At 39.9% G+C, this 72,089-nt stretch overlaps 2 protein-coding genes across 5 annotated transcripts; both read right to left on the reverse strand.

Annotated features, from left to right (window-relative positions):
* Positions 1-526: 526 nt before the first annotated feature.
* On the reverse strand, positions 527-21,955 carry LOC111583456 (UTP--glucose-1-phosphate uridylyltransferase-like). 3 transcript variants are annotated; one of them, XM_023292574.3, is made up of 10 exons: positions 21,733-21,955; positions 16,972-17,087; positions 14,461-14,568; positions 8,105-8,290; positions 7,855-7,988; positions 4,857-5,154; positions 4,544-4,741; positions 2,403-2,645; positions 1,768-1,872; positions 527-911 (listed from the first exon to the last, which is right to left on the reverse strand). In XM_023292574.3, exons 2-10 carry the CDS (start codon positions 17,068-17,070, stop codon positions 804-806), a joined length of 1,479 nt encoding a protein of 492 aa, XP_023148342.1. In that variant the 5' UTR covers positions 17,071-17,087; positions 21,733-21,955; the 3' UTR covers positions 527-803. The 3 variants fall into 3 exon arrangements, with proteins under 3 accessions (XP_023148342.1, XP_023148343.1, XP_023148341.1); XM_023292575.3 differs by having other exon boundaries at positions 21,648-21,955; XM_023292573.3 differs by lacking the exon at positions 21,733-21,955 and adding an exon at positions 18,399-18,621.
* A 2,573-nt stretch (positions 21,956-24,528) lies between these two features.
* On the reverse strand, positions 24,529-43,282 carry LOC111583457 (malate dehydrogenase, cytoplasmic-like). Of its 2 annotated transcripts, none has more exons than XM_023292576.3 (9): positions 43,128-43,282; positions 34,485-34,583; positions 32,745-32,841; positions 30,214-30,389; positions 27,331-27,453; positions 26,193-26,369; positions 25,898-26,011; positions 25,499-25,588; positions 24,529-25,039 (listed from the first exon to the last, which is right to left on the reverse strand). In XM_023292576.3, the coding sequence occupies exons 1-9, from the start codon at positions 43,179-43,181 to the stop codon at positions 24,917-24,919; spliced, it is 1,053 nt and encodes a 350-aa protein (XP_023148344.1). In that variant the 5' UTR covers positions 43,182-43,282; the 3' UTR covers positions 24,529-24,916. The 2 variants fall into 2 exon arrangements, with proteins under 2 accessions (XP_023148344.1, XP_023148345.1); XM_023292577.3 differs by lacking the exon at positions 43,128-43,282 and adding an exon at positions 35,548-35,705.
* Positions 43,283-72,089: the final 28,807 nt, after the last annotated feature.

Below are 72,089 nucleotides of genomic sequence, written 5' to 3' on the forward strand. Positions count from 1 at the left end.
CCTCTGAGGATGCTCAATAGCATCTGGGGAGTGTGGAACCTGGGCGAACACCTGAACTCTGTCGTGTTCCTCAGGCCACTCCTGAACAGTTTTTGTGGTGTGTTTGGGTGCATCGTCCTGCTGAGGGTGGAAACTGGCATCAAGCACTGCTGTTTCCATGGGGATGGGGGGTTGCTTGACCTGCAGTATTCAGGTGGGTGGTACATGTCAAACATCCACATGAATGTCAGGACTCAGGACTTCCCAGCAGAACGTTGCATTAGAACAAGATGGATGCTCTTCACTTCACCGGTCAGCGGTCACAAGGTTGTGGCTGATTGGATATGAAACTATTTCACCAGTTATTCTTCCCATCTGCCCTCTGCTGTGAATCCAGCACCAGACTCCGCCCCTATCAGTTCAAAAACCAGAAACTAAGTCACACTGTGGAATTGAAAAAATCAAAACTGTCACTTTAACTCATTTAAAAGTGAAATGTTAAGTGAATGCATCAGTGTTTGTAGTTAAAGACCACAGGACGCTCACATGAGCCAGAGTGTACTTTTATGTTGACACAGAAACAGACGAGCACGGTGCTCAGACTCTGATTGTCTGCAGTAACAGTGGGTTTGTTCATGATGAGCTGCATGTCTGCACAGTGCAGGAGGCAGGAGGACGACGTTACATTGAAATTACAGTTTGACACAAACTGGTTTTAGGTAACAGCTGTTCTTCAGTGAGCAGAAGAAAATTATCTTCAATCTCTTAAGGTGCAAATGGCTTTGGATCTGAGTATTTTTGGCTCCGTTTGTCCCCAGAAGGCCTCAGTGGTCGAGGATCCGCAGGTTTCCAGAAACAATTTTGTTCTCCAGCATCGCTCCAGCAGGAATATCAATCCGGTCACCATGATTGGCTATGATGATGACGGTTCCCTGAAGAAAGAAACAGAGTGAAGATAAGCTGACATTTAAAGAGAAATCTGATCTGTTGTTTCTACTTCTGTTCAATATTCAAGACAATTATTCAACTAGACCAGTGTTCTTAAAGGGTTTGTTCAGATCAACGTACTGATAAAAAAAAAAACTAAAAGAACGATTTTTGTATTTGAATGATCCAACTTCTATTCTTCAAGTCTTGACATTATTGTTTGCATTTCATCCTTTTCTTAGTAGCTGTGTTAGTTAGTGATCGTTCAAGGTTAAGCGTCCTGTCTGTGTGGGGGTTATGTGTTGTTCAGTGAGGATTGTATGTCGTCTATGGAAACTGAGGCGGCTTACAGGAGCGTTGTGACTGTTGATGAAAAGGTGCCTCTGGATAACTTTGAGCTCACTGATCTGTTTGTAGATGAGATATTACGTCACACAGCTAGGACACATGAGACAACATGTGAGGGGACATGTGTGTACTTGATTTATTGTCCCTGCTGGGTAGCTAATGCAGGCTAGCAGCTGTTTGCAGATGTCAGGCTGATGTCAACACAAACAGCAGATTTGTAGTTTCTGTCCTGTCTGTGCTCATTATAGCGTCTGGACTGTAATATCTGCTACCTGCTGTCCACGTATGTCTGCATGAAACAACATTTAGTTCTTTTAAATGTGCATAACGGTGATAGCTCTAAAAGTGGTGCAGGTATTTTATTATTATTTTGCTAAACTGTTCTGCATAAGAACACCCAAACTAAACATCATCTGAGCATCACCAAGAATGTCTGCTGTAGTTCAGCTCACATGATGTAGAATGAAACCAACAGTCAGCCTCGATGAAACTCTGACATCAGACGATGTTTACCTTCAGGGAAACATTCTTTCCAAAGGTGACGTCTCCGGACACGGTGAGGTGATCGAGCTCCAACATGTCTGGGATGTTTTCAAACCGGGCCAGAAACTCCTGAACCTGCACAACAGAAACAGCATCAAGTTGTAGAGAGTCAGTGAGTGCTTCTCTCTGCTACAACTCGCATCAACCAGTTTGATGTGAGAGCAAGCTGCGACAAAACGCAAAGTATGTCCCAACATGTTGCTGCTTTTTACTAAACAGGACCACAAAGTTTAAAACAGGTTGACTATAAATATAAAATACAAATACTGATACTTCCTTTGGTTAAATTGTTGTTGTTTCCTGTGGTCTCAAGTTTTTAATTAGGGATTAAACTATAAATGTGCAGCCATTAACCCTGGTAGAACTTCATCACAACCACACATTTCACAATATTAAGCCCTAATAATAATGGAAATTTTTAGTTGTTATCAACCTGGCATGAAAACTGGATAAACTGTTTACAACAATTATAATATAAATATCAGAAAACAGAATATTTGTCTGAAGTTATTCTGTGATGAGCAGAAAACAATTTTCCTGGGGATGTGTACTAGAGAAAGAGGTGAATAGGTAACAGGTTGTCAGGAGGTTTGCTGTTTGCTGACCTTGGTGAAGGAGCTGCCCAGTTTGACGTGTGGTGTGGTGGGGAACTCCCTCTTCTTGCTCATAGTGAGGGAGCCGGCGTCCAGGCTGTACAGGTTGGACATGACCAGCAGCAGGTCTGATGACGTCTTCACTGGCAGGAAGCGGCTGCGGGGGACGTTCACCCCCAACGCGTTGTCGAAGCTCTTGATGGCGGCACCGACAGCCGTCTCCAGCTGGATGACGTTCAGACCACCGTCCAGCGTCTGCAGGCAGATCAGAGGGTTTAGTTCAGAGGAGGAAGGCAGCTGCTGGGGCAGGACTGAAAACTTCAAACTGGATCATTAACAAACATCAACAGCGGAATCAAGTTTAAAATCACTTTCAAGTAAAGGGTTTGCTGCTCATCACTAAACGTCAGAGGCCACAAATAATCAACTTCAGGACAAACTCAAGTACTACATTTAAATACAGTACTGAAGTACTTCATCCTACTGGCATGTTTCATTTGATGCTACTTTATACTTCGACTAATTATTAGATGATTAAGATTTTATATTAAATCAAGAAAGCACTCAGAGAGGCAGCTGTATAATTTCTGACAGGTAAGTCCCGGCATTTGTTTGTTTATTAGTTATTAATGATCAGAAATCACGGCAGTATAAAATGTGTCCATTTAATACAGATGTACCCATGAACAAAATGACCTTGCGCTGAGCACAGGCATGTGTTATGTATGTGTACGTTATGTACAGATAACGAATCACGTGACCTAAATATGTAGCAGGCAGTGGAAATTGATGGGACTCAGAGAGAACTCCATAATTTAATTAACTGTTCCTTGCATGGGCTGCACAGTGGTGTAGTGGTTAGCACTTTCGCCTTGCAGCAAGAAGATCCCTGGTTCGCGTCCCGGCTTTCCCGGGATCTTTCTGCATGGAGTTTGCATGTTCTCCCTGTGCATGCGTGGGTTCTCTCCGGGTACTCCGGCTTCCTCCCACAGTCCAAAAATATGCTGAGGTTAATTGATCATTCTAAATTGCCCGTAGGTGTGAATGTGAGAGTGATTGTTTGTCTTTGTATGTAGCCCTGCGACAGACTGGCGATCTGTCCAGGGTGTCCCCTGCCTTCACCCTCAGTCAGCTGGGATAGACTCCAGCCCCCCCCCGCGACCCTAATGAGGATTAAGCGGTGTATAGATAATGGATGGATGGATGTTCCTTGCATCATTTCTGACAGATACGTCCCGATAAGTCCTCAGCAGTGGATTTGTAGTAGGATCACAATCATGTGATCATCAGCAGGCAGCTGACGTCGTGTTCACTTGTTGTCATAGTTACAGTCACACCGTGCCGCTATCTCGCAATGATACAGAAATCTTTTAACAATCCATGCATCCAGACTACAAGCCGCATCACTGCCAAAATCTAATCACTTGGTCCTTGTTTCAATTCTGACCTTCCCTGAAAATTTCATCCAAATCTATTTGTCCGTTTTTGAGTAATGTTGCTAACAGACAGACAGATGGACAAACCAACGTTGATTGTCACATAACTCCGCCACATTCCTTGGTGGAGTAAAAAACAACATAAGCTCATAAAAACATTGCCAAAGTTTAAATCAATTCACACAATTTTTACAAGTAACTTTTGCAGAGCAAACTTTAAACTAAAGTAAAATACTAAAATCCAATGATTATAAAAAAAAGTCCCATGAAACCAACAACTTTACCAAAATGTCTGCCTTTTTTCCCCCTTTCTCTCCTATTTATCACCTCATGCTCACTCAGATTTATTGTATGATCTTGTGTGAAATATTTACAAGTAGTTTCACCTCCAGCAGTAAAAAAGCTGAATCCAGACTGAAGCCATGATGATAATAAAACACCAGACATTTACTAGAAAAGGACTTCTGTTGCCTTTCATATTTAAAGCACATCCAACTTCAGTAGGATTTTGAACACAGGACTTTTACTCTTGTTTGTGAAAATGCACTTCAGCAGAGTGTTCTGCAATTAAACACTGTGTCTGGAATTCATTAGTTGGAGGAAATGATTAGAAAACCCTGAAAATGAAGCGTGAGCTGCTTTAAATCTGTGTTAACAGCTTAAAGGCCTCCAGAGTGTCAAAAAATCTTAAACATTTAAGGAGAAAGTGTTTCCCACCTTTGGGTTGACGATGATCTCGAGATCCATGGCGTTCTTCTCATGCAGCCTCTTGATGGCAGGAAGAGAGATCCACAGATTGTTGGTGTTGAAGATCTTGAACTTGGTTACAGACTTGAACTCGTCTACGTGGGCCTTTGGGACCTGAGCGATCTCCAGCAGCCTCAGATGATCCTCGTACTGGATCAGAGTACCACCCTGCAGAGAGGAAACAGGAAGTACTGAGAGAGGCTGCAGAGGTCAAGCAGAACCTCCTTCCACTTGGATATGAAACCCACATGGATAAAGGAATGGCACCGTGAACTGCACCCACCTTGACGTCAGCTCTGGTCTTGTCTGTGACCTCCATGATGAACTCACAGCGTCTGTCGGCCGGCTGACTCATCAGGTGCTGGAGGATGAAGAGGTCGACGGTGGCTCCCAGGTTGTCGATGTTGGACACAAAGATGTACTCTTTTCCTTCGGCTATGAGTTTGTCAAGCAGCCCAGAGTTGTAGAAGCTGGCGTAGATGTCTCCGTGACCTGGTGGGTACCAGGCCTCTGCATTCTCACCGCTCATCCCCATATTACTGGCAATCGGCAGCAGAGACTCTTTGTTTATCCTTGGATATCTGCACCGAAATGAAAGAAATTAGGAATAATTTACATGGTATAGTTTTCAAAGTCAAAGTCAAAGTTAAAGTCAGCTTTATTATCAGTTCTTCAATATGTAGATGACATACCAAGGGTCAAAATGACCTTACTGTCTGTACACATGAAATAAACACTTAGAAGGTTCTGAAAACATACATTTAGAAATATATATATTTTTTTAAAACAGATTTTAAAAGGCAAAAACTAAGTGAATTAAGAACTAGAAAGCAAAATTCGAACCAAGTAACAACTAAGAACCAAGGAAAGCAGAACTGAGTGAATGTAAACATGACCCGCAGATAGAGTGCAGAAGATTCAAAACGGTGCAAATGAGTAACAGCAGTCCAAATAGTGCAAATATGCTTGATAGTTTTGGGCCTCTATCGACCCCTAATATACACATCTGTGCTTCAAACTCCACTTCCTCGAGGTGCCAGTGACTCACACATCACGTTTGAGACGGGTTGGATGAACAGTTGTTGAGATCATTGAAGAACACACACTAACATGAACGTTTTTTTTTTTTTTTTTTGAGTTTGAAAGAAAACCAGAGGGTGCCAGTGATGCAGCAGTCTGTTACAGCAGCTCTTTAGTCCAGTGTTTTTCAGTTTAGTGTTTTTTTCTTAGTGCCATACTTTTTTTTTTTTTTTTTTTTTAACAATTGTTGGTAATTGAAGTGATTTTTTAAATTGAAATTATTTTTGATTATCTTGGAGCAATGAGAAGAGGAAATGGAGCAGAAAAGACCGTTGCTCAGTAGAATTCTACCTGTGGAGCAACGCAGCCAGCCGGCTATTTTTTACTCCCAACAGGAGGCTCTGATCTCATTGATTTTCCAGACGAATTTCTACGAAAGTGACCTAGAGGGAGATGAGGTGCAGTAAAAAGAAACAGGAGGAAGGGAGAGATAATTTGTAGAGGCTTATAGACGGCTCTTCCGTCTGTTATCATGGAAATGTTTGCTCTATGGGTAATAAGATGGAGAAGCTTGAGAAGGCAGCCTCATGTTTAACATGGAAATATGGCTGAAAGACTGTATGAACGAGAAAAACACTGAGTTAGAGGCTTCCGGACTATACGAGTGACCCGGGACGCCACAGCGTGTGGTAAGAGGAGAGGTGGAGGACAGATGGTGTAACCCTGCACATGCTACCATCAGAGAACAGATCTGTAGCAGGACATTGAACTGTTAGCAGTTAGTCTGAGATCAGACTATCTGCCACGGGAGTTCATTGTGATCGTCACCATTATTGTTTACATTCCTCCTACAACACACACTGAGACTGGAGAGACCAGGCCCACCATCTCTTCCACCCTCCTCCTCCAACCCAAACTTCTACCTTCATCCTCTCCAGCTTGCCCCTCTTCCCTCCCCCACCAGCTCTGGGACCTCCATCAGCTCAGTCCCACCTCCCCTCACTCCTCCGTCTCTGCTCTCTGTTGTCTGTTGTCTATGTTAACATGCTGGTGTTAAAAATTTATTTCCCATGAAGGATCAATAAAGTATATATTCTATTCTATTCTATTCTAAAGCCCTATTCGCACGGGAATAGTATTACCTGGGGACCTCTGGTGATTTGTAATAATTGTGGAGGAGGTCGGTGATCTTAATCCCGTGTGAATGCGCCATGTCGGTAATTGGTAAAGTAATAATTCCCCCGCAAATGACCTACTATATTACGCCAAACACTGACATCCTGGGATAATACTAGTCCCGTGCAAATCTGCATGTCGGTGCAGATGTTTTTTTTAATTGTGCATCTTTTTTTTTTTTTTTTTTTTTTTTTTTTAAACATCTTTCTCGGTTGAATTCTGGAGAAACTATTGACAGCATTTTAGGAGCAAATGCAGGAGTAGGCCGATACACAACAGGCCTATGGAGCATTCACAGAAACGGCAAAATCAGATCAACAAGAAGAGGGAAATTTGGGAGGATATTGAGATGGATGACATGCGTAGCAGCGTGCGGGAAGAAACATTTTTCTAGGCCTATCTTTCAACAGGCTTAATACAAACGCCCTGACGGCCCGTTATCCCGACAACACTGCCCGTTGTTCCCAAGTCACGCTACTACTTTGACATATTTACAATTGCCATGACAACTACATACCACATTAAAAGTGGTCATTTAACCTGAACCACAAGCTTTCCATAAACCTAACCAAGTGGTTTTTGTGTCCAAACCCAATGAGACACTATAACAGTAGCGTTGTTAGAACATAGGCTTTTAATGTTTTTAATGTTTATTCGCACGACTGGTGTCTGTATTTTTTTTTTGCGTGTAGCGGCCATGGCGGCCGGCCACTTCGCACATGGACATGACAACAACGGATGTTGCGACCTGCACAGATTTGACATCATATCCGGGCTGTAATGTCAGTAAATTCGAGTGAAATACAGACTTTGCTTATCCCGTGCGAAAGCACTGCGAGAAACACAGACGTCCTGAAGTAATTCACAAATGACCAGAGATCCCCAGGTAATACTAATCCCAAGCAAATAGGGCTTAACACACACACACACACAGATTTCCTGTTTTAGTAGAGAAGATGGAAGATTTTAGAACTCTGCTGTTCCTGAATTCATTAATAATCAAAGAAGTTTTGTGTGTGTGTGTGTGTGTGTGTGTGTGTGTGTGTGTGTGTGTGTGTGTGTGTGTGTGTGTGTGTGTGTGTTACCTGCTCTGGTTGAAGGTGTGAATGTTGACCCTGTGGTGTTTGTATTTCTGCAGAATCTTCTTCGTCTCTTCGTCGGTGTTGAAGGAGTTCATGAGAACGAGCGGCACATCGGCGCTGAATGTTTTGTTCAGGTGCTGAGAAGAGAAAAAAGAAAAAAAATTGAAACACAGCGGACAAAATGTGAACCTCGATTCAAACCTGTCCTCTGAGGGTGAGTGGTGCAGAGCTGCTTGTTGGGGTGTTTATGTACCTCGATCTGCTGCACAGTCAAGTCCAGAAAGGTGTTCTCGTTACGGACGCTAATCAGACTCTTGGGGCCCTTGCAGCCCATGCTGGTTCCCAGACCGCCGTTCAGTTTGACCACGGCCAGCTTGTTGAGGCAGGCAGTGATGTTGTCAGGAAGTCCCTTCGCCCTGATCTTCTCGTAGGGCTGGATCTGATGGGAGCACAGTGCAAGTCGCAAGGTTAGCGAGAAAATGAGGCTGCATTCACATTACCTTAACTGCCCTAATGCTTCATTCAGATCTTTTAGTCAGATCAGCTCTGCCTCGTATGAGCATCTCAAACAGCAGGTACCTCAGCCAATGTAGAACAAACTCCAAGTACAAAACCACAAAAAAGCTCTGGCCTCAAAAGACTGCCATTCAAAAGTGTTAACTTCTCTTATGAAATAGTAAGTTTACTATGTGATGACTTACATTCACTTTTCCTGCATGCTGTTGGTCATTTTGAAAACAATTGTATAATTTAGTAAATATTAGGTCCTAAGGAGAGGTTTGCTTGGAGAATGACTGATTTGTTTGATATGTTTTGTTTGTGATTGACAGGCTGTTTGGACGGGGTTCATTCATCAGGAAACTCAGGTCACATGAATATTGTTTGATTCAGCTGTCAGTGGGGTAGGCAATACATTTTACACAGACAGTTTTCTTCTTGGTTAGCTTGTTTTAATCAGTAATCAGTCCTCTGTTATTACGGTTGGTTCCTCGGTTATAGACCCAAACTTAGCTTAGTGCTCCTATCAGGATAAGCGTTTCTCACTGTGCTCCATTCTGCTTCAAATGTTTGGGTGGTCTGAGCTGCAACTGGAAGAGATGGCATCAACCAGATGAAGCCATTCTCAAAGCCTTGGTGGATATTGCTCAAAAAATACTCGAAAAACAAAAATGAATTCTCAAAATATTAACATAAAAAATATCATGGGAGGAAACAAGAGAGTAGTGTTGAAGTGATGGACACTAGTAAAAAAAACACACCAGCTGAAATGATGTGAATAAAGCAGCATGTTTAGGTGGGATGTCAGAGCAGGACAGACATTAAAGCTGCAGGTGAACAGAGGGAGGCTGAGGTCGAGGTCAGACTGAGCAAACAACTAAGTTTGTTTTACAGAGGAGACAGCAGACTGTTGAGCAACAAAACGACCAGATCTGACTTTGATCAGACAGTCAGCCAGGGTTACCACTGCCAAGAGTACAGTGAGGTAATATCAAGTCACATTAAGTCCATCAGTCAACATTTCTAATAAGCAAATATGCATTTGAGTTGTCTTGACTTGAGAAACTCTGTTTCTTTAAAAAAAAAAAAAAAAAAAGCCTCTACTTAAATAAAGGTTTCTCTCCACACTTGAAAGCTGCTGGGAATCCTGCACTGAGTAAATCTTTAATTCAATTTAGTTTCATTTATTTAACTCCAATTCCCGACATAAGACATCTAAGGTCATTTCACACAGCAAACTATATAATAATAATAATAATAATAATAATAATAATAATAATAATAATAATAATAATAATAATAATAATAATAATAATAATAATAATAATAATAATAATAACATATTCTACAGCGAAAGACTAGAAGTCAAACAATTCAGGGAAGTAACTGTTGTAAACAGCGGGAAGACAAAACTGGGAGGATTTTCCAGCAGAAGGAGGGCAGCCATCGGCCTCCCACCTATTGGAGTCACCATTTTGATCCAAGTATAAGTAAACTAGCAGATTTCAATAAAACAACAGGATTAATAACAGCTTCAGATGTGCAGATCACTGCAGCACTGACTGTTCACATGTTGTTTACCTCCATGAATTATGACAAAAACAAGTGTTACATGAATGCAGCAACACCCTTGTTCATGATGACATAATGGTTTAGTTGTATCAAATGTAAAGTACTAACATTGTTCAAATGAAAATGTAAATGACATACTGTAACTCTTCGTGCACATGTATTATAACAGAACATTAAATAACTTCATATAGTTATACTAGGCATGGACTGAAAAGCGTGTCTAAATGGATCCGCTGTTTAATTTCAGTTTAAAAGAAACAAGAAAAGAAAAACAAGGTGTGACAATAAAAAGAAGAAAACAGCTAGAGTTGTGAAAGCAGTCCAGAAAAGGGTTAAAGGACCTAAATTTCAACACTAGAATAAACTGTGACTGATTATTATGTTTGTTTTGTTTTTTTTTAGTTTTGATGTTGGTGTTTCCATTTTGAAATAGTACATTCCAGTAAGAGAAGATGACTCGTTTTAAGCTATACTATATGAGTGGAGTGTGACTTAGATGAAACTCTAGATGACTTAAACCTAAGCAGCAGGACATAAACAGCACCATGCAACACAACCGTGTGTGTGTGTGTGTGTGTGTGTGTGTGTGTGTAAGATTATGTAATCCACACTATGTTACTATGTTACAGCAGCATGTTGACTCTGATGGTGTAACAAACATCCTACAACAGCTACTTGGTTTGTTGTTGGTTTGTTATTAACTCTCCTCCTGACTCTGATCAGAATCATATCATAATGCATTTTTGTTTTTGTTTTTTTTGTGTGTCCCTCGCAGCACGTAGCCAGTTAGTTTCTATTTGTCATAATTATCTGCATCTAGAAGACAAGAGTTCTCAATAACAAATCTGGTTTGGCTGAAGTCACCAATGATTAACTTTTATTTATTGCTTTTATTTATTATCTCACACTGATGATTTTTGAAGTTTTCTATTGTTTTGTGCAGTGCATATGTGTGGCACTGAGGTGCTGTTATTTGAGTAAACTCACTATTTAAGAAAATTGGTGATTTATCAGTGTCACAGGGAGGGAGGAAGGGATGGGTTTTCTTGTTTTCAATGTTTTTCAATATTGTAAAGCACTTTGTGTTGCATTTTAATTATATGAAAAGTGCTATATAATAAAGTTTGACTGATTGACATCTTGCCTGATGATGAACCCTCATTCAAGCTACTGATCTTAGTACTGACCTCAACTTGACTGACGTGCATGAACTTGTAGGTTAATGTTACCTAAGACAGCTAAAAGCAGGTTTAACAGCTCAAACCATCAATAATCATTCTGTCAACTGAGGCTGGAGGACAACAGGACAGCATCAAAATGGAGAAGATCCTAAACATAATGTAAAGATAGAATACATGTTTGTTAAAGAAATATTTGTACATCAAATGGGTGTTCATTTTGTAAATGTTTGGTGATGTTTTTACAATTAATTACTTGTGTCATGCATAAGTTTGATGTCAAAATTAACCTGACAAACAAGGGTTAGCGAACACAAAATCTATGGAATTGTGAATTCTGACTTCAAGTGAATCTCCAGGTCAGAGAGTGAACCTAACCTGTCCAGTTTATTTACTGATGCACTCAAGACTAAAGATAAACATGGAATATCGTGAACTTGCAATAGAATACAAAATGTTAAAATCAAGCCTGCAGATACTTGAGGATGAAGTCAAACTAAAACTGCTGGCTCCGGGTCCCGCTAAATGTTCTGTTGGAAAAACACAAGACAACATCTTGTGACTATTCACAGAGAATATCACAAAAAGGATGAATGTGATTTAAAAAATGGCTAACCTTATCTACGTTTGTCTTTTAATTCTACCCTGTTGGCAACAGGTTGCTAAAGAAATAATGAACATTTTTGGAATAGAGGTTGATTGCTGCTTTGTCTGTCAAAATCACAAACAAGCTAATGGCTCAGATCAGACACCTGTTTGAAATACTTGCCTATGAAAAAACCCTTTACATATGTCTTTGAAATTCTCTTTGAAGTGGAATGTCACATATGATGGCAGCGGCCAAAAACTGTCATTTGTTTGTGTCTTGCTGAAGTAACTCAAGAAACAATGTTTCATATTCTTTAAACAGACTTCATAACTATAGCGATGTCTTGTGGCATTAAACTAGTTGGATGTGAAAACGAGCAGCTGTCCAGCAATGTCCAGAGACCTGCAGGAGACAAATGTCAGCGTCGGCCCGCCCTCTGGAATCACCGTCCTAAAACCAGACTTTGAAATGCTGCGGCGGTCAGACTATTCTTAGTCCTAACCTTTAGTCAGCTGGGTATTTTAGGAACACCGTACCAAAAGACTGTGTGTGTGTGTGTGTGTGTGTGTGTGTGTGTGTGTGTGTGTGTGTGTGGGTGTGTGTGTGTGTGTGTGTGGGTGGGTGTGTGTGTGTGTGTGGGTGAGAGAGAGAAATGTCAGCATGCTGATAAATAGTTGGCTTTAGCCTGAATGTTCTGTCCGCAGATCTGGTTACATTAGCTTGTTTCTGAAGTACGACACACATCTCCACATTGTAGTCGTTGAATCATTTAAAGGAGAAGCCCCACGGTTTGAGAAATCCACTGAAGACAGACCAGAAGCTCCGTAGAGAGTCAGGCTGTGTTGTAGTTAGCACAAAGACTGGACACTCGAGCCTAAACTGCTTTAAATGTTAAGAAGTAAACTCTCCTAAGCTGTTAGATTTCTGTATTGCATCTTGTGAGCTAATATGGCAGTTAGCTCCTCCTCCTCTAGTTGACTGGGTTTGGATGACAGAACAGTTAGGATCAAGCTTAAACCAACAACCACAGTATGATTTGAGAACTGTCGAGATGCTGCCTGCAGTCACTTCTCCCAGAAGTCAATAAATACCTCCAACGCTAACTGCTGCTTAAAACCACAAGGTTTTATTGTTATTGTTACAGATAGTTAATAAATATTTATGTACCTGTTCAAAAACAAGATGTAACACATAAATCTGACTGAATTTGACTGAATGGAATTGGAATTGGAATTTTTTTTGTTTTGCCTTTTCTGGATATCAGACAGTAAAGATACATAAACACATAAATATAGCACATTAAAGTGTACATGAAACAGCTGTTCAACCAGCTTGAAATCTACCTGCACCTTTCAGGTTTGTTCAAATAACAGATACTTCTGGACAACTTTCTATAATAATATGAGTGTCTTTCTATTTATTATTTTTATTATGTATGCATATTGCTAATTTCGTTGTACAATTTTGTGTACAATAACAATAAAGGCTGTTCTATTCTATTCTATTCTATTCTATTCAGGAATGAAAGTAAGTTATCTTCTAATCACGTGGCTGCAGTTTAGTCTTTCTGTCTAAATGTGGAAGTGTCCTTGGGCAAGACTCCAAACACAGAGTTGCTCCCTTGGCTAGATTACCTGCTAGGATGCCATTTACAGGAAATCTATTGTGTTATACTACATCTAAGGTAAAATTTGGGTATATGTACCTTTATCTGTGGAGAGAAAAAGAGCTTCTTTTGAAATAATGCAGACACAGAACATGAAAGCTGAGTGAGAGTCTGCTTGGATGAAACATCTGACACAGTGACACAGAAACTTGCAGAGACCTGCAGTAATATAACAATCTACGGCTGTTTTCACGCATACACAGCAGTTCTTACCTAGACATTACCCAGTGGAGCTGCATGTGAGAATGAAAATGTTCAAGTACGTTGGATTGGACATGAGACAAACTTTATCCTACAATGTCTAATTGAGGACATTTGTAAAAAGAGTAGATTTCTGTCCAAAGAATCCAAGTCCAAATATTTGTACCATTAGTTTTTGGAAATGATATCTGATAAAATAAACTAATTATAAACGACTTTGGCTCCCATGCCCCTCTATCTACCTGCATTCACCACTCTGTGCATTCCACTAATGCACATCCAAATAATCAATGCTGAAGGATAGGTGTTAAAAAGTTCTCTTTTAATTAAACATATGTTTAAAAAAATGAATAAATCAAGGCACATCAACAAAAATTTGTTTTTTGGTATTCTAAACTTCTACACCAAGATTTTCACTTTTACTGCAAATATGTATCAGTTAGAAATGTTGGTTTTGGTGCACTTAACTGCTAATGATCAGTATCGACCCTCACAAATACATCAGGTTAACCCTAATCCACAGGGAGTGGATGAGTAGATGCATTTCTATCATGTGACTGGTAAAAAGCCAAAATAAATAAACATCCAGGGGTGAAGAAGAAGGGTTCTTTACATGAAGACACCAATGAAAAAGTTTAACAACAAGGACAATTTGGTTGTTTATTACCAGATTACGTGACCGCAGCATAATTTCTGCATCATGTGCTACTTTCTGCATGCTCTACCCAGGTCTACCCCTCACCTACAGCAGACACATCTGATCTCCTGCTGTGTGCTGCACATGTCAAGTCATAGAGAAGAGGAACTGAGTGGACCAATGAAGACCTTTAATATGACCTCATGAGCCTCAACTGGGCTTTAGTATGAACACTGATTTTAGATTGCAACAGAAATGTGGTGCTTACCGATTCCTCCGGTGGCCGGTTGATCTTTGGCCAGTCAACTGACGGACCTTTGACCTGCAGAAATCTGTGGAAGATCTTCTTAAAGCCATCAAAATCTTTTCTGGAGATCTGAAACAGAACAAACCAAATATCACCTTTATTCAATGTCAGAAACACTAAACATTCACACCAAACTACTGCGATAAAGATCGAAAACAGATCTGAACACTATAAACATTTGTGGCAAACGTCTGCAGAATGTACTTTTAACTACACCTGTTTTGACTTTTACTTTGTCTGTTTTGTTTAAAGAGAATAAAACATTAACACATTACAATGAGACATTTAGAATAATGTCTCTCTGTATGCTGCCTTTACTATAATAAACAATAAATAAATATCCCAAATTGTCTACCAGCAGCTGAGGTCAAATTATTTGATGGGAAGTAAAAAAGAAATAATGAAGGACTGTATTATGTATCAGTGGACATTTAGAAATGAAACGAAAAGGCTGCTGTTTTTCAAAATTTTCTGTATTTTACATTTTGTCAACAAATGGTTTTAAAAGCCCCAAACCAACAGTATGTCACTCTGTCTCGATATATTTTCTGACTTCCCTACGATGTGTATGTGTCTTAGAACTGAGCCCATTGGTTCTAATGTAGACATGATCATTTCATTTTTAAATACAGGAGGGCCTCGGTTTACATCGTCCTCGACTTACATCAGTTCACTGTTATGTTGGAATGGGCCAGTCCTCGGTTTAATGTATGGCGTTTCGTCGTTACGTCAGAACTTGTTCAGTGGAACTAGTTTACATTTGCCACCACATTAGATTATGCTACATTCGCTAACTTCATTATGGCTCCCAAGAGCAAGTCAGAGTCTTCTGATGCTTTGAAGAAAAGGAATGCCATCTCCATGGACGTGAACAGTGATGCACATAAGGGCTTTGTTCACATTTTCGCCGGTGTTTTCCTACTGAGTTGTGTTTCAGTGTGAGCTAACAACCGTTTGTCGTTACGGTAGCTGTACAAATGTATAAACTGATCGATATCGTGATGCATGTAACAGCTTGGCTTACATTTTCACCAGAGTTCTGATTTCGGGCGAAAATCGACTTACGTCACACCGTAGGAATGGAACTCTGACGTATATAATTTCCAGCTGGTCATGGTAATTTTTTAACAAGTCTTGTTCATCCATCCATCCATTATCTATACACCACTTTATCCTCATTAGGGTCATGGGGGGCTGGAGTCTATCCCAGCTGACTTAGGGTGAAGGCAGAGGACACCTGGACAGGTAACAGTCTATCACAGGGCTACACATAGAGACAATCACACTCACATTCACACCTACAGACTATTTAAATTTACCAATTAACCTCAGCATGTTTTTGGACTGTGGGAGGAAGCTGGAGAACCCAGAGAAAACCCACACATGCACAGGCAGAACATACAAACTCCATGCAGAAAGATCCCAGGCCCAGGCCAGGACGTGAACCAGGGATCTTCTAGCTGCAAGGCAAAGGTACTAACCACCAAGCCACGGTGCAGCCCTGGTCTTATGCATACAGAAGGGAATACTGAATTTACTGTAGACCACATTCAGCAGCAGATTAATACACATTTGGTGCTCTAGTGCAGTACTTGTATTTCATTGTTTGCTTTATAATGGGATTGACTGACAGTAACAAATTACTGAATACTACCAGATTTACTGTTGTATCAGTAGGTCCTTGTCATTGCCAGACAAATTACTGAATGACTGCTTTCTAAGGGAGACGTGGCGTCAATGAAGGGACAAAAATGAGGTGAAAGTTTCAGGTCTGTTATAAAGTATTTTTTTTCTTGCTGTACTCTGATCACCTGCTGTAGCTGAACGGTATTAGTCTCTAGTTTGTCATCAGATTTTATATTCTTACTCATACTCACTGCAGTAGTATTTAGTTTATAGAAGTATTTATTCATGTGTGTCTGTGCTGATTTGCAGGACCTCTGGGTTGTTCACCTGAAGTTCCCCAACCGGCCAAACTCTCGTAACAGAGCGTGTGTACCACGTGTTTGCATGACCTACTGGACTCTGTGTATGCAATAGGGTACAAATATTTGTACTATGTATGTAACAGATGAATGAAGCCACCAGCAATTAAACAGAAATGGACCAGGTAAATAAATAAAATCAATTGGATTCTGATCCTCCAGTTGAGAAGATAGAAACTAAGAGATATGGAGGTTGTCATTGATCTCAGAGGCCCATCCTTAAAAGAACAGATTACTTTTGCAACATTAAAAACACTAGATAAGGGATGTTTGCAAAAGGAGTTTTTTTTCTGGTATTATCAGCTTACAACTCAGTGAATGCAAACCTTAACAAAAGACTAATATATGTATTGAAAAATATGAGGTCAAAGTACAGCATTACCTACAACACAAAGCTAAATAAAGCTGAGAAAAAAAGCAATAATTTCATTCCCGTGGACGTGCTAAACGTCTGTCATTTCTTGGGATGTTTGGAAGGTTTTCCCACCTCGGCTTCGACCTTGTTGGCTGTGGAGAGCAGCGCTTCCAGCTCGCGGTGCATCGACTCCTCGTGCTGCTGACGGAGCTTCTCCTGGAACTCTGTCATCGCTCCTCTGGTCAGATCTGCAAACAGGCAAACAGATGTCCTTTTAATTTCTCCTTTCGATAGAGAACAAATCCAGAGAAGTTTGAAGTCACATCCTGTTGCTAAAATAGATTTGAAAGATCTCAAAGACAAACATGATGGATATTAAGAACCCTGAAAGTTTTTGTTATTGATTAAACTCTCGTGATCTGGATTCTCCTTACAATTACTTTGTCAGATTTAAAATGACTAAAATTTAAAGGAAAATCAAAAAAGTTTTAACTATAGCCTGAATAGTGGGCCATTTTTTTATGCTTTGAACTAATGGCTAACACTAATAGGTCAGCATCTGCATTTATATTAGCCAATGACTGATAGAAAACTAACATCACTGAAGGCCAAAGACATGTGCTTGAGCAATTTTTATTACTTGTGTCACTATTGTGTAAAAATAATAATAGTTTCGACACATGCCAGAATAGTTACAGCATTGAAACCAATTTTTGTTTTGAATTTTTTGCATTTCCATAAAACAGGAAGTTGGAAATGCATCCATGCACCTAGTCGAGCATAAAAACATTGACACTGTAAGATTTTTTCACCCAAAATATATCTCTCAGACTTTTTAAAACCTTCAAAGATCTAGAAATCAAAAGGGCTTTAAAAGAAAAGAAATTTTGACTTTTTTTCTTCTTTTTTGAACCAATCTAGCGAGTTCACTGTCCGGTGAATAAGATACCTGGGTGATACATAAGATTTAACAAAATAATCAGAATATTTGTCCTAATCTGACATAAAAATGTGAAGGTAAAACTACTGCAGTCGAAATACATTGAAGTCGACCTTGAACAACCTCCGAGTCAAAGCAAACTGTCTAGTTGTTAAAATACTCGGCTTCTAAATAACATATCCCCTGTCCTTTGGAGATATCTTTATCTTTACCTTCATTCAAACGCCATTATTCAAGACATTCAATGAGATTCAGTGGGTGGCAGACAATATTTCTAACACACCACTTTAAAAAGAAGCCACAAACATGAAAAAAAAATGCCAGCACACTGCAAAACAGCAACACAGGGTGTGCTTATAGAGTTTTCTCACATCAATGTGAAAGTCTTTGTGTCAGTGTTAAAGTTGAGGTCGAGTCACTTGAAGACAATTGTACATCAAATACTTTTCGAAGATTCTTTTTTACTAAATTTTGTCAAACATTATGTCTGAATGGCTGCCAGACTACAGGCACAATCAAAAATTCAACCACCGACACTGACAACAAATATCAAAGAAAACAGAATCACACTCAGAGATGTCCTTTAACCAACCAAACTTGAACCAAGATGTGAACTTACCAGCTACAGTGAGAGACATTTTAGCACAGTCTGCTTAAAGAACAAGAAACAGTAATGATAAGATTTGCAGAAAGGGGGCAGCTGGCAGCGTTTGGTTGGCAGATGTGTCACTTCACAGTGAGTCCATGTATTTGTTAAAAAGTGAAAAATGGTCCCAAAGAAAAACCCAAAGACAGCAGCTGTCAGAGAACAGCACAAGTCCTCCTCATCCTCAGCTCAGAGGAAGCTCACCGATCTGCAGCGCCGACCCTGAGCTCAACACAAGGCCTGCCCACAGACGCACACACCAATCACACACAGCCGTGGTATGAGTGCGTTTGTGTGAGTGTGTATAACAATGTGTGCAGGGTGGCAGTATCACTGTCCTGCCCACAAGAAACCCTGACCTGCAGCTCACACACTCCACAGCACTTTAAAGGCAGCTTGTTTTTAAATGTCACAAGACACTTTAGTTAATGCTGAAACAATAACTTGGTTAATCACTTACTCAAACAACAGATGAATAACTTCATTCAGGAAGTCATTTACAGGGTTTGTACAGAATCACCAAACATGACTTTTTAATACAGCACAGAAGGTACACTACCGTTCAAAAGTTTGGGGCCACTTAGAAATGTCCTTATTTTTGAAAGAAAAGCATTTTTTCCCAATGAAGATAACATTACATGAATCAGAAATCCAGTCTAGACATTGTTAATGTGGTAAATGACTATTCTAGATGGAAACAGCTGATTTTTAATGGAATATCTACATAGGGGTACAGAGGAACATTTCCAGCAACCATCACTCCTGTGTTCTAATGCTACATTGTGTTAGCTAATGGTGTTGAAAGGCTAATTGATGATTAGAAAACCCTTGTGCAGTTATGTTAGCACATGAATAAAAGTGTGAGTTTTCATGGAAAACATGAAATTGTCGGGGTGACCTCAAACTTTTGAACGGTAGTGTCATTTATTAATTTTATTTTATGATCATTCTGTCGACAGCATGAAATATATGGACGTTTAGGGACGTCATCCAGCATTTACTAATGACAAGAAATTACCAACATTTCTATCATTTATACAATGTGTTTGCCAGTACTGTCCACCAGGACCCAACAATCTATGCTGAAATGATTAGCAACATCATCTATTCGTAGATGACACAAATATTTTATGGTTTAAGCTCATCAGACGTGAGAATTTGTTGCTTCCTTTTATCTTACATGATAGTAATTGGAATATTTTTTGGAATATATATATATATATATATATATATATATATATATATATATATAATTTTCTTCTATATTTTGGGTTTATTTATTATTTATTATTATTTATATTTTTAGTTTTATTTATTGCTCAATTTTTTTCTATATTTGGGTCTTTCAGGGTTAAAAAGGTTCATAGTCTTGCTACAGTGAACTTCTTTTATCTGATACTTATTGATTTCAATGTAGATTTTGCTAATTTTGATTGATTTACTGCAGTGTTATTGCATGGAAGCTTTTATTTTTTAAGAATTTTGGCTTCTTTTGTTAAATGAACATTTAATTTTGAAGAATAAACATGTTTTAATTTTTCAAAATAAGGTATTATTGCCTCATTGTAATGGCATCACAGCACATCAACAGCAAAGAGCAAAATCTACTTCAAGGAAATAAAATCAAATGCAGTTACAACATTGTAATTATACGTCTCTGTGATGATTATTATCTTCTGATGATGGTCCTTGTATTCTATGATAATATGAGCAATAAAATATACAAAAACACATTTTACCATATTCACCAAAAAATAAATCAATCAATCAGAAATGAACGAAGTTTATCTTTCATGAACTTAATTTATTAAATTTCCCCTAGTTCACAGTAGAGAATGTTATCAGTGTGGTCAAATTTGCAAATGTTGCTGCAAAAAATAGCATCATGCACTAGTTTTGATCCTAAAATGGCAAATTTACCTCTACACCAAATACATCTACAGCAATGACTGAAAAGTTTTCAAATAAAAACTTAATCTGGAACAATTTTAACAACAGATCATTCAACTACCACCAGTCTGATGATTGTAATTTTAACACAAAAACTATTTTTTAGATGAGATGACAATTATCTGTGGCAAATTTTCACAGTGGAAGCTGTGAAGTCGTTTTCTTATAAATGACTTAAAGTTCTTGAACCATCTAACTTAACTATTTTATAAATTGCACATTGTTTCTTCCATTTCTTTGTTACACCTCAAATTTGATCACTTTGCAGTCTACATTGGTGTTTCATTCAGTTGCAATTGTCAGAAATGTCAGTATCCTGGTGTTTGAATGGCTTCCATGTAAAATAACTTCCTCTGGGAGGCCTTAATGGTGCCCTTTCACTTGACCTTTTTCCTCGTGCGTGAAGATCAAAGGTGAAGATTCCACTTGTGAGAAAAGGTTAAGCACAAGTCTTTTATATGCACTTTGTCAAGATGTGGTTGAAGGACTCATGAGGGTTTGTTCCCTTTATTTAAGTAACCCTTGGCCTATCACAGTACACCGCTGGGTAAGAAAAGTCATGATTTACCACTCAAAACTCACACAAATACAACTTGTTCTATTTTTTAGAACTTCTACTGCTTTTTAATTTAGATTTTACTAGTTCAGAATGTTAATATTATTTTATTGTCTTATTTTAGTTTTTTTGTTGTTGTTGTTGCATACTCACATTTATGTTTTGATATCCTGGCACTTCTTTTATATCTTGTCTTAAGGTGTTTTCAATGTCATGTAAAGCAAAATTAAATCCACAGTAAACTTACTCAAGTTTTAGTTGTGCACATGGTCTGTGTTGTAAAGCAATATGCAGCCCTATCACAAAATAAGTGGCGCTATAAAATTATTATTTTTGTTTGTTTTTTTTTTACATTATATTCAGTTTCACATGCTATAATTCATTTATTTACTACACATACACAATCACTACATTTCAGTATGGTTTTGTGGAAGTAAGTGTTGGTGGATAGTTTGTACTTTTTGGTGTGGGAAGTCTCTCTCTCTCTCTCTCTCACACACACACACACACACACACACACACACACACACACACACACACACACACACACACACACACACACACACACACACACACACACACACACACACACACACACACACACACACACACACACACACACACACACACACACACACACACACACAGACGGGGGGAGAAGCAGCTTCATGCTAGCAGACAGACATATTTCAGTGCTTTTTTGAATTTCCACTTACATTCCACCCCACAAATTTTGTTTCGGACCAGCTTTTCTTCATGCACGAACAGCCACAGCTCTGTCTGACGAAGCCCTTTACCCACCTGAACACCCTGTCAAAGTAACGGGGGAGCCTCAATAACGCACCGGAGGACAACACGGACAGCCTCGGACCGGACAAAGTAGCGCTCCGAGCTGGAGGACTCGGTTTTGGGACAAAGTAAACGGAGTTAGACGGAGTAAGTTCGCTGTAAGTTCATCCTCCTGCCGTTAGCTGTTAGCTGACAGACAACTTAGCCTGCCGCCGCTGCAGCGCGAGCCCACCCGCCTCTCCGAAGGTAAGTGACGTAGCGGCCGAGCAGCAAAGCAAAGCGGTTGTTGGCTGAAGACGCCTGTCAATCAGAATGAGCTGCCAACACGACCCGCCCACTCTGCCTGGTCTCACCTGTAGCTTCCTTAAAAGACGTCTTCACTCACTTTCTATTTTTACCACAACAAACACGCACTTTTCCCTACATGTCGTCAGATTTCACCATTACTCCCGTTACAAGAATACATTATCATTCAAAGCTTTTATTTAAGCTTTTCCAGGGGAAAATGCTGTAACTATACATTTGGTCCCAATTGAATTAGGACTAAAATCTGAATGTTGGTCCATTTTTGAGATTTCAGATTAATTTCTGTTAGTTGTTGCAAAGAGAAACTGCAAACACTGCTGTCACAAACTGAAAAAAAAATAAACTGTACTGAATTGAATTGAAAAAGAAGTAAAAATCAAACAGTAGTGACAGCGCTATAGCTATGTATAGCTAAACACAATTTACTCCTCACCTTTTCAGTTTAAATGCTCCAGTGAGTGAGTCTGTTTTTTCATAAATCAGAAATGCTAAACATTTGAGACATTGCTCCGCACACTTAGAAGAATGAATCATTCTGAAGTTTGTCTGTTGGTTGTAGCCTATATATAATAAGGTGTCGCTTACTCACAGGGTATTTTTTCTGATGTTTAACAGTCATTCAGTCACTCAGAAAATTAATTGAGAAGTATGTTTTCTCAATTAATGAGAAAATGATCAACAAAAGTTAACAGCAGCAAAATTTTACTGTTATATTGATGTAATATAAAGTATAACAGCTGCATATTTTCCCAGAGCCAATGGCTGTAGTCCTTTAATTATTCATTTATTCACTGAGTGCTATAAACTATGAATAATTATAATTATGTATCCTCTACTGAAATGAATGTAACTTGCAGTAAATGTACCTCATGTTTCCTCGCACTGCAGCCTTGCTATATTTGTAATTTTTTTACATTTGACATCCATTTTTACCTTCTCTGGACTCGTTCCCTTGTTGATTTCCTATACTAAGGTAAAAAAAAAAAAACACCTATCTTTGAAATGTAATTGATTATGAGTAAATAACTGAGTAACTAAATGCATAAATGAATAATGATCGAATGCAAACCTTTCAGGTAACCATTTTCTATTACGTTTGGATTGATGCTGCCCTCATGAGGTTAAAGTCATTTACCGCAGGACACTGGAGGGCCTAACAGATCATAAAAAGTGCATGGAGATGAAACAGAACCTGGTGTAAATCACTTAAATTCTGAGATTTGAACTGCTGCCAGAGCTTTTTCAGCTGGAGGAAACCATTATACTGTGCCGTCTACTTTATCAGAATAAACACATGCCAAGTCTGCAGCAGTTCAGCCTCACAGAGTCCAAATGTAAGTGTCATGTTTCAAGGTGAAAGTAAAGGTGGGTATTGAATGCTGAAAACTGTCTAAACAATGTTTAAAATTGTCTGTGTAAAACTTTTACCCCAGGATGAAAATGCAGTTTTCAGCTCTTATGCATCAAATATCAGAAAAGTCTCACATTACCTGATTATCACTTTGCAGTTCAGATTAAAATGGCTTTTCATTGAGTTAGATTTGGGCCTTTTATTATTTTTAAATGACATATGCTCTTTTCTACACTATGCAGTATTAGTTTTATTAAAATGTCCTCTTTATAATCATTAAATCTTGTTACTTTTGTCTTCATGGGTCTTGTAAAGCAGGTTAAATGGCCTTGCTGTTGGAAGGTGCTACAATAAAAACTTGCTAGAGAAGCTAAATATCTCTTCTATACTGCATTTACAAAACTGTACATGTACTTGTGACTGTACGTTGGCAGTGGATTAGATGGCCCGCTCTATGATGAAAGCTCATATTATGAACTTATTTGTGGTATTCATGTTGAAAACTACCATCAAAAACCAAGGTTATGACTGATAATCTTTGTGCACTTCAATACATGAGCGTCTGTGACAACAGCTTCTAGCCAGCGGTGCATGTGTAACAGGCTCAGTAATGCAGCAATGGTATTATTATTAATTGTGGTCCTTATTTTATTACTCAGTTTTATTGTTCTTTTATTATAATTACAAAGTTTGATCTGCCTCCCACTTGTTGTGCAGAACTTTTGCTGGGGGCTCCTGTACCCCTACGTGTACTTCTGGCCGCCCCACGGCGCCCTATAAATGTGTTTTTCCCGCCTTACCTCTCCCCTTTTCTTATGTGTTCTGAAAGAGAGGTAAGCGGAATTGGGCAGTTGTGATTTGTGTTTTAATGTTATGTAATTCCACTTATGAGTTCACTTTTCGTTTCTGATATGTGCATTGTTTAATTTTTGTAGGAGCCCAAATTTATAAGACGGACAATTTTGTGTTTTGGTTTTTTTTTTGTCTGCTGTAAGGCTGTAAACAGAGAGAGAATAAATGGAGATCGCGTCCAACGACATATATGTGTCGGAGATCATCACAACGCAGAGAAAGAAGCCACCGGTTACACATGTATGATATTAAGATATGTGGACATCAAAGAAGCATTAAAGAGGCTTGAGTTTGGTCAGTCAGGTTCCTTGTTTTATTGGAGATAACATGTTCCGTTACAGTTTCTGGATAGGTTGTGTGCGTTATCATCTACCAACAGAGACATTCTCTCAGTGTCGTACAGACGGACGAGGCCAGGTTATGGTCATTAAACAGGCTGATTTGAAAACCTGAAGAAGTGGCCTAGTGACACACACTCACTGATGCGCGCGCGCGCACACACACACACACACACACACACACACACACACACACACACACACACACACACACACACACACACACTCAGAGGCGACACACCGACACCGGCTCGAATGTTTACAATAGTGGAGGGCTTCGTCTTCAGAGGCGAGAGCAGCAGGTCTTTAGGGGATCTAAGTGCTGCTGCTGGCCAGTAGGGGGCGACAGTCACTGGGACAGGAAGTCCATGGCAGTGTCTCGCTCCTCCACCAGCTCTGCTGCTGTGGCGTCCATCTTGGCTCTGGAGAAGTCATTGATGGGGAGTCCATCGACCATTTTCCAGGTCTTGTTCTGTAGATAGTAACAGAGGGTTTGAGGTCGAGCTTTCTTCTGATAACTCTACGATCAACCTGTATCTCTCTTCTTCATATCAGATGCAACAATCGACTCATAAGTGAGATTTCCCCTTACAAATAATTCATGGCAGGCAGATTGATTTGTTCAGCACCTTTAAGGGGAATGCAAAGTTCACCCATGATGTAAAAAGGCATTAGGACAAGATACACAGGAACACGGAGCAATGCAAAGAGACAACATAAATGTAAACACACAGAGTCTGAAGAAGGAAAACTGGTTGATAACCCACCGTTTAGATAAATATTATCTCTGAGTGAGCTTTCAGGTTGTGCCCAACCAAACATCCACAAAGAAAGTCTCGCTGTGTTGAACTTGCTTCATGCTACACCCCTCTCGTGTCGCTCTTCGCTGCATGTTGTGGCCAACAAGCTGGTTTTCAATTAAAGCACTCACCTTGATCTGGATGGGGAAGGAGTAGATGAGGTCCTCTGGGATGCCGTAGGAGTTTCCAGCAGCGTACACACCCATGGAGATAAACTCACCCTGTTGGCAGCAAAAAACACTTTCTGTCAGTTTGCATCGATAACAACACAACAACACTTTCTCCAGCAATTTCACAGTACAGTGAAAGCTGTCCTGCAATGCCTGACTGTGTAAGCACAGGAAAACTGGGAAATCTGGCACACTTACAGTTTTATTACTTGCAATTTAATCATTGCTTATAATATTATATAAAATAATACTTCTGCTTAAAATCCCAAAAGAACCATCTATCCTCTAACTACCTGTGACTGTTATTGCTGTCAAATTAAAAAGTTCAGTGCTAGCGTCCGTTTGTCCATCCACACTGACCTCCTTGGTGCCGAACCAGATGTCCCTCATGTGATCGCAGATAGCCTTGGCGGCTGACATGGCGCTGGACAGCTTCCTGGCCTTGATGACGGCGGCACCACGCTGCTGCACTGTCTGCAGGACAAAGAGGAAAAGGTTTTAATGAACTGCTTTTACTGGAAGAAAACAAAATTACTGTTGTATCTAATTACGGCAAAAACGACCCTTAAATTCCCAGAAATGAAAGCAGTATAGCTCAATTTTTCTATTTCTTATCACTTTTCAATCTAAATCGAGGAGCTAGCTGAGCACTCACGGAGATGAAGTCTCCTCTGAGCCAGGCCTCGTCCTTGACGGCATCGTAGGCGGCCATCTCAGAACCATGGACGTTGACCTTGGCGTGATGGACGTCGGGGTACTGGGTGGAGGAGTGGTTTCCCCAGATGATGACGTTCTTCACGTTGTCAGAAGACACGCCGCAACGCATCGCCACCTGCAGGTGAAGGACAATTACAGAAGTATTAGCATTAAGCAGCAGTTCTGTTAATATAAAAAATGCACACGCATCAGCAAATCTCCAGTATGTGATCATTCAGTAATACAAACAGAAAAGAATTAGATTGTTTTTTAAAAGCAATACCAAGAATCTCTTCTCTTGTATGTGACATTTTAAAAAAAGACAAGTCAATTCATTTACATCCTACAGAATACAATAAACTTGGTTGAGTGAACACACTGAGACATCTTTAAAGTTTGTAAATGCTCTGATGATGGAACCTAAGAAGTATACTCTATTCTGGAGTAAAATCTTTGACATGAATACAGTTTCATCCTGACATCAGGTAGACATCTGATCAGACATTCCTTCAGATATTAGATTGGATCAACATTGTGTTTTTACAGTCAACTCTTGTTTACTCAACTGACAAACTGCAGTTTCAGACTATGACATTGAAAACATTTTGTCTGGCCCACACTTCTTCCAAAGTGCTGTCAGAGATAGAATAAGTTTTCTTTATAACAATAAATGGTGGTGAAAATAAAGAAATTGCAACAGAAAACAAGTTCTTAGCATTTCCAGACAATCTTACTGCAGAAGTGAACCAGAGAAAATGTGCCAAGAATTAGGGCTGTTGCAAATTATGACCTCAAAAACACAGAATAAAAAATGCAAAGTGTCAGAGCCTGACAGGAGAAAGACTAGAGGGAGGAGAGAAACGTTACTGTATTTCATGATTCAACTCAATGACGACAGCTTTCCTCTTAATAGTACCTCAAGGAAACATTTCCCACTGGACGACTGCTACAGTGTTTCCTGTCTTCTAGAAGTCTTTTGCGCAAAAACAGCCACTGTAGATAGGGGAAGTCTGTCCTTCAACCAGGGGTGTCCTATATTCAAGCCAGTGTGGTATGTAAAATGGGGTTGTTGGTAGTATAAAAGTATAGATATGTACCTGGGAGCAGGCTCTGTTGTGGTCCAGTCGGGTCAGACAAGAGAAGTTCTCTTTGGGGATGGATGGAGCGGACTTGGAGGCAATCAGACAGTTGGTGTTTGCTGGGTTTCCAACAACCAAAACCTGACAGGATGAAAATCAAACCCTTCGTCAGACAGACCACATCTGTGTTTCACCAACCACCACCAGCTAAGTGAAATTCTGATATTATTTTCTGAGACGGCTTATAACAAACATGAACAAATGACAGTCATTTCTGATGAGGACCCTGTTTTCCAAAAGAATCTTATTGCTAAGATCATTATCTTTATCTGTGGTCATTTTATTAATAAAGTGTGATAACATGCAGAGAGATGTACAAGTGAGTTCCGATAGATGGTTCCATTCTGGATCTCGTTCTCGGTTGGTGAAAAACCCACATTTGTTAATTGTTAAGTTCTGACCATGGCTGAACAATAGTCAACTTCAAATGAACTGCAATTTGAAACAGTGTAGTTTAGAATACACTTTATGCAATGTGTCTGATCCAGATTTTAAAATTCATGCTGTCATTCCTGTGACTGTCCGGCTTTTCATGGTATCTCATGTGGTAATGCTCCATCATGTTTTACATTTATTACACAGTGAATACTGAACTGAAGCCTGACCTAAAAATAAATAGATTAAATCAATATCTAATTGATATCTAATTACCGAGCTGTGATTGTTTTGTCAGATAAATTAGGTATTTTAAGCAAAAAGTTCATCCCTACTTTCAATGGAAACAGATTTTTCACTCTTATGACCACCGGTGAACTGTGTTCTTGTAGCTCAACAAAGTGGACAGAAATAATCTGCAAAGCTTTCAATACAGCACAGTTTCACTACAGCTGTTTATTAGGGCTGGGACTTCAATGCGTTAATTTTCATTAAATAATTACAGTAAAAATAGCTTGTAAAAAAATAACACATTTAATCACACCTTTCTCAGTTCCCTAGTTTCTGGCACACCGGTAAAACTGATGCACCCTCCAACCCAGTAGGTGGTGATAATGAACCTAAAGGCTGTTTGCAGCCGTGAAGAAGACCCACAGGACATGGAGTGATGAAAGTTCGGTGAACAGTGAAGGAAGGTCAGACTGCATTGAGCTTGTTGGGCGGAAAGCTTTCTTTTTAAAAAACTTGTGGTCGTGTGCAAATTGTGCAACAAAGAGTTTTCTTATCACCTCAATGTAAAACATGTTGCTGCAGAGCTAACGTTAGCTACGACAGTCCTGGTACCGGGTAACGATGTAGCCATCCCATTAGAGACCACTTTTCAAGACACTGAAAGTGCTTGAGTTTACAATAAGTCTAAAAATGTTGAATATAATTGCTATAATTGCACTTTGAGTTTGCAGTAACCTGTTAATGTAGTAGACAAGAAAAATGCAGATAAATATAAATGATACAAACATTTTTGTTGTTTAAGTTCACGTATATGTCTGTTCATCGATTCAGTCATCAACCAAATATTGCTATTTGACAAAAATGTGGTTAATTCATTATGAAGCCTCTAATTAGATACATTTTTTTAAGCGCGTCCCACCTAGGGTTGGCCCGAATATTCGGATCTCAAAATAAATATTCGGATACCACCGTCACGACTGAATATTCGGATATTCGGGTCCAGCCATAGTCCTACCTCTACTTTTTATGCATCAAATTAATATTTTGAGCTCATTAAGCTCAGAGGTGTGAATTAGGACCCCTAGAATTTGCATAAAGTAGTCCGTGAAATATCGAGTGTACATGTCAGTATGTTCCAGCTGTTATTTCAAAGTGCCAACAATCATTATCGATTACCTTTTCATACCTTTTGCTGCTCTGCTTGTTGTCAGATTGGAGCTACAAGTTCAGGATTATTAATTAGACCTGACAAACAAATGTCACTACTGACAAATTTGGCAGCCACCAATAAAAGCTGTAATATTTCTGACTTTCTACCCGACAACAGTGGATCACAGATCTAACAGACAACACAAGGACCTTGTAGTTATTTATAACCTGAGCTTCCACATGATGCAAGCTAAACTTAATGGATTCCATCAGGGATTCATAAGCATTCACATGTGAAAGGATGAACTGATAATGGCTTTGGATCTGTAAAACCAATAATAATGAATTTAAGAACCATCATCATTAGATTCAGATCAGTCACAAACCATGTCTACCATTTTACAGTCAACTTTACAGCAGAATCATTCAGTAATTCATATTACTGCCTCAATCTTTATTTTTAGATTGCGTTCTGATAGTTTTGGACATTTAATAGACACCTGTTTGGTGAAAACGGTCCTGAACTACTGGAAATGCCCCACAGTGTTGACTTTGGGCTGTTTACTTTTTGCCATAGAGTCTCTGCATGTGAAACTTTAACCTCAGGTCAGACTCGGCTTCTTTCGTCACACTTGTACAGGGCCTCAGAGGACTTTGAGTCATTGGTGCCCCCTGCTGATGTTATGGACTTTACAGAACATACTACAAATCACTCAAAGCACTCTAAGCGACTTTAATCCCTGAGCTCTGGAGACTTGTGGTTCTTTCCAGATTTGAGCTTTTGCAACAATGTGTAGCTGCTGTAAGAGGCTCAGCAGAGGGAATGTGACTGCACAGAAACAAGTGTTAAAGGAACAACCTTTTTGCTGGTAAAAGGAGACGCCGTGTAAGCACTTTCATTTCCTGTGGTCATCCGCTGCAGCTGGTTTCTTTTAAAGATCACTGACTGTCTAGCAAATATCCAGAACTCTCTTTCACTCTGATGCCTGATTGATACGAGTCACCATTTAGAGTGAATCCCTGAGCCTGTGGGCCAACAATTAAATAACAACAAATAAACGCATGAATCACTGGTTGAAGACTCACCTTGACAGTCTTCTTGGCGTACTTGTCCAGGGCGGCTCCCTGCGTCTTAAAGATGGCCACGTTGGCCTTCAGGAGGTCCTTCCTCTCCATGCCCTCCTTCCTGGGCATGGAGCCCACCAAGATGGCGGCATCGATGTCCTTGAAGCCCACCTCCACCTTGTCAGTGGGGATGACCTCTGTGGGTGGAGGAGAGGGAGGTGTTGAGCATGGATTCAGTTCGCTCTTAAAACAACTAAATTACAACCTAATGGTTCCAAGATCTTTAAGTGACAATGGATTCATGGCAAGACTTCGTTTTGTCGGCAACTTTTTCATTCTTTTTGACGATAATAAAGAAGTTCTTTATTTAGTCAACTTGACCTCAATAATCTTCCTCTAGTCTCACAGTTATCATTAACCTGCTGAACTGCAGAACAAGCTATCTGCTCTGAACAAAGACGCCCCATCAGAAACATATTGATAAGGATAAGGTGATCTACTGGCACTGATAAGCCACATTGATTTTTTTTAAACCATTAACAAAATCCATGCACCTCAACCCTCACGGTACACAGTCTGCATGATCCCCATCAACTTAAACGTGTGCCTATGTGCTTCTACTGTCTGAGATTTATTCAAAATATTGGTTCTCTCATCTTTTTTGGACAGTATTGTTCATCATTTCACACATCACTTTTGTTTATTATTCAAGTTTCATTCACACTCCTCCATTTAAGGTTTTAAACTATAAGATCTCAGATTATTTCACAGCAGAGTGAGTCTGTTTCCAGATAATATCCTACTTCCTCTGCTGATCCTGATGATAAGATGCGTTTGCTATGTGTATGTTAGATCTAAGCTATAAGTCTGCTATCAGACTGGACTTCAGTCTGGGTTCAGGTCTCCTCTGTTCGCTGTTGTTCCACCACTGCTCTGATTGGCTATTGTGGTGAGTGACCCAGCAGCCAACCAGAAGCCTTATTTTAGACACTCCTTCCTCCTCTATACAGCAGCAGCAGCAGCAGCAGCAGGGAGAGGAGGCTTCTCCACAGAGGTCACGAAGGACAAAAAACACACTCATAAACAAACACGTCATGTACCGCATTCCAGATGGAAGTTCTTCATATCATTATGGTTGACAGCAGAAGGAGCCGCTGTAGCAGCTTCCACTAGGCTGCAAATGTTAGTTAAAAATTAGTTCTCATCTGTGTGATGACAAACACGTGGGCCAAATATTAGATGCTAAAACCGAACAATGAAACCAGATTTGTACCAAAAATGACAAAATACTAGATTAGCTTTGTTCACTGGTGCCTCGACTGTAATCACCATTTTATTATTTTGTTCACTGATAAATTTTTCACATTCATTCCTTAGTATTTCACTCTTTCCTCACATGAATACTGACTTACAAACAGTAGCCAAAGATCTGTCAGTATTTGGATTTATCTTGTGAGAAATAAGATGTGCTTAGATGACCACTGTCTCCAATATTTAATTGAGAAAAATTTTGGTAAATGTTAATAACAGATCGGGGTCTGTTTCAGATAGTGATCAGGGCCAAAACATGTGATCGGGAAAGTTTGTTGCAGTTTTGTTTCAGAGAGCAGTTTTAACGGCAACACATACAGGTTTTTAGTGCAATCTGTCCAAACATCCACTATTGCTCTCTGTCTAAAATCCGCTTGGTGTGTCAGGTTACAAGTAGCTGTCCTCTTGTAAATGTCTGATGTGCATCAACACTGCCACATGCACCACTTAAAATTCTGTCCACAACCACTGGTCCTTGTGTCTGCATACATGTCTGTGGTCCTTATATGACACCAAGATTGAAACAGTCTTCAGTCTGGCAATCTTGTAAGAAGAAATCTTGTAATGACAGTAAAAATTAACATACACACACCTCACACCAGCTGCTTTGACTTCAAACAAAAAAACAAGAAGTTTTTTTTTTTTTTTTTTTTAAATCGAATGTGCCTTTCTGTATTTTTAATAAGTTAATCCATCGGCTTTAAACGGTGCAGGTTTAGAACAAAGGTTAGGTGCTGTATCTGGAATGAAGATGGGGTTGTAAACGCTCACAGGGTCTGAGAATCCGACTGATTCCTGGGTAGGTTTTCTGTGGGTCAGACGAGGAAGATAACCTCCTTAAACAGTGTTCATTTTTGACAGTTTGGTCGATATTTGTGCAATACTTCTGTCACTGAAATAGGAAATGCTCTTTTAAGATGCATTTTACATACATTTTTTTACACAAAGCTACTTTTTAAAAAAATGTTGAATACAATTTTTTAAATTTTTCCCCTTGCGGTATTGTCTTGAAATCAAGGGAAACAACTACAAATAAAACATGTAACTACAACAATAAATTAATGCACAAATATGGCCCACGTACCTAACAAAAAGGTATTTTTTTGTTTCATTCTAACTGGAATTACACATTGAAGAACAGGTGAAACCTAAAAATTTAATCTAACATTAACAGATTACTATGTTGACTGTAAAAGGAGAACAGGCTCTCTCTCAGATACATAAACACTCAGTGGGCTCACCCCTCAGCAGCGGAAGGGCACAGTCCTGCAGCTCCATGACGACTCCGTCCAGCACCGGCAGCATGGGGGGGATGTCCAGGAGGATCAGGATGATCGGCTGATGAGACGACAGCAGCAAATTCATTACTCTACAACTATTGCAATTAAGTCTGATGCTAAAATATTTCACAGACTGGTGCTTGTTTTCAGTATGAACACGAGGACCTCTCAATGACTTTCAAGCTGTCATGTGGCCAAAAACTCAGAAAGGTCATGTTTAAAACTATAACACTTCGATGGAGTCAGGTTTTTCAAGCTTTACGTTCAAACCTACAATTAATAAGAGTTTCATTTCACGTAATTCTGACCACGCCTCATTAGAAGAATCTTTCCTTCCTAACATTTGTTCTTCCAAACCCTCTGTATGGTTCATGTGGAGAGTCTCCCACAGTTCTGCTGTAGAGTGGTAACATTTTATATTGGTCTATAGGGTCATCTGACATCAATTTTTAAAGATGAAATAACACAATTACTGTTTAATTTCTTTTTTAACTCCACTACAATAGACTAAAGCACTGTTACTTCAGTTTTATTACCATTACTGTATCATACAATGAGTTAAAATACCATATATAATTCAGAAAAAAATATTCAAAACCTCAAAACTTCCAGATTTTTCATACTGTGGTGGTATTTTAATAGATACAGGCAAAACTTAGTGCACACAGCATTCCAGAAAATATTGCAATGTAGTGTGACATTTGTTGCAACAGTCAGCCCAAGTAAATTTTTTCTCAACCTGTAAAACCCACTGTTGCAGAAACACAATATCAGTTTTATTTTTTATTAATATTTTCTACTATTTGTATGTATGTATGTATGTATGTATGTATGTATTATTTAAGTTTTATTTAAAAATTTTTGGCCATTTTTTCTATTGTTATTTTTGTAATACACACACACACACACACACACACACACACACACACACACACACACACACACACACACACACACACACACACACACACACACACACACACACACACACATACATACATTATATATATATGTGTGTGTGTGTGTGTGTGTTTGTTTTTTTTCTTTCACTTTCTCCACATTTTTGACTGGTACTGTATATATGTATAATTACTTTTTTGGCTCATTTTTTTCTATATTTGGGTCTTACAGGGTTAACCACTCAATGACACTCTTTAGTTAAGAATGCATTACATCCATATGTTTATATGTTTAAACTGGCTTTTACATGGTAATTTTAGGAGTTTCTATGTTTTAACTGTTCTTTTTGAAAAAAATTAAAATTTTAAAATATTTTACAAATTTTTACAAACTTTGACATCTGTCTTTAATTGCTTGTATTTTCTTTCTTTTCACAATTTCCTGCTGTTAAAGGTGTTTGACAAAATAGTTCAGTGGGACGTTTCACACCTCCAGCAAAATTTAATCTGTACTTTGGGCCAATCAGCAGGGCTGTGTTTTTAATATCTCATAATATTTGTTTTCTTCTGGTGCAGCAGTTACAATCGCCCCTTTGTTTTTCCTTCTTTCCTCCACTGCATTACTGATAAAGACTCCAATAAGCTGAAGGCATCCCATCACCACAGCGTGTTCATTATTCATGGTGATTCCATTATGTAATGCAGCACATCGCCCAGCTGTCGGAGCACCGATCGGCTCCAGGGGGATGGGGGCTCTGCCACTGCTCTAGGTTATGTAATCAAAGTTCAGGCCGGGCCTTACCTGGTCCTTCCCGAACACATCTCCCTTGGCGATGCTGTACAGCAGGGAGTAGGCAATCTGGCCAGCAGCACCAGTCACCACAACGCGGATTGGTTCAGCCTGAAAGGACACAAACAACAAAGGTTCATGTGTATCACCGACCTAGAAAAGGAACAGGAGGAGGAAATGAGGTGGCACTAACGGCCATTGTTGCTCGGCGTTGGTTGGACCACTAACTGGGTCTTTTATTTATCCAATTTAGAAAGTGTAAAAACAAAAATCAGTAAATCAGAGGCTCCTCCTCCTGAGGAACTCTGTCCTCTACCACCAGACTCCATGGAGAAATTCGTGCAGAGTACAATGACCTTGCACACTAGCAGAAGATCAGTTTAATTTTAGACTTTATGGTATGTGACGGTGTCCTTCTGTTAATTCTGCATGCATAAAATTATTAAAGCAGCAGATAAACTTCCTTTATGCTTGTAACACACAGCTTTCTAAGTGTGCAACAACGACTGGAGTAAAGCACAATACAAGATGCAGACAAGATGCTATTCATAAGTCGGCTTGCATCTTTTTCTAAGTGGCAGCAACTTCTCTGACATAAAAAAAGAGGTGGCAGGTTTGAGGACTGAGGTTGAACTGGAGTCGTGATTGGTCGCTGAGACAGGATGACAGAAAGGCCGCTGATGCCACGCAGCAGATTAAAATGGAGACAGATGAATGAATGTACAGAAGAAGTGTTAAACTACTAATGTGCACTTTCGGCTTCACACCGTGAATCGCACCGTTGAGCCTTCAAGGTTTCAGTCAAACACTGTCTGCTAAAACCGAGCTGTAACTGCGCCACAAACGAAACCGCTGCCTGCAGCTCCGTCCTTGGACTTGTATTGTGAATTCAGTCAACCGCCATTAAAACAACAAAGAAACAATATTAGCTACTGACTGTAAACCAGGACGCCCTCTGGTCAATGTCAACTGTTTAGGGCATCATTGAACAGGAAACGACGCTTCGGTAGAGGACGTGTATCGTTTTAGGGGCATTTTCACTCTCAGACAGTTGGAAGGAAATGAAGCAGCTTACCATTTTTAGCTAGCGGATGAAGATGCGGAGTTTCTGCTGCAGCTGCTCTCCCTGCTCAGAGTGGACTAGACGGAGAGGTCACCTCTATCTCGCTATTGTAAAGTCAGGCGGTGAACCGACTCGGCCCGCAGCCACCACGGGACTTGTAGTCGTTTTACAGCGCTGAGGTAAGCCTTTTTAACGCAGCACAATCGACCACAAGAACACTTCCTCCCAGAATGCATCGGTCTGGCCAGACCCGCCCACCAGTGCCAAACATGGGAGATGATTTTCTGAAAAGCCTCTTTTTTAACGGAAGCTTCCCGAAGCTGTGCGTTGGCGGCATCTGGCGGCCGGAAGCGAAACTGCACCACTCTGATGAGCTGCTGGGTCAACATATAATTGATATATATATATATATATATATATATATATATATATATATATATGACTTTGCACAAACAAAATGGTTGTGTTGAGTCATGTAGTGGCAATAATAGCGAGACGCTGTTGACAGACAACCTGTTTTTGGATACCATCATCCTTTCTGTAGTCACAATAGTTCATACAGCTGACTTGGCATTTCTTTCTGAAACCAAATGGTCCTTTTCTGTGTTTCTCTCCTGGTCATCGCTCATTTAGCTGTGCACATGTGGAGGCTGCATGTCAACTAACTCTTTATCTTGTAAATGAGGTTTGGAAAATAAAAAGCCAACTCAGCATCTACTAGGCATAAATATATATCACTTCTAGCAATATGAAACTCCTATAAAGACTTTCTAAATAACCACAAATCATTCAAGAATCTCCTTAATAGTTCCATCACCCCCTTACGAAGCCAATCAAGTACCCACAGAACCCACATGGAAACCTGTAAAAACAAACAACCCCTGGATCTTCACCCATACTCCTCAAGAACCACCGAAACACACAATAACCTCTAGTAATTCCATTATCCTTAGAACCCCACATGACTCTCTGAAATGCCTTAAGAACCCCCTAAAGAACTCATGGGTCCCATTTAAATCGCCCGTAAAAAATAAATAAATAAAGCCAAAATTTCTGGAAATATTGCAGCTCCTCTGGTATCTCTGGACCGACCTCAAGAAACATTAGTAACCCCCCACAGACCATTCAAATCCCTCCAAGAACCACTAGAAACACCTTAAAGGTAACAGAAATTTATCAAAAAGGTTCTTTAGAAATATAAGAACTGTACCAACTTCAGGATTTGAAACTCTTTCTAGGACCTAAGCACCCCACAATTCTACAATTTCATTTAGCAGACGCTTTTATCCATAGCGACGTACGTCTGAGAGTAGATCCAACACAAGCAGGGATCTAGTCAGGAGGAAACAACCTGGATAAGATATATATAACAAGTTCAAGTGTGATAACAGGACCGTGGTGTCTACAGGGAGTGCAGGAAGTAATAGGAGGTGGTAAAGAGCTGCTTTTTAGTCTTTTCTTAAAGACTGAGAGAGACTCTGGAGATGGAACAGAGTTTGGCAACTCATTCCACCACCGGGTAACCACAGAGGAGAAGAATCTGACTATGGACCGGCCCTTTTGTGGTGGTTGTATCAGGTGATTTTTGCTGTCTGAACGCAGTGAGGGAGGGAGAGTAGACCTGAATGAGAAAGTTCAGGTAGGAGGGAACTGTTTTCATTCTAATGTTGAATGCAAGTGTCAGAGTTTTGAATTTTATGCTGGCAGCAACTGGAAGCCAGATAAGCGATCTGAACAGCGGAGTGAGCCTTAGAGTAATGTCAAAATCCTTTATAACACCTTCAAAAACTCCTAGAACTTGCCATTGAACCTTACAGCATCCTCAACCTCAGTTTGAAAATCCCAGTTTGATCACCTGGTTTCTAGATGATCAAACAGTTTTATCTCATTAATCTGAGAATGTCGATCCGATGTACCAAGTCTCCACATTTAATGAAACATTTCAGACACATTCAATGTGTCATATATAATTAGAAAATCTTAAAATATAAAATATTATATTTATATAGTTCTAAAATCTTGAACTCTGGACTGTCAGAATGTGATTCTAGATTTTGCTTTGCTTTGCTTTGCTTAGATGTCAAAAATGAAATCAAGGTCAACATGTTGACCTTATTTAGGGAAGCTTAGGGGCTTTAATGAGCTGAGGAAGAATTCACCACAAGCACAAACTGTAGCTGATGGGTTATGAAGAACTACTTGGATGTTTTTGGACTAAAAACATTTAAGGTAGATTATTTTCAGGCAAACAAACTGTTGAAGGGGTTTAGAATATTTCCATAAGGATTATGTTTCTTTACTTTATTGTATCATGATTTATGTAAAATATACCAACACCTTACAATGAATTTTAACCCATTTTAAATTCACTCATGATCACACACATCATGGAACTCAAATGCATTTTGTGACATCTTGTGGCCAAGAGCAGAACTGCAACAGATGAATGATTTACTGGTCTGGTAATGCAAAGCATTTCATGACACAACAGAAGGTCAGAATGATCTTTAGTCCCCTCTGAAGAGTTCTGTAACTCCTCAAGAATAACAAATCTAAAATGAGAAAAGTTCTGTAGAGTCTGCAACTGTAATGTAACCTGGGTAACACATGGACACAGCATGGAGTGTCTTAAAATATCTCAAGAAACAGATCCTGAAGGAATCAGATTAAATATGCCTGAAGTGCCTTGAGAAACCCACTAAGAACCCACATGAAAGTTAAATCTGAAACATTTTCTGCCCAGTCTGACCCAATGAACCCTGCCATAAAAACCTCTTCAAGAAGCTGACATCCTCCATTTCCTGGAATGGTTTGAGAAACTATCCGAATGCCCATGGAACCAAGTAGAAAGCCTTTGCATCAAACAACCACAGGGACATCATCAGTACTCCTTCAGGACCATCTAAACTGTGGAACTCCTGAAACAAGTCAAAATCCTGAAAATACTGGAGCTACTCTGGTGTCCCTGGACCCTCCTCCAGAACCTTAGTGATCCTTTGTTGGTCCATAGAATCCCTTTAAGAATCCCCAGAAAACTCAAAGGTCAGGCTACCTTATTTAAAGTGTTCAGAAGAAAAGCTATAACTATAGCAACTGAAGGATCCCTTTAGACATTTTTGAAGAGCCCTTTCTAGGACACAAGCACTCTGGTGCCTTGTCAAAAACATCTACAACACAATCAAAAACACTTATAATCTGCTGATGAACCTTACGATGTCCTTAAGAAGTGCTTAAGCACAGTTTTAGCTCATCATCCTGAGAACTACTGACCGGAGAACATAGAAGAGGGAGCACTGCAGTGCATGAACCATGACTCTCTACAGGTAAGCAGCTTCACTTAATGATCCTTTAAGAGACTTAAATGTCACAAGTAAAGAGCTTTTCCGTTTGTTTTGTTGTTAGAAGCATTTTGGACAAGAAAGCCATTAAGTCCCTATGGAACCTAAATAAAATGTACCTTAAATTTCCCACTTCAGAAACTCTGCAACTAACCTTCTAATGAACCCCAAATCCTCCAAAAATCCTTAAATATATCTAAAATGTCCCAAGAACCAGTGGAACTTCAGTAAACCCACTTAAACCCCAATCGGGCCAATTTTTAAGATCATAATTTTTCACCAACCGAAGAAAACCATAGACCTTTCAAATAAACACAGACTAATTAGATAACTTATCAACACCATTTCTTCCATGTATCCCAATAAAAACTCTTGGAATGCCTCGAGAAAACAAGAAGAACCAATGAAATCCACTTACACTCCAAAACAGCCACCAAGAACATTTGCAGGAACTGAAAAGTCAAGGACCTTTTCAGAAGCTGGGATTATACTGACAGCTGCGGACATCACTAACACAGAGGTGTTCTTATTGGACTATCTTCTAGTCCACTTGTAGAACACGTTCATACATGTGCAGTACACGGGTGTCTTCTTATTTTGCATGTATGTGCCACAGCTGAGCAGTCCCACTTACATAATGGCTGCCAAACTCAAAAACTTGGAGGGTGCATGAATGTCCACACCAAGGATCATGTCCATCATCAAATTTACCCTGTCAAGTACAACACTAGTCTGACAATTACATGAATTCATTAAGAATAAACATTTTAATAATCTAAACATGCTTCAGATTGTGTTGGTGACTACACAAAAACTTTTCCGGGTGAATTTGCACTCACAAGGTCAGTTTTCTAAACTCCAGAACCTCTGCCACTAAGTCTTCTACTGCAGTAGAGGGTAATGGTGTTAATGACACATACAGCACAAAGGACCACACTTAAAAGACTCAACAGCAACAGGTTTTTCCCAAACAGCTGCCCTGCTGAGTGCTCCACAGGGCTCACCATGACTTGAAAGGTCGGAAACAATGGGAACCATTCACAGAGGCATCCCCGATTATTCTGGGTGACTAGTGAGAGTAAAAGGTCGAAAGGTCACTCGAGGTCAGGTTCATTTCCCAGACTACAGGAAGTCACTGGGTTCAGTTGCCAACTTATTAAGTTGCCGGTCAGCCTGTTATCTGTGGCCTCGCAGGAGGTAAATCTGCAGAGCCGTCTGATCTGCTGACGTTTATAGAGCCGAGCAGCAAAACAGTCTGACTTCATTAACAACAACAGTCAGGAGGTCAACGGGCAAATGCTCAATTTCTATACAATAATACAATACATGATAATGACACAGTATAAAATACAATAAAACTGTAGATGCCTTAATAAACCACCTCTGCCTGGATCCCCAAACCAGAACTAAACTAACGGGTGTGGTGTCAGTGCCACTGTTTCTGGTAGACATCTATCAATCAAAGTTAAACACTGAGAAGTTTTCCCCTTGAAAATAACCCCTTCGTATCTTAAAACAGCTTAGATGTAACTCTGCACCACTATTTCCTCAATAATATGCAGATCTACCACGTTCCAGCCTCTCTCTGCACTCAGCCCTCCACTCCATGTTTCAGCTCTAGCACCAGCTCACTTGCAACCTGCTCACACACGACAAAACTACTCTGCGCTACACAATAACACATTGTACCATTTGAGTAATTCAGCCGTACATTTTAAAACCAGAAACAGAAGAATGATAAAAAGCTGACAGGATTGGTTCCACAGATTTGTTCCATATGAACGTATGAATCCATGTTTTTGAGATAGACTGATTCACTGCAGTTTCAGGGTGTTTGATGCTTATTTCACTCAGTTGACAGTAGTGCCAGTTGTGCATGACGTTGTTCTTGTGCATTAATTAGGGTCAATAAAGTAATGGTTTTCCCATTTGATGAAGAAGATCTTTACTGAACATACACACAGAACCCTGTCCTCAGCCTCAACCAAAAAGATTTCAGCTGCAGAATAACGCACCTAGAATGCTCAGTAGTTGCAATGTGTCAACCAACTGCTAGCTGAAGAGAGAGAGGTGAAGGAGATGAATGTGTTCAGTGTCAGCCAGGTGAGGTTTTCAGTTACAGAGTCATGTCCATCCTTCAGCCTGTCAAGGACAACCAGGGCAGCCATGTTGGTCTCTGTGCTGTTCAGTGTTCAGTTTCTGCAAAGCTGCCTGGAGCTAAAACAGTTGAACAGAGCTGGCAGCCAGGTAGGAGCTGACCGTGGTGCTGATAATCTGCAGCCTGCATCAAGGCAGCAGCAAACACACCAAGGAGGACCCAAAGCACTGTAATCCGGCCTTTAAAATAAAACTCATCGGAAAAACTATACATTGTGTTTTTCAAAAAAGTATATTAAGATCAGCACTATCTTTGTAGAGATTTATTCATCCTTTAAAAAAAAAAAGTTAAAATCACCTTCTTTATTTGGTACAGTAGTTACATTCAGGATAAATAAAGATATTTATTTGTAAAAGCAAATCTGTTTTGTAAACCCTATGGATTAATCGGTTACTAACTTTTCATTTCTACTACTGTAACGTTGTTCAAAACATTAACAATAACCTTTCCAACTGCAATAAATTCAAAACAAGACTGAAACTAAAGGGAAATTATTATGCAAACCTAAAACAATTTTCGTTAGGTGGTGAAACTGCTTTTTTGTTGAACCGGTTAATTATCTAGAAACCACATGAGCTGCACCAGCATAACATTCTGTATATAGTGCTGTATGTGCCTGTGTATGCTATGTTATATTTCATATTTTATTGCCACTCTCATGGTAAACACCAATATGATCCGTGCTGAAAAGTGCCCTTTTTTGCAATAAAAAATGATGAAAATCTGAGGAACAAACTAAGGACAGAGTAAGTGGATTTTAAAAATGGTAATGTGTCCATAGTGGAAAGGACAGTAGAAAGCTGCATAAAATACAATCCTGGGTCATACTGTAATTTTGATAATATCTTGATTTATTGTTAGCTCTAGAAGTATTTTTATATCAACAGTGTAATGCTGCTTACAAATGCATGGTGAATTTTCTGACCACTGCAGCTGTCAGATTAAATCTGTTTATTTATTTAGTCATTGCTTGAGTTTTAATACAATTTCATACATCCGCAAAATAAGAATTTCCCTGTACAGTGTAACTGCCTAGTTTCTGTGCATACGAGAATAAACCTAAATAAAATAAAATAACTGTATACTAGTTTTTTCATTTTGTTTTTATTTATATATATATATATATATATATATATATATATATATATATATATATATATATATATATATATATATATATATATATATATATATATATATATATATATATATATATATATATATGACATTGGCTTTTTGGCCAATAACTGATCTGTCGATATTGCCCAACTGTCAGTTTCTGATTCCGATATCAATCAATACCAATACCGATATATGCAGACTATTTAACTAATTTTAGGTAATATTACATGTCTCCTGTCGTGGATTTAACACATCATGCCTAATTTTATTGTGATGCCCTATTGGATGCATTCCTCAATGCAACTAGGCTTTCAGATGGAAACACTGTCTGTGGAAAGTAAGAAAACTACTTTAATTTATGGAAAAATGCCATTTAAAATCGTCTCAAACAACAGTTCACACTCTCCCTCCCTCTGTAAGTCCGGTAAGTCGGTTTTCATGATAGGCAAAATAACCGATAATGATACTGACCGATATTACGTTTCTATGGCAATATAGGCGCCCATAATATATGCATAGTGTATTTTTTATTTATATATATATATATATATAAAAGAAACTTGGAGAATGGATTAAAAACATTTGGATTTTATTTTGAAAACACAAAGAGGATGGTGTTGCGGTTGCTCTGCCTAACTTCATCATGGCGCTGATCACTTCACCAAAGCTGCCAGGAGGACACGACTCTCCCTGAATTAATGATGACGGGTCAGAAAAGACGCAACCTGCTTCACCCAGGAAGCTGCTGCGAGGCTCCCGGCGGCCAAGTTCACACCTGAAGCCCAGAGCAGAGGCAGCTCCTGCCTGTTCCCCCACTGCAGCCCGAATAAAGCCCGATGAGACACACCTCACTGACGCAGACATGTATGAGGAGCACACCGGCCTGCTGCGGCCAACTTCAGCTGCACTATTTTGGCTCTACTGGTGCGTTCAAGGACGCGCGGTCAGCTCCGTCCCCGCTGCTTTGAACTCACCTGTGTGGAGACCGCCCGAACCACCAGGTACATGGAGGTCAGCAGCGTCAGCATGGTGCCGGAACTCTCTTATCTTCCACCGAAAACTGACGTCTTGTGGAGCAGAAATGGCGCCTGGACCACGGAACCGAGAGGAAGACAGAGGGGGAGAGAGAGAGAGAGAGGGAGAGAGAGAGAGAGAGAGAGAGAGAGAGAGAGAGAGAGGGAGAGAGAGAGAGAGAGAGAGAGAGAGATGGAGACAGGTAGATACCCACAGAGAGAGAGAGAGAGAGAGAGAGGCAGGTGAGACAGGATACCGCCGCGGCACCGGAGCAGACTGGAACCGCGCTGCAGTCCGACTTCCACGGCTTTTTGAGCCTCGTGTGCCCGGGACTAACTCACACCTCCACCCCCTGCTGCCACACACACAGTAACACACAGACACACACTGCTGCCACACACACAGTAACACACAGACACACACTGCTGCAGTCGGTCTAGTCCCTTAATACGATTTTGAGGACGCAAATAGCCTCTGACTGGACTAAAGCTTTTCATGGCAGATCACAGGTGCTAATTAATGGGACTGAATGAACACAGGGGAATGTGGGAGTTGTGTGTGTGTGTGTGTGTGTGTGTGTGTGTGTGTGTGTGTGTGTGTGTGTGTGTGTGTGTGTGTGTGTGTGTGTGCGCAGGTGACGTCACTGCAGGGGACTAGGACGTCATGGCTGCTCCAACCCAGGAGGCATGTTTTGGGGTCACATGAGGACAGAAGGACTGCAGCAGAATCAGAACCCACTGGACTGTAGAGCGGCAGTGAGGATGGACGTGCAGGACAAGGACCTAAAAGAGATGAAAATGCCAGACTGAAAGGAAAGGCAGAAGGTGCAACATCTACTTTTCCACTTAACTCTCATGTTTGACAAAAAAAAGTACAGATTTTATTTTATTTTTTTTACATTTCAGTCACACTCTCAGTTGAAGACTATTTTTTTGCAACAGTCCATATGCAGCTTTAGCAGTATAGGGAAACTGAAAGATTAAATGGAGATTCCATAAAAAACACGAACTTCTGTAGTCAGGTTTTGTATGTGTGAGGAAGCATCAGTTGTTCCAGTAAATGCCCCATAACAGCTTAGGGGTTGTTCCAGAATTGGAGGACATTTGAGCTTCAACATTTCTGAAAAATAAACCTTCTCTTTTCCAGTTTTCTGCTCCATATTGATCAATAATACATAAACTATCAAAGACTTGATTGGCTCAGCTTACACATCAATGGTACCATTTTTATTCCATGTTTTATTTGTTGTTTGCTAATCCTACTCTAATCACAGTAACAGGGTTGCTAATCCATGCTAATGTTAGCTTTTTCTCAGCAGTAGAAGCTAGATATTTAGCTGTTACTGCTGACCAAGAGGACAAACTTACTGATGGAAAACAGTCAAAAAGAATTAGTCTGATCCTGATAACATGAGGTAGAGTGAGACATTCAATCAAGGCTGACAGTGTGATGAAAATATGAAAAATAGAAGAGAGGACATAGCTTTGCTCTACCCATTCTTAAGGAAAACTGTTTGATGATGTAAACGACAAAAATGAGACATAAAACGACAAGAACCTCATCAGCAGGTTATGCTAACATGTTGTGGGACACAGGTTCCATGCATGATAATTATTATTTAAAATATTATATTGATTAAATTGTTTAAAACGACAGAAACGAAACAGAAAATGACAAAAACGAGACACAAAACGACAAAAATGAAACAGAAAACGTCAAAAACAAGACAGGAAACGACAAAAACGAAACAGAAATTGACAAAAACAAGACACAAAAGAAAGTGGTTGTAGAAGTGATTCCAAGTATTCATCCTCTTTAAGTCAGTATGCAGTAAATGCACCTTTGGCTGCATCTACAGCATTTAACCTGTGTGGATTGGTCTCAGTGAGCTTTGTACTCGACGGCTTTACCCCATTCCTCTTTGCAAAACTGCTTAAGCTCCATCAGGCCAAACAGGTATCATCATGAGCAGCTCTTTTCAAGTCCACCAGGATTGCCCTATACTTGGCTGCACTCATTTCCCACTCTAAATCTGAAGCCTTTACCTTCTGGGGTCCGCTGCCAACAAGTACCCTCGCATCATGATGTCGCCACCGCCGCACTTCATAGTGAGGATGTGCAGTGTTTGGTGGCTAAAAAGTTCAATTTTTGTCTCATCAAAGCATGGAATCTGCTTCCAGTTGACTTGAGTCTCACATGCTTTCAGGTTTGACAGAGTTTCAGTCACAGGTGAGCTGGTGTGCTGGAGCTTCAGCAAACAGGTAGGGGTGGGTGGAAAGAGAGGTGGATGCTTCGTAGATCTGCACATTGAGAGGAAGCAACGCTGTAGAGTTACATTTAAGCTGTTTTAGGGCAGAATAAAATTATTTTAATGGTAAACACTTTGGAATGTGTAACTTTCATACATAGAGATGCATTTTAGGTGTAAAATCAAGAACTGGCAAGTGAAACATAAAAATACTTTAGTGTCGGCAATGATTTATTTTGGCATTAACTGCAGTAAAAATATTAAATTGCTGTCTTTTACAGTAGATCTACATATTTCCTACACGTGTTCCACATTCATGCATGCTCTGACAGTGTGCTCATACCAGCAGTAACTGTGTGTATTGACAATGTTTACACTGTGGACTGAACCATGGATGTGTGTTTATTTTGTCATTACCGGCCAGCATGATCGTGACCCTGAGGACATAAAAATACTGGCAGGATGCTGGATGGGGAGACCCGCTGCCATCAGGACCATTCTGTGACATCTCCACGGCTGAAGGAATCATGGCGCCAAACGTCTGCACGCTGAAATGGGATGGTTGGATGTGAGCTTCAGGTTCAACAAATTTAGAAGTTGGACTCCTATTAGGCTGAGGTTTTAGAGCCAGCTGACTATTTGAATGCCACAGATTTCAAGTGAGTCTGAGAAAAAGAGGTCTGGTTTGCACTGATGTCAACACTAGTTTTCAAAGCGTTCTCCTCAGCTGGTGGTATCTCAGTCAGCATTAACTCTTCCTGTTGTACATTCAGCCTTTTATTTATTCACTTTTCCCTATAAATTAATTTGTTTGGTATTACATTTAAACCAGGAAAATTTTTTTTAAAAAAAAGAATCTCCTAAAACATCAAAAGCACTCAGAGAACGCAGTGCTCCACCAAGGCTGCTCAGTCGTATCATTTCCGATGGATAAGTCCCGATAAAGGCGCTTTTCCATTAGCACAGGGGTGGGCAATTAATTTTCATACGGGGCCACATGAGAAACTTTGACGGTTGTTAAGGGCCGGACCAATACACTTAAAAGCTCTGCTCAATATAAATCTCAATAAAAACAGTAAATGAAACAATACAATGATATAATGAAAATGTGGAACACAGAACACAAGTATTTAATGAAAGATTTTGTTTTTTCATTCAAACTATGATTGCTGCCTATTGAGTTGTATTTACTATCATAAAGACATACTTAAAATGTGAAACTGATTTTCCAAGTGCTTTCATTACTTTTCAGCAGTCACTGTTTTTACAAATGAAGTAAGTATGCCATCACTCAGAATTTATTCTAAAACAATATGACCATCAGCTGGCAGAGATTTGAAACTTGCCTTATCATGTCAGTTTTTGTTCATCATGAACGCTATGAGGTGTTGTCAGTTTTTCTAAATCTACATTAAGATGACTGTGAAGCATAAAGAAAGACAACAGCTCCCCAATACACTTACAGCAATGTTCAATATATCTCAATAAAAACAGTAAATTACACAATACAACGATGTACAATGCCCAACTGTTGAATCTCTGCTCTCAGATCCCAAACTCGTTTAAGCACCTTGTCCAGGCTGATCCATCTGACAGCTGTCTGGTAACCAAGGTCACCATGTTCACCATCATCTCCTCCAAAAAGACAACAAACTGTCTGTACTTCAATGCTCTTGCCCTGATGAAGTTAACTACTTTAGCTACAACATCAGTCACGTGGTTGATTTTTAGCACTGACTTACACAGCACCTCCTGATGTATAATACAATGCAAAAATATCAGTTTCTCTTCTGGGTTTATTTCAGTCACTTTATCTTGCATCCGTTTCAAAAGTACAACATTTTTCCCTGTCAAATTTGGACAGCCATCAGTTGTAACACCAACCAAATTCTCCCATTTTAGTCCCAGCTTGTTCATGCATGTATTTACCTCAGTGAACCGTCGTGGTTCCCTTCATTGGCTGCACAGCTGCCAGCTCCTCCGTCATCTCAAAGGTTTCTGTTAGTCCACGTACAAAGATGAGTAACTGGGCTGTGTCACGGACATCACAGCTCTCGTCCAGAGCCAAGGAGAAAATGTCAAAATCGTCCACTTTGTTGTGCAGCTGAAGCTCCAGATTCTCGGCGCTGCTCTCCACCCGCCTCGTTACGGTTCGCCTCTTAAGGGGCACATTAACGAACGCTCCTTTCTTCTCCGGGCATATAAACGCTGCAGAGTCCACCAGACATTCTTTTATAAACTCTCTATCAGAGAATGGCTTACTGTTTTTGGCGATTTTGTAGGATATTAGAAAACTCGTCTTGACTGCTGCATCCCTTGATGTGAGCTTTGGTAAAACAAAGTCATTGCTGCTTTAGCAGTTTAGCTAGCAAACCTTCAGATATCCTCCCCGCTCTGCATCAGTCAAATGTTTTTGGTCTCGTAATGTCGATTCAGGTTATAATCCTTGAGCACCGCGATCTGTTCGCCACAAACTAGACACACAGCTTTACCTCTGACTTCAGTGAAGAAATACTTGGAAGTCCATGCCTTGTTAAAAACTCTGCATTCGGAATCAATCTTTCTTTTTTTGCCATTAGCCGACATCTTCCCGGGCTGAAGCTAACCAACAAACCAATCAGCGCATAAACCTTATGCTAAGTACGGAAAGCACGCGCGAAAAAACGTTAACTTAGCAGATCTTTCAAAATAAAAGCAGTGCGGGCGTATTGCTTGAATGTATTGTGATGATATATATGTGCATTGACTTTTAATATTTTCCAGGGACCTCATACAGGCCAGTCAGGGTCGTCGGGCCGGATGTGGCCCGCGGGCCGTAGGATGCCCAGGTCTGCATTAGCACCTACTCAACTCAACTCGGTTTAGGTTGTTTTCTGTTATATTGAGTACCACCTCATCGTGGGTGGAGTCCTCATAGCCCAGCCACAGAGTTTCCAGAGCTTCCCTCCACTGGCTCCCTGTTGGTTTTAGAATTGATTTTAAGATTTTACTGATTACTTTTAAAGCATGCTAGGGCCTTGCCCCTGACTATATTTTAGTCATGCTAACCCCATATGTCCCCTTGCCCAGCCTTAGATCCTCGGGTGGGTCCCTCCTGGTCATTCCAAAGTCTAGGCTTAAATCCAAGGACGACCAGGCCTTCTCCATCAGGACCCCTTGGCTTTGGAACGACCTGCGTGAGGAGATAAGCCTGGCAGAATCAGTAAATTCTTTTAAATCACTTCTTAAAACCCACTTTTATAGACTCGCGTTCCTGTAAAGTTCTTTTTTATCACTATGTTCTACCTGTCAAAGCACTTTGTGAATGTTCTTCTGAAAGGTGCTATACAGATAAAGTTATTATATTAACCTCAGCATGTTTTAGGATTGTGTGAGGAAGCCAGGGAACCCGGAGAAAACCCACACATGCACAGGGAGAACATGCAAACTCCATGCAGAAAGATCCCAGGAAGGCCGGGACATAAACCGGGGATCTTCTACCACCATGCCACTGTGTATTCATGTTAAAATGTCTAACATTACAGCAGAAATAAACATGTTTACAGCCTGTTACTAAACCAGTCTTGGTTACTATTGGTCATTTAACTGTTCAGTGCAAGCAGGTGAATTTCTATAAAACCCATCTGTTTACATTGTAGTAAGACTTGAAGTAATAATGAAGGGTATGTCTGTTTTCAGTGACAGTGGGTGTCAGCACGGGGTAGACCCAGACCAAGAGAGGTTTAATGGCCAGAAGCAGCTCCACTCACCGTCAGCCTCTTTGCAACATTCAGCATTTACAGATATGTTTTGGGTACACAGTAGCTTCAAATGTGATAAATGTGAAGGTAAAAGCTTCAGCAAAGTGGCCTTCTGATTAACCGGGAGGTAAGAGGAGCCAGAGAGCCAAGATGGCTGCAGCTGGAGACACCACACCTATGGGAGACACCACAGAAGGTTTGTCCATCTTTACTTACAGCAAGTGGTAATTTCCCTTCCCCTCAGTGGACAACCACTGTGCTTATTTTTATAGTAGAAACGCTGCATTGTTGAATTGATTTTCATTGTTGTTGCTGAATTCTGTTTGGAAAGTGGCTTTTTTATTAACATTTTTGAAGTGTCACTGCTCCCCAGGAAATTAAAAAGGGAACTATAAAAATCACAATAAAGTAAAGGCCAAACACTACACAAGACTTTGTAAAATTATTGTAAACTGTGTGAAGTCTTGTATAATTCTGTCAGAAAACCATTAAAGTCTTGTCAGCACCAGCAGAGGTCGCTATCTGCATGAGAAACAGATTTCTCTCTCCTGCTGTTCAGTCCTTGTTGAGATTATTTAGCTCCGTGTTTTTGAGATGGTCATATCTGCTGATGTGTACTTTAGGTATTGTTTTTGATTTCTGTGCTAGTTTATTTTGTCATTCAGAAGGTTAGAGTTTAGGTCCCATGAAAACTGCGGCAGCAGCGAGTCCCTGATTCACATCTTTACTGAACTTACAGCACATCATGCACCAGCTGTATCTCTTCTCTCTGTTACTATATAATATAGGCAAATATAATCAATAAATACAATAGTCCAACAGTAACACTTAAGATGTCATTTTATTTTTTTATATCAATGGATGAGAGCACAATGTGACATGAAAAAAGGCCCTCTAGTGTTGATGAGGAATGTGAAACTTCCTTAGACATCTGGGAGGCATTTCAACCATGAATATGAAAAATAATATCACATTTAGTATCTTTCACTCAGTGTTAGCTGCCTCTATATATTTGTAATCTAAATTCATCACTTACTTTGAACTAGACAAATGTGGGCAAAGTTAAAAGCAGCAGGCCAGCTGGTTTTAGACGATCAAAGTTGGAAATTATAAATTTCAAACAGTCAGTAAAATGAAAAAAAAAATGTTGCCAAATATTTAGACTTGTTCACTTTACTTAAATTAGCAAAACTTTATTCCCTTAAGATCTAATACACTAAGAAGTTTTTTTGTTTTAAATTTCCACCTACAATAAATAAATAAAAATAAAAAATCCCCAACATTTGTAACCCAGTGAGGCCAAAGTGAGCAACGATGCGCTGAAAATGAGAAACAGTGAGAATCATGGAAGAGAGATCTCCATCACCAGGCCTGAGTGAGGTCTGGAAAGTTCAACAGAAAGTGACATTTTTTAATTAAACCTAATACAAACTGTAAATAGAAAAAGCAACAACCTCATTACAATAAGCCGGTGACACTGATGTTCCTGAATCTTTTTTTTTCTAAATTTTGAAAATGAATGTAGTGCAACAGCTCTGTGATGTCAAGGCTACAGTCATAATCTGGATGATGTGTTGGACAGAAATGTTCCCATATTAGCAGATTATTCTAATAACATTCATTATAATACTATAAAGCTATGCAACTCCACAGGAGGAATTACGGTTAGTTATGGCTAACTATATATATATATATAAAAAGTGCTGGACATATAATAACATATAATAAAAAAAAATCCACAAACATAGATGAACAAACTGAAACAATAAAAAGGACATCAGTAAAACAAACTATTTAAGACTCATATGGAACAGTGGTTCTCCAGCTTCGTTTTAAATCCATTAGTGAAAGATGCCTGACTGATGTCAACAGGTCGACTGTTCCACCATGTCGGTGCACGGAAAGAAAAAGCCTGCTCCCTTACCGTCTTTTAAGGACATTGAGTCCCCTGGGAATGGACAACACGAGTGGGGACATATGGGTTATGATGGGGCTGTCTGTTAAAATAATTTGCTGGACAGAACAAAGTGCATTGTGATGATTCGACTGTTCCTGGAGTCTTACTATGAGTGGAGCTAAAACTGTACAGTTTGTCCTGAGGGTGGCGCTGGTGAAAGGTTCATAGGGTCGTTAAAATTTAGAGGAAGAAGGAGACCTGAAATTTTGACGGAAATGAGCTGTTCAGATTGTGCTTTTTCTTGAGGACTTGTGGAAACTTCTACTGCTCGAGGAAAGCTGAAGAGGATGCTAAAGCAGTGCTGGACCAACAAAACAAACAAATAAATCCAGCCTTATGATCTTCTCCAAACTGCTGCTTGTCCAGTGACTGCTATTTTAATGTTTTTCTGTTTCTTTGTCCACCTTTTGTGGATCAAAGTGTAGCGACAGAAGAACAACCATGCTTTTAAACACCCAACCTGAAGGTTTTCTCCTGCTTGGGTGGTCCCAGAGGGAATCAAACCTATAACAGTGCTCAGTGCCTGGCTCCACCACTTTGTCCTCTCAGTACATTGATGGTTTGGTTTAATGTTGAATCAACAGGGCTGTGAGTGAAAAACAAAGCTGGTGATGACAAAGACCTGGTTGTTGTGACCCTGACCGACCAGGCAGCCTGTCCCTGCTTGAATCCCGCCGGTGAGTCCTCTGACCGTGAGGTGAATTCTGGCATTCCTTCACACAGCCATCGCTGGCACAGACAATGCGTGATTAGGCAGCCTTGAGTGATTTGCACAGCAGGTCCTAACCCGCCAAATAACAGCCAGCCAGTCAGTCGGTCAATTAAAAGTAGGCGTCCGGGACTGTGAAAATCAAACACACGTACACTGCTGTTCAAAAGTTTAGGGTCACCCAGACAATTTCATGTTTTCCAGGAAAACTCACACTCACAGTTACTGTAAGGCTAAGTGGTTAAAGTGAATCTCCACCCGAAGTATCTCTCGTCAGTGTAAAACACCCGCCGTGGCATGCTTGAAAGGAGGAAACAGCATGGACACACTGATCACGTCAGTAAAGCTTCTGTCAGTTGCAGTGGATTCCTACATGGTGATTCATTTTCACAGCATTAAGAAAAGTACAGAAACATTCTCGGAAACATCTCAAAGCACTTCTCAGTAAAATCAGCGTGTTCATCACCCTTGTATTTCTGCAAATGGCTAAATGGAGTAACATTTCCAGACATGAGCTTGCTGCTTTTTAGCGTCCAGCCTCCTCAGTGGAGTGGTTCTGTTACAGAAACCACACAGATAGCTTCTGTTTTGTTTGTTGAGGTTGCCATATCACTGCTGCAAAAAGATCCCAGTTAAAGGTGTTCAGATATCTGTAATTCATCTGCAGACATCTGCAATTTAATTATGTCCTGTTTCAGTTCAAGCTTTTTTTTTATCTTGCTAATATGTCAGCGTAGTGTTTCTTATATGATGGAAAACACGCTGTGATGATGATGAGCAGTCAGGGTTAAGTACTGCCACCTTTAAACTGCATTATACTGATAACTGTTACAAAAAACACAGCTTTAGACTTCCAGGGTTTCATACATAACAAACCAAAGGAGCCGGTTCTATCAACCTGCAGAGTGGAGCTTCACAGTTGGCTTCCTGTTCAAACATGTGTGGTTGAATTATTCTAACATCACAACTTGTTATCATGTAATGAAGAACAGAAAACTGGACGCTTATATCGTTGCACCATGAGTATGTCGCTGTGCTGCGTCCCACATTCCTGGTCCTGCTCTAGTCAATGACTTGCACGGTGTTTTCTCTTTTTGATTATGTTCATGTTGTCCAGACAAACACAGTTAACAAAGCAGCCTGTCGCCATCGTGTACAAGCGTCCATACGAACAGCCACGACTGTTTAGAGGTGTGTGCAAGTCCACGGTTTGCAGGTGTTGTGTAGATTCAGATATGTGTGCTTTCTAATTCATTTGAATTCATTTGTGAGTCAGTTTGTTTCATAAAACTGCTTGTTATCTGGGTCCAGAGATAAAATGATGCACGTTGATCATTTTGAAAATCACAGATGTGTCAGACATACACTAGCAGTCAAAGGTTTGGACGCACCTTCTCATTCAGTGGTTTTTATTTAATTATTTTGTACATTGTAGATTAATACTGAATACATCAAAATTATAAAAGAATACATATGGAATTATGTTGTAAACAAAAAAGTGTTCATTTTCAGTATTTATCTACAATATAGAAAATAATTCAAATAAATAAATCATTGAATGAGAAGGTGTGTCCAAACTTTTGACTGGTAGTGTAGATGTCTTATCTGTGTTGACCAACAAGACAAGAAAGCTGGCAGTATTACGTGTACAGAGAAATATGTAGTGACATTTACATAAGCCTTATATTTTCACTTTCAAGATTGGATGTTAACAAGAAGGAGGCTGATGTTTTTTTTGTCAAAATGCCAGAATTTGCAAATCTGCAACTTCCTACGATTACATAATAAACTCCACATAAAGTGCTCAGTGCTGTCAGTGGTTTAAACATAAAGAGTCTTAATAATTGTGGCCCTTAACTCCACCCTCTGAGGTTCAACTGTGGTTCAACTGGATACATGCAGAGCAGCTTTGCTTCAAATCAAATGTTTGTGGAAACAAAAAATTCCAATCAGAGCCAATCCAGGAGACACATACAGTCACCACTGTGTGTTCTGCACATGACGTCACATGAATCCCTCAGCTGCATGTTGGAAATATTAATCATCAGCTGGTATTAATGAGTGCCTCTTTTCCACTTCAGCCCTCTCCAGGTTTGACAGGTGACGAGTAAACAAAGCACCGCGGCGTGGAGCTGACATGTCATGTTAGCTGCACGGCGGTGGCGGAGGCATGGCCCAGCCTGTTTACCACATCTCTCATTTCTCCGTATTGTCTGTCCTCCCTACACTCCGCTTTAGCTGTCAGTCACCGACGGCTGCCTGAGGAAGGGGATGACTCCCACACACACATTCGTGACACATACATGTGCAGCACACACACAGACGTAGAGGAGTTATGATTACTTCCTCCTCTGACAGACACCTTCTAATGAAGAGAAGTGGACTAGAAACACAGCCAACCTCAGTCAGTGAAGTCTCTGCCAATTACAAAAAACAATCTGATTTTAAAGCCCTTGAAAATCATTTATCAGTAAATATTGCCACAGCATTTTGGAAAATCATACAAGTTTACATCTCCCTGTAAAGTGATCAGTATACTCTACCGTTCAAAAGTTTGGGATCACTTAGAAATGTCCTTATTTTTGAAATAAAAGCACTTTTTTTTTTTACAATGAAAATAACATTAAATGAATGATGAATCCAGTCTAGACATTGTTAATGTGGTAAATGACTATTCTAGCTGAAAACGGCTGATTTTTAATAGAATATCTCCATAGGGGTACAGAGGAACATTTCCAGCAACCATCACTCCTGTGTTCTAATGCTACATTGTGTTAGCTAATGGTGTTGAAAGGCTAATTGATGATTAGAAAACCTTTGTGCAATTATGTTAGTACATGAATTAAAATGTGAGTTTTCCTGGAAAACATGAAATTGCCTGGATGACCCCAGACTTTTGAACAGTAGCGTATGTGTTAAAATACAGGATGCAAACTGTGAGAACAGTCTGCTGTTGAAATGCTAAAGTTTGTCCACCACATCCACAAAAAACCCCTTTCTCTGACTGGGTTCATAAATGTAGTGCTTCTTTCGGTCGCCTCGCAACAAACATGTCTGTCAGCACATAACATAACTGAGAAAACAATTTCTAGGTATGTGAATGTAACACTGAGGACATAGTGGTGCAAAGTACAGATGAGTTTGGAATAACAGGATGTCTGACAACGATAACTCTATAATTTCCTCAATTTTTATGTCAGAATACTACAATCAGAGATGGCAATAAGAGCTACACACAGCTCTTATGCACTGTCTAGCTGTACCTAAGGAGAAATATTTTTTCCTCAAAATGCTGCTGATTGCTTCCCTTCAGTTTTGGGTAGCTGTTATTTTTCTAAGTTTTATATTTTTTAATTAGGTTGTATTTATACAGTATTCAAGAGAAATAAGTGCAACATTACCTAAATAATTCACGATGATGTCAACTGTCAGATTTACTGTATTAGAAATGCAGGCACCTCAGTGAGAATCTCTGTACAATCAAAGTACGTTTTTTTCAGCTACTCTTTGCTGCAGGGGTTGTGTTATCTTTCTCTTTCAAATACTGCGAAGGTCTATTGGATTCAAGTCGGGCGACATACTTTATCAGACCATAGTTTTCACTTTTTTCCTCTTTAGAAACTCTTGTGTGATTTTGGCAGTGTGCTTTGGATCGTTGTCATGCTGGATTATTCCTCTTCTTTCAGGTTTCTGCAGACTAGGAGTCATCTTGTCTGCCAGTATTTTGGTATATTCATGGTGTCATCTATAACTGTCATCTCTTGAACACCTTTAACACTCATGTAGCCCCATATTGCCACACTCCCACCTCTGTGCTTCACTGTCAGGACTATGCATTCACTATGGAAGTCCTGGACAGGTTCATACCAAATATGTTGAACCTCATCCGAGTTGAACAAATTTCTCTGGGTTTCATCTGACTGAAAAATGTGCTCCTAATATTCATCAGGCTTCATATCATGTTATTTAGCAAGGCCTTTTTTGTAGTATTTTTGCAAACGTGAAACAAGAGTTTTATACTTGAGCGGTGTTCAGAGTTGTTGATGTCATGATGTGTCCTTCAGACTGTCTCCAAACTCTGGTTCTATTGATGACCTCTGTGCCAAGTCTGACGCACTTGCAGGTCTGTTTGTCAGAGCAAGATTGTGAAAGTTGTGCGCTGTATGAGGCTTCATTTTTAGAAGGACGACCAGTGGCTCCTTCTATACCTCCTGACAGCTGCTGCAGCTGTTCCTTCACTGATTCTTAGATGATCACATGGTCTTTCTTTGTCCTTTTCCATCTTTGTGAAGTCTCACAATCAAAATGCTCTGGCATTTCTTTTCCAACTGGAGCCGTGCTGTTGACTTGTAGATAGACACAGCCTGTAGGTCCAAAACCAAGAACGCTTTGGTGTGAACAACTCAATTTATAGTCGTGTTTATTCAGTTAGTTAGGCGATCACAGGTTTACTCAGTTTAATCAAGGGATCACAGCTATATTCAGTTTTGTTGGCTTCAGTCTCTAATCTCGAACCTTGATTTTCAATGTCTTCACAAAATATTTGTTTTTGATTGTTTTTTGGGAGGAAATACTCTTCTTGTAAACTTAGAAATAATGCAACTATTAAGAGGCAATACAAGTTTGAATCATATTGCAGATTGGTCTAGTCACCTCTGTTGTGTTCTGTATGTCCCTGTAAAAGCAAAAGTGCATGGCTTTGTTGTTCTGGAGTCGCTTTAAAAAGGGTTAGATGCTAAGACTAGCATTAAAGCTGAGGTAGGCAGTATTTTTTGGTGTCAGTGGGAAAAAAAATCTAATTGTTTAGTTTGCTTGTTTGGTGTTTTGATCCATTTGTTTGGGTCTGAACTAACGAACCAATAACACAACAAAGGTGTGGGGACATGACTGTTTTGAAGAGATTATTATAACAGCCTCAGTTCTTCAGAAAGGGCAGTCTGACAGCATCTGCAACAAACAGCAAATACCAGAACTCCTGGTTTTGGCTGGATTTGTAATTCTACAAGTCCTTAATTCACAAATAGTTTTTTCAAATGATATTTTTGTTGCTAGGCAGAATGTCAGAAGAAAACTTAGAGGTTCAGCATCAAGATATTTAATTTTTAAATGGATGCTCAAGGCTCAGATAAACTAGATGTAGTAAAACTATCTGGCACATGACTTTTACAGAAATAAATCTGAAAGAAAATGCAAAAACATGGCCTTGAAAATCAGCAAAAAACAAACCAACATGGAATTCAGAATCTATTTTTACAATCCCACCTACTTCAAGCCAGTTGAGGCACTCAGATGAAGCAAAAAGCACAGAAATAATTTATGAAATAACCCAAACTGTTGGAGCTTTGGCAGAAAATGTTCAGTGCTCCTGCTGGATGACATCACTCAGACTGAGAACCTGAGTGGGGGAAAAAAGGGGTTTCTGAAACCTTGTCAGTTTGTTAGTTTGAATTGTCCGGGTAGAGTTTTGTTGCATATCAGAATGGAACATGGGCATATTTTTCACCGGAGTATAAATCTTACCTGATGGATGCTTTACTTTACCCAATATCACACTTATTATAGAATCAAATACGTTGCACACAGAGACTCCATGGAAGGAAGTGGGTTGTTGATGGTAATATTTCCCATGACTGTGAGCATTGGCAGTAATTATAGCCGCCAGTGAAGCTGTCTTTCAGCAGCTCAGGTTGTCAGGACAGATGAGGAATGTAGGGAATGCAGTTTTCTGACCGCTGAGCTGGATATGAGCTCCAGCTTTCATCGCTCCTCTGCTGAACATATAAGGACAAACAAGTCCATTCGATCGTTTGAGCCAACTGTGACCATTTTCGGGTTTGGCTGGCGTCAGGGCTGGAGCTTGTCACTTGTTTGTTATGTCTTGTGAACCAACAATGAGGGGATTATGAATATTTTCACGACCTTGTAGCGCCATAACAACAACACAGACAGCAGAGAGGAAATGCGATTGCATCAGAGCGACGGTTTTTCTTGGTGGCGTGGTTGGTGCATGTGGAAATAAAGGGCATTGTGGAAACTCCACCTGACCTCAGGTTGAACCCAGTGTGGCGATCTCACCTGCAATGGCCGGTTATCTCCTCCCCCTTGCGTGACTCTGATAGTAGAGGCGGGCAGCCCGGTGCCTCCACAGGTCTCCGTCTTCCTCTTCGCCCCTATGAACCCAACACCCATCCGCCATTTTGGTGCCTCTCCAGGCAGTTACGCTGCACCTGCAGCATCCAACCTGGTGGCGGCTGGCTTTGTTCATGTGCTCCTCGAGGCCGCTCTGCAGGCCGCATCAGTCGATCCGTATCTCAGCGAGAGCGACGTGTGCACGGTCACATTCCAGCGGGGATTTGCAGAGTGGATCGGAGAAACTCATCTAAACCAGGGATTAAAACTCGCAGCCTGTTCAGATGCTCCGATAGCAGTCACTGGTTGCCTCCCTTTATGCTTCTTCAGTATTTCATGGGAAAGAGTGTCAGAGTAGCCGATGAAAACAAACGCAGGCTGTTTGCAGAAACACATCTGTCACTTGCATTTCAGAAACCTTCCCACTACTAAAAAATGATCAGTGGAGCTGGAAACCCGTCACTCAGTTCTGAAACCTTGTCAGAGCGCCAACACTTGGCAACCATTTGGGATAATTAAGAGTGGTCACGCCCTGTACCCCCTCCCCGCTCACCGCACCCTCTTATCCCCCCTCCTGACGCTCCCTGGCAACAGTATCCGCTCCGTCTCTGCTTCTTCCACTTCTCCTGCCAATCACACTTACTGCACCATCTGCCTGGAATGGCACTGATAGAAAACACCCTAAAGTGCTGGTGTGGGGCCAGACCTGGTTCTCTACACGCTGATTAATGGTTAATGGTGAAGACGGAGGAGTGAAAGTGTCGAGTCGTCCTCTCTCTGCAGGCCACAGCGATGCTTCCCCTCCTCAACGTCTGACAGAAAGGCTGTCTGGCCTCACACGAACACAGCGATGAGAGGAATTCTCCGTCTGTCACCTCAGATCACATCGCTGTGTCAGTCTGGGTCAGAGTGCTGCAGTTCACACCTTAAACTTAACATCTGAATGAACAAAAAATATGTCTCCGTCTCTTCTCATATCGTTACACAAGATGCCACTACATTCTCTACAGAAACATCCATCCAATCCTGGCCTTTTGTCAAACACAGAGAAAACTGCCATGCAGCATTGCTCTGATAGCACATTCACTGTTACATTTAACATTTCAAATCTGATCAAAAGCAGTATTAAGATTTCAGGATTCAGCTAAAATCACCAATAGGATTTGATGGGCACATTTTTCAAAACACATCACAATAAAATCTTTACAAAAATCAGAGGTAGATGTAGAAAGTATGACAATATAGACTACGTTCAAAAGTTTGGGGTCACCCAGACAATTTCATGTTTTCCATGAAAACTCACACTTTTATCCATGTGCTAACATAACTGCACAAGGGTTTTCTAATCATCAATGAGCCTTTCAACACCATTAGCTAACACAATGTAGCATTAGAACACAGGAGTGATGGTTGCTGGAAATGTTCCTCTGTACCTCTATGCCATTAAAAATCAGCTGTTTCCAGCTAGAATAGTTATTTACCACATTAACAATGTCTAGATTGGATTTTCGATTCATTTAATGCTATCTTCATTGAAAAAATGCTTTTCTTTCAACAATAAGGACATTTCTAAGTGAGCCCAAAGTTTTGAATATGCAACCTTCCAAGATGTTCCATCCTCTTCATACTGTGGTATATCTACAGATTGTCATGTCATATTCTAGTGAAAGGTTTGAGACTGTTTCATGGTGGAAAATCAAGATTTAACAAGTTTTTAAAATTTGACAGAATTCATATTTCTTTTGTCAGTGAAATGTAGCACCTTGATTTGTCAAATATTGAAACTGATGTTTCTGTTCAGTTTACTTCTAAGATTCTCAGAAAATTTACTATAACTCAATATATTTGAGGTCTTTCACCTACACTTTGCTTCAACTTGACTGTTTTGTCAGTTACGTTTCAGAAGACACATACTGTCTCTGGGATCGTGTTAATGTGTGACATACATGTTGTAATTCAACATACACTACCAGTCAACAGACTGGACACACCTTCTCATTCAACGTTTTTTCTTTATTTTTACTACTTTCTACTTTGTAGATACAGACTGAAGACATCAAAACTATGAAGCAAGATATATGGAATTATGTAGCGAAAAAACAATTGTGAAATAACTCAACTAAACATGTTTTATATTTTAGATTCTAGCCCTTTGCTCTGATTACTTCTTTATACACTCGGCATTCTCTCAGTGAGCTTCATGAGGTAGTCTCCTGAAATGGTTTTCACTTCACAATGTGCCTTGTCGAGGTTAATTTGTGAAATTTCTTGCCTTCTTAATGGGGTTGGGACCATCAGTTGTGTTGTGCAGAAGTCAGGTTGGTCCACAGTTGACAGCCCTATTTGACAACTGTTAGAATCCATATTATGGCAAGAACCAATCAGCTAAGGAAAGAGAAACAACAGTCCTACATTACTTTAAGAACTGAAAGTCAGTCAGTCCAGAAAATTGCAAAAACTTTGAATGTACACTACCAGTCAAAAGTCTGGACACACCTTCTTATTCAATGCTTTTTATTTATTTGTATTATTTTCTACATTGAAGATTAATACTGAAGATTAACACTTTTTTAAATTTACAACAGAATTCTGTGTATTATAGTTTTGATGTCTTCAGTATTAATCTACAATGTAGAAAATAATAAAAACCATGAAATGAGAAGGCGTGTCCAAACTTTCGACTGGTAGTGTGTGTCAGATGGGGCAGGACTCGTCACCCTGGTAACCCAAAAAATGGAGGAGAAGCTTCAGTGATGCATTTTAAAGCTGTGATTGTTGATCAAACCCCTGTAAATTCATCTTGTTGGATCATATCAAGAAGTTATTTTTCCATGAAAATAAACTCGTCATAATTTAACATGCCTCTTTCTCTAAGTAATGAAAAATATCAGTAAAAAAAAAAAAAGTCATTTAGTAAACGTACTTCTTTTACATACTGTAGTTTGTCCACCAGAGTAGCAGTTTATTTCTGGAGTGTAAAATGTCAAAAAAAAAAAAAAGTATAAAAAATGTTTAGATTTGGGGATTTTTGGGTGGATAATCTGGAATAATACATTCATTTTGATAAAAACACAATGAAAACAACTCTAATAAAATGTTAATGTTAAGGATCAGACCTTATAAATTCACTTCAAGAAGAACCTAAACCAGATGCTCACTCAGTTGTAACATCCTGTTTTTCAGATTTTCATTTCTCAGAAGTGGCAGATGCTCTTGAATTGAGTGGAACCATTGAAACAATTTAACAGCTTATAATAGATTTGCAAACCCTTCTTAGAGTATTTTGGCACTATGACATGATGGGTTATTGAGTGTAGAGTAATTGTTTTCCATTTAAAATGAAATCCACAACACAATAAAGTGCAGAAAAACTGAAGAGGTCAGAACATTTTCTGAATCCACTTCACATGTTTGCCAACAGGACTAAAAAAGTGTCTTTCTGTGTCCCTGCTGAGGATTCATCCTGACTGCTGAGCTAAACTAGAGACCACCAAATGATCCTGGGTTCAGTTTTGGCTCCACAATTTAATTAAATCCTCCAAAGCTGATGTCCTTCAAGAGCATATTTGCTGGAAATGATCGCTCAAGCCAAAGGAAACATAAACTGTCTCAGTTTACGCTGCAAAACACTCACTGTTGTACCTCCTATTATTTGTCCTCTGTCACCTTAGCCTGGACTAATCCTGCCCCGCCCCCTGTCCTGTCCTCATGTCAGATTTTTGCATGACTGCCTCGCTCACCTTTCTTCTCCCCTATGGATGAACTTTTCAACCCTTCAACTCTGCCCTCATCCTCGGGGACAGGAGGCCGAGTCCTGAAGGGTTTCACATCTTCTCTGTCTCAGTGTGACCTTTTAAAGTCTGTTGTCTCACTTGCGTACCGACACGCCCGTGCCGTCGTGTCACCTCTTGCCCGGCTGAGTCCTGCGGCCATATTGGATATAGCTAGACGTGAAGAGAAGCCGCCCGACGAGGCGACCAGATGCGGTCTCTTCCTCCATCGCTGACAAGTCTGCACATAGAGAAGAAGCAGATTTCATAAGAGTTCAGCCATCTGCCGGTTGACAATACGCATTCCAGGCACGTGCACTGACTCGACATCTGTCATCTGTGACACTTGTGTAGCATCTCGCATAATTTGGTTTACATGGAGTCTTGTTTTCCACTATTTGCAAGAAGATTACTAACTATACATATTGTAACTAACTTTGTGAACTCTAAGTTTCAGCTACCAAGACAAATTCCTTGTTAGCTCACAGTACGTCCACTGCCGTTCAAAAGTTTGGGGTCACCCAGACAGTTTTATGTTTCCCATGAAAACTCACACTTTTATTCATGTGCAAACATAATTGCACAAAGGTTTTCTAATCATCAATTAGCCTTTCAACACAATTATCTAACACAATGTAGCATTAGAACACAGGAGTGATGGTTGCTGGAAATGTTCCTCTGTACCTCTATGGAGATATTCCATTATAAATCAGCCATTTCCAGCTAGAATAGTCATTTACCACATAAACAATGTCTAGACTGGATTTCTGATTCATTTAATGTTGTCTTCATTGAAAAAAAATGCTTTTCTTTCAATAACAAGGACATTTCTAAGTGAGCCCAGTGTGTAGATATGTAATAGTACAACAAATGCTCTGTAGTTTCAGCTGAGAAAACCTGAAAATTTGAGGCAACAAACTTTTTGCGTTCGGTGATTCAATTTAGGCAACAAAATTTGAATATAATTAACTAACATGAGATATAGACTTGATCTGGCTTACAATGTTTACTTCATTTACATCTTATTTCAAGTTAAAATGTTGTTACATCATAACTCTGAATTTTCACTTTGGTTAATTAAACCTTGTAAAACTTTTGTCTCCACCTTCTGGCAGTGAGAGTAACTAAGCAAACAAATTCCAAGAAAACACTGTAATCTGAGTAAGCTGATCCTTCAATTTTTCTATTAGTATTCTTAAATGTCCTGATGAAAAGGATATGTGGCAGAAAATAACAAATATCTGATCGATTTCTATCATAAAATAACATTTATACAATGAGAATCTGCAGCTTCTGTGCAAAGAGCACCAGCATCGGCCATGAGACTTCTGCATGGGTACCTTGACGTGTCACATGTTCCAGTGTGCTCTGGGGGAATCTGAGGAAGGCTCCTGCATTGTGGCGGTGTGTGTCGGCGGGGAGTCCTGGCGCCGCTCTGTCCGCCCAACGCCACGTCGCCTCCTCAGGCTCTTTTATTTTGCCTTTATTCTGTGCAAGGAATGAGCCAAAAACCCCAGAGGGCCAAAAACTCAGAGAGAGAGAGAGAAAAAGAAAGAGTGAGAGTAAAGAACTGACGAGTAGAAATCAGGGATAATAAGAGAAAGGCAAGGAGAGAAGAGAGAGAAAGAGATGTAATTTAAAACTTGGAATTAGTGTGACGCAAATTGGGGTTACATGTCAGCGGAGCAGCAACATGGCCGTCAGGGACGACTTTTATATTCCTGCTGTTTACAGAGAGTTCCTGGGAGCTCTTTTTGTGCAAAGCATGTTACATAAATACATGCAACATGAGACAGGAATACATAATATACATATTCACACACCTTAGATTGAGCTGTTCAAATGCAGTACAAAGTGAATTCAATCCAGGCAAATTTCAAGCCATGTTGCATGTAGCAATCTGTGTTATGTTCCCCAACTTAACGTGTATATGTGTGTGACTTCTGGTCCAATTACTGTCATTTATTGGGTGTTTTTGTGACTTTAAAGTAGAACTGTACCAGCTTATATCCCACGCACATAAAAAGAGTCACATTTCTAAGCAATCTTTAAGCCACAGTCTTGAAGCTATTTAAACTCGTTGATATAACATGGTACAAACACACTGGGAGGCAAAAGTGTTTTCGAAAGGTAACAGATAGATGTGGCAGCGAGCCAGTCAGATGCAAGGAGCCACATAAAAACTAGTAAAGTTTCAGAGTAAAGATACACTTTCAGAGCCTCATGTGGAGAATGAAAAAAGAGCTTCAAACCAATGCTACTTTCTCATCTCCGTACATCCGGTCAATCACTCCATTAATTTATTCTCATCTATAAAGTGAAGCCAATGCAGAAGTGTCTTAAACCTGCATTCAACAGCCAGCAGGGGGCGACTCCTCTGGTTGCAAAAAGAAATCAGATTGTATGGACTTCTATGAGAAAATGACCCAACTTCTCCTTCAGTCTGTTTCCTCAGTAAACATTTTCCTCATGAGTTTATGGCTTCAATCACTAGTTTCAAGACATTTTTAATACATCATGATGTTTATTTTATAAACTGCTGTCCCATTTACCATAAAATGCGCACTATTTAGCACCTATGATGAGGAAGATTTCCATCTAAATATAGAGCACATTTGAACAGAATTTACAGAAAATCTGAGAATGAAACAATGAATTATTGCTATTTTTACATTACCATTCAAAAGTTTGGGGTCACTTAGAAATGTCTTTTTTTTTAATAGAAATGAAGATAATATTAAATTGATCAGAAATACAGTCTAGACATTGAAAACATGAAATTGTCTGGGTGACCCCAGACTTTTGAATGGTAGTGTATGTGAAGTCAATCAGCGTAAATAAACATTTGTTGGAGTTTTTTCACTGAATAAATGTCATCATATCATTGCAGAAGAGTGCTCCATTCAAAGCCACTGTCTGTAATTAAAGATGTCCTCTATCATGGACAACTTTAAATCTTATTACAGCTACAACAGATGACTAATAGAAAAATTCACCCCCCCCCCATACAGTTACCATGAACATGCTTATTTCTGTTGTAAATTTGGACATTTGGGGGCATTTGAGGAACTGTTTTTGGTACTTCTGTGTTTTTGGTACTTAATTTTTTTTAACCCAGTAGGTTTCTGCTGGGTCCAAGTACAAACAATGGAATGTAAATCATGTGGGAAATATGATGCAAATATAACTCTTAATGTTTTAATGACTTCATGCTTTCTTGATGTCGATACGATTTATTCACTGAATCAGCTTCCATTATACTTTATTGAATAGAGGAACCCTTTTTTAAAATGTGGTACTTGTAATAACACTGCTGAAGATAACGTAAGGCAAGCACTCGTCTCAGGATTTGAACAGGAATAGTTTCAACATAACATTGTCAGTTCATATGGCATTTTAGCTGCAATCAAACAGTCTGACAATGCAAGAAGTAGCAATTACTGGAGCTTAGTCTTCTCCTAATCTGGCTCAAAAGCAACACAAAAGTACTCTGATGACTGTCTTAGGATGTGGTGAGACCATTGCTGAAAAGGTGTCTGCTGCTGCACAACATATTCATGTTAAAACTCTGATTTTTGATTTCTGCGCTATAGTGTCACTAGTATTTACTGTCAGGTTAACTTACATTTATTTATCCATCCATTATCTATACACCGCTTAATCCTCATTAGGGTCGCGGGGGGGGGGGGCTGGAGTCTATCCCAGCTGACTCAGGCGAAGGCAGGGGACACCCTGGACAGGTCGCCAGTCTGTCGCAGGGCCACATATATAGACAAACAAGCACTCACACATTCACACCTACGGGCAATTTAGAATAATCAGTTAACCTCAGCATATTTTTGGACTGTGGGAGGAAGCTGGAGTACCTGGAGAGAACCCACGTATGCACAGGGAGAACATGCAAACTCCATGCAGAAAGATCCCAGGAAAGCCGGGACGCGAACCAGGGACCTTCTCGCTGCAAGGCGAAAGTGCTAACCACTACACCACTGTGCAGCCCACATTTATTTATATGGCACATTTAAACAAACAGACCTTGACCAAAAAGTGCTTTGCAAAATAAAATAAATTGAACATTACAAATTTATAGGCCTAATTTAAACAATTTCTATAAATGATTTTAATTGGGTCATTATTATTACTGCTACATCAGAGTTTAACATACACTGCTGGTCAAAAGTTTGGGATCACTTAGAAATGTCCTTATTTTTGAAAGAAAAGCAGGTTTTTTCTTCAATGAAGATAACATTACATGAATGATAAATCCAGTGTAGACAATGTTAATGTGGTAAATGACTATTCTAGCTGGAAACAGCTGATTTTTAATGGAATATCTCCATAGAGGTACAGAGGAACATTTCCAGCAACCATCACTCCTGTGTTCTAATGCTACATTGTGTTAGCTAATGGTGTTGAAAGGCTAATTAATGATTAGAAAACCCTTGTGCAATTATGTTAGCACATGAATAAAAGTGTGAGTTTTCATGGAAAACATGGAATTGTCTGGGTGACCCCAAACTTTTAAATGGTAATGTATACAGCAGATAGGCAAAGAACAAGTCATCTATACAAAAGAAAGAACTGTAATTGTGATCTAAATAACCTAAATATATGGCCGTGTGTCTTCCAGATCAGGTGAAACAGACTCGTGTAGGTGACTGTAATAGTGCATCAGCTGTTACTTTCAGCTTTATAAGAGCTGCAGTCGTTTGTTGCTTCTGTCAGGAGGCACCTGCTGAAACTGTCATAGTTTTCCATTTGAAATGATAAAGCGAAGCAACACAGGAGCTTCTGAAAGCGTTTCAGTTGTTAAAGGTGTATTTACTAAAAATGGTGTATAAAGGATGCAAATGCTCTTTTTATTGTTCTTATCATTTTTGAAGAACCTGCCAGATTTTAGTTTGCTTTGCCTTGACTATTAATTTGAATAAATACTCGGTTCACATTTCTATTTGTGATGCCAGTCGGTAGCATAATATACCATTGTGAAAAAAGATTAGAAATGTGAAATTCCAAAGTGATACACTTTCTTTGAACCCCGGTATTCACACTCACACACAGCCTGTGTATTTGTATACATATCCTCTGCCTGCACAATCAGTGAAAACAGGTTACGAAAAAGAAATTAACCTCGTTTAATGGAGGCCAGATGGATGGATGAAATGAAGAGGAGAAGAAAGGAGGGAGGCAGGGGGAGGCAGAGGCATGTATGATCTCACTGCTCATCATAATGAATACATAAAGGCGTCTTTTGGAACCCCCAGTGTCCCACCAGAGCTGGGGCATTATTGTGGCGACGGTGCGTCTTTGTTCTTCCCTGTAGACGTGCGAAAGTGAAAGCAATCTGTCCTGTAGCGGAGCTGCATCCAGCAGCCCAGGCCTGATAAGGAGACCCCCTGGCCTCCCCGCTAGTGTCTGGTCCAGCAGGCTTAGCTTCGCCTTTCTAATCCCTTCCAGAGGAGAAAAAAAGTGCTTTGATTATTTGCTGACCAATAAAGCCCAAACTGAGAGCGGAGGTGGCGTTTGTTTCAGAGGTTGTAGAGAAGGTGGAGGCCATGATTGGCGCGTTTATTGGACAGCGTTTATCACTTCTGCTGATCTGTCCGGCTGCTTAATAATGTCTGCAGGATCAAGTGCAAAGGGTTTGTGCTTTTTGTTCAGCTTTTTTTCCATTCCCTTTCTCTTTCTTCTCTTCTATCAGCGTAAAAACAACTACTTAGAGGATGGAGGCGCTCTGAAAGGAGCTAATCTCGCAGTGTGGAGAGGCTCGGTTCAAAGGGCTACAAGGTGCCACTCAGGCTGCAGCGCTACAGCCGCTACAAGCCAGGACACCGGCTATGCTGTCCAGTCCAAATCTTACCCACAAAGGCCTAATTATGGCACACACACTTTCCCTCCAGCCCCACAAACCTCCTGCGTAAAGCCTTGACGATGCAAATGAACCACGTAGGTTTGGATGAGATAGCACCCAGGCTTTAAGCTATGCAAAAATATTCACAATTCCAAGCTAGAGAATGAGGAGAAAAATAATAAGATATGAAAAGTAGGAGAAAAAAATTATTATATTTCGCTTTGCTGGCTGTATATTTAGGCTGTCTGGAGTGTGCTGGGGATTTGTTACCGTCTATCACCTTTTCCTCCCTCCCCTTCCCTGCATCATCTTCCTCTAATTAAAGTGTTTGTTGTCACCCTCAGATCCGGGGTGTGAAATCAAGTTAGCAGTTTATGTAAGAGCCGTGGTGAAAATCAAACACTTTGTTCATCAGAAAGACAGGGACTTCAATCACTCTGAGCTGGGATATATGTTCCCATTGTTGACTTTGCTATCTGCATGCTAAGCCAATTTTCTACTTAAGTCTCCCAGCTTTTAAAAAATGTTATTTGGTTCCCTATGTGGTCTTAATTCTTACCCCTCGCTGATAAGCACAGGCGCGGCAGGCCGGGAAAATATATGCCCAATTATAGAGGACTTTAAATTCCAAATCATTCTGCGGAGAATGGAAAAATAATTTTAATGAAAAAGTAGAGGAGGAGATGTATTCTGAGGTCCGATGGTCCATTTCACAAGCTAACCCGCCCCTCGCTCTCAACAGCCCCCCGCTCCCTAAAGGGACACTTCCTGCTGTGCTTCATACTCGCACCAAAAGAGCTGATGGGATGCACAGGGAGAGAAAATGAAAAATTACAATGATTGATTCTCTCCCATGAGTCATATGATTTCTGCAAATCTTAAAATGTGTGTGGCAATTACTAGATAGACCATGCAGCCCACAGGACTGATGCTGGTGCCCTGGTGGAGGACATCCATTTACTAAATGGCAGCAATGAGAGTCAGATTTATTTATTGGCTTTATGTTATTTATACTAAGACAGATACAGATATTCATAGACATATTTGGTCTTTTCAGCAGTGATTAAACAATCACTCTGTCATCAAACTGATTTTGTTTACTTAATATTAGCTTGTTGGCTCTCCAACTGTCACCACATTTGATTAGAACTTTTATTAATATGTAGCTGGTATTATATTCTAATACCATTATCGACTTGTTGCCGCTCACATATTAGCATCACAGTCGGGACTTTATATTCACTGTGGGTAGTCCTGGATCTTGGTGTCCTCTGACCAACGAATGTGCATTCATCAGGCTTCTGTTCATGTTCTTTAGCATCCTGCAGTTTCGTGCCAAAGAACAAGCGAGTTTTCTTTCTTTTTTTTTTTATCTTGGATGCTGTCTATAAATGCAAATGTTTTACAAATGTTTTCACAGAAACTGATAATCTCTCTGCCAAGTTGGAAGCATTTGTTCTTCTGTTTTTCAGGGCTAGATTGTGCAAGTAGTGCACAGGCCATGGCATCATTTTAGGAGAACAACCACTGCAGCTCAGATTAGTGGTACTACGGCTCATTCTATACCTCCTGATTATTTTTGTAAATGTGTTTTCACTGATTTTCAGTTGGTCATCAATCTTATATCTTGTATCCCTTTCCTTATCTCTGTAAAGTCTAACAGTTTGATTTTTTAGTTCTTCTGCCATTTTTTTCCCCCAAATCAAGCCACGATATAGACACGTAATAGATTCAACCCAAAGTTTCAATACTGACAAAGTTCTGCTGTTTGCAGGTCATTATTTATCCATGTTCATACAGTTAGACTTACTGGAAAACACAGGTGTACCCTAATGGCTTTCTAACTTCTGCATTATCACAGGTGTTCACTTTTGTTTGTTTACTTTGAGGTCTGTATTTTCATTCTAAAATACTTGGTTTTGATTGGTCATAAGAGGAAATACTGCACTTTTGTCAACCTTAGAACACAAAATATTTCTTTTTCAGCAAGTACCACAATGCTATTGTTGGATAGAAGCCACTATTAAGATTTTGTTCATTTAGCAGCAGCAAAACAAAACCAACAAATATTTTGGTGGGTGATGTTCATGGTCAAGTGCACAACTTCCCATGTTCAAGTCAAGACAACGCAGCTTGGTTAATGCACTATGCAAATAAATACCTACTTCACGCAATATATCGTGGAAGCATACTAACGGAAGTATCCAAAATAAGATGTGATGGATGCCCATATTCACCACTTTTTTAGTAAAACAGCATCCTAAGAGTTGCTACTTAGCGCTAAAGTACAGCTGAGGCTGATGGGGATGTCAGATACTTGGCTCACCAAAGTGATTACACTGTAGTTTATCTTGATGGGATTGTGAATGTCTGGATAGAAGGAAATCTATTCAAGCTTGGAAATACTTCATTTAAAGAACTCCTTTAGTGAAAAACATTGCAAGGGATTAATCAGTAACTGAAGAGGCACCACGAATGTGAACTACAAGAAAAGTCAGTTTAGATCATCAAAAAAGTGAGGCTACATCATCTTGGAACTTTGCATGTCTGTGCAGAATTTTTGTTCAACCTACTCAGTACTCAGTACTCATTTTTAGGAAATCATTAACTGTCATCAAATCATGCTTAATTCGTGCAAACCACTACCTTTGTAACATTTTTGAACAATTCATGAACTCTGTCCCATGTTTGTACAAATTATCAGTTATGTAAGAAAAAAAATCAACTCTTTCACATTTTGAAATGAATCCTATCACATTAGTACTAATCACCAGCATTTTTCACCAGCATTGCAACATTTTTAACAGATCATAAAAACAAATCATTACATGTTTTCAACTAATTATTTTGCACATTTTTGTGTAATGGCACAGTGTTTTGAATGACAACGTATGTTACCTCTTTCTTTGTCTGTAAATGTGTGTTAGTGGGAAGCCTGGCATTGCAGAGCTTATCATGTCTTACCTTTACCTTGCAGCTCACACTTCAGATGGTTCAGTTTCTCAGTGATGTCCGTTAAAAATGCCAGGGCAAGAATCCACTCAGTGTCCTCAAGCAGCGAGGTGTCTTTCCCTTTGGATTGCATCAACTCTGATTTCGGCCAACGGTGACAAAAAACGCTGCAAAACTGTTCCCCTGCTGATCCATGGGGTTTCTGTGTGTAGTAACAGGTCACCATGTTCAGCTAACAGCTCCTCCAGCAGCATCTTCAATGTCCTGGTTGTTTGGCTTTGGAGCCATTTATGATCTTCAGGACACGAGTCATCACATGATCAAATCCAGCCACTTTTGTACATACATATGTCCAGCTGGTGAATGATGCAGTGGTAACGTAGGAATGTTGGGAAGTCTGGATCACCTCTGCATCGTACAATGAAGCCTGCATGCCGACCCGTCATGGAGGAGCCCCATCTGTCGTAACTGAAACAAGCTTTTCTAATGGTAATTTTTTCTCCACGAAGAAACTTTTCGCCGCGTAGCTGATGTCAAAGCTGCCTTTAAATCCCGGGCTTTTCCTGCCCGCAGTGCGCATACAGTCTATGTGCGGTAGCAGGTGGCTAGTTAGCATGGAAGCTTCGTGGTGGATAAAGTAGCGTCTCTCCACATTGTGCCGCTTTGCCGACGCAACAGTCTCCCCGCAAATAGAACACATACATTTATCTTTCACTGTCGTGAAAAAGAACTCTTCCTCCCAGTCATCGTGAAAATGGTGTTTTCTCTTTCACTTCTCTGTCATGTTTTGGGGCTAAAAACCACATCTAGCTTCCCAAAGTGTCTGCGTCCGGACGCGTCAGCAGAGTGACGTTGGTTTGACATGCGCAGTGAACTTTGACTCGGACATGGTCAAAGTTCACCGAAGACATTTTTGTTTTTTAAAAAAAATTATAATAAATTATAATAAATTATAATAAATATTGTAATTTAAATCTGCATTAATGTAAGTATTTCTGATTTAAAAAGAACAGCAACTATAATTTTTTATAAGAAATTTCATGGTGACTAGTGTTATTTTTAGAACATGTGTCAGGGGCAACTCACATGGTCTCTGCGGGCAACCAGGCGCCCGTGGGCACCGTGTTAGCTACCCCTGCTCTAGAGGCATCAGAAGGACCTCTAAGCTAAAGCCTCTGAGCACTGTAACACATTCATGATTGGAAGTCGGAAATATCTGTCAAAATTCATTTTCACACAGCACAGTCACAATGTGGAAGCCCTGGAATGACCAATAGCCAACAGCCATGGAGCATTAATAACTGTCAGTGAAATCATTATGCATTATACATGTGTAGGAACAACCAGAGACTTGGACTTATTCCTCTGAAGAACCAACTCAGACATTTCTGAGCCCAACAATACCCACTGCCCAACAAAATAGTAATATAGCACTATCTCTGATTTCCTTTTTCCAGGATGCCATGCACACTGCACATTATTTTCACACGGCGAGTTCTGCGCTGTTCCTCCATCATGGTGCCAGGGGAGGTTGCTAGGAGATTTGTGATGAAACTCCAAAGCCTC

Source organism: Amphiprion ocellaris, chromosome 4, assembly GCF_022539595.1.
Source record: "Amphiprion ocellaris isolate individual 3 ecotype Okinawa chromosome 4, ASM2253959v1, whole genome shotgun sequence".
Classification (NCBI taxonomy): domain Eukaryota; kingdom Metazoa; phylum Chordata; class Actinopteri; family Pomacentridae; genus Amphiprion; species Amphiprion ocellaris.

Coding starts and splice junctions, on each gene's coding strand:
- LOC111583456 (XM_023292573.3), bottom strand. Junction 4,742..4,856: donor AGACCAGAGCTGACGTCAAG/GTGGGTGCAGTT, acceptor TCCTCTCTGCAG/GGTGGTACTCTGATCCAGTA. Junction 912..1,767: donor GAAAGAATGTTTCCCTGAAG/GTAAACATCGTC, acceptor TTCTTTCTTCAG/GGAACCGTCATCATCATAGC.
- LOC111583457 (XM_023292576.3), bottom strand. CDS start 43,181: ATGCTGACGCTGCTGACCTCCATGTACCTGGTGGTTCGGGCGGTCTCC. Junction 34,584..43,127: donor TTCGGGCGGTCTCCACACAG/GTGAGTTCAAAG, acceptor GTGTCCTTTCAG/GCTGAACCAATCCGCGTTGT. Junction 30,390..32,744: donor TGCCCTTCCGCTGCTGAGGG/GTGAGCCCACTG, acceptor CTCCACCCACAG/AGGTCATCCCCACTGACAAG.